The sequence below is a fragment of the Arachis stenosperma genome, chromosome 9, assembly GCF_014773155.1.
Source record: "Arachis stenosperma cultivar V10309 chromosome 9, arast.V10309.gnm1.PFL2, whole genome shotgun sequence".
Lineage (NCBI taxonomy): Eukaryota > Viridiplantae > Streptophyta > Magnoliopsida > Fabales > Fabaceae > Arachis > Arachis stenosperma.
This window is the reverse complement of record NC_080385.1, coordinates 51,242,201-51,314,289: the sequence shown is the minus strand read 5'-3', so window position 1 is coordinate 51,314,289 and position 72,089 is coordinate 51,242,201. Positions and strand designations below refer to the sequence as shown.

Here is a 72,089-nt window from a genome sequence, read left to right as displayed (position 1 = left end):
AACAACATTTTGAATCAAAGGTGACTAAGTTTCCTTTGTCACAAAGTTGGCTAACACTAATGAGATTATGTTTGAGACCTTTGACAAGTATAACATTATCTATGGAGGTAGAAGAATTTTTACCAACTTTTCCAACACCGATTACTTTGCCGGTGTTGTTGTCTCCATAGATCACGTTTCCTCCGTTTGTAGGCTCTATTGCGGTGAACTTTGATTCATCGCCGGTCATGTGTTTGGAGCATCCACTATCAACATACCAATTTGTATCCTTAGCTCCAACACATACCTACAAAATAATTAAAATTGGGTTTTAGGTACCCAAGTGAATTTGGGTCCTTGATGGTTAGTATGAGCATAATGCCCATAAGGTGCCCATCTCGTATCTTGACTACGAAAGTTTATATGTTTAATTTTAGTAAAGCATACGGGTGCTATATGTCCTACTTTATTACAATAATGACATATGACATTTGGATTATGCATCCTATGCATGTTTCTAAATGGTTGCCTAGGTTGTTTCCTAAATGCAACATCTTTTGATCTATATGCATTGTGATTATAATTTCTAAATGAAGCATGTTGAGGAGGATGTTTAAAGGCTTCATTCCTTTTAGGCATGCTTGCCTTTTAGGCTTGCGGTTGCCTAATAGGAGTTTTAGTATTTTTAAATTTTCCTTTTTCAAAACCTAAACCTTCCTTATTATGAACATGCTTTTGGTTTTTCAACATTTTATCTAAGTTCTTTGAAGATTCATTGAACTTAGCTAAAGTGTTCTTAAGATTTGTAATTTCATTTTCATGCATTTTACAAGATTTGTATGGATCACTACTTGTGCTACACTTATCTTTTCCAAGATTGATATTCTCGTTTTTCAACATCTCATTTTGTTTTAAAAGATCCATATTCTTTTTCTTTAGGAGAGAATAATCTTGGGTAAGTTTTGTGTACACCTCAAGTAAGGCATCATATTCATCTTGTAAATTAAAAGAAGTGAAGTTGTCATCACTAACCTTTTCTTCGCTTGCCATTAAGCAAAGATTTGCAACCTCGTCGTCATCGGAGTCGGATTCATCCTCGTTCTCCCATGATATGTATGCTTTCTCCTTCTTCTTAAATTTCTTGTTTTTGTCCTCCTTTTGAAGTTTTGGACAATTGGGTTTGATGTGTCCAACTTCTCCACACTCATAGCATTTTGGTACCTTTGTTTTGCTCTTAAAGTTTTTCTTCATTGCAAACTTATTGAATCTTTTTAATAAGAGTGCAAATTCTTCATCTCCTTCTTCTTCATTATCATCACTCACTTCTTGTAGTGATGTTGTTTTAAGGGCGAGACTTTTCTTCTTGCTTTCTTCACCTTTTTGTCTATTTAGCATAGTCATTTCATAGGTGAGAAGATTACCTCGTAGTTGATCAAATGTAAGTTGATCATAGAGCCTTCCTTCCACAATGGCGTTCACTTTGGAGTTCCATTTTGGTGTAAGGCTTGTAAGCACCTTGGTCACAATTTGTTTATCATTGTATTTTGTGCCAAGCATGCTTAGATTGTTGAAGATCTTGGAGAGTCTTTCAAGAGCTTCTTCAATGCTCTCTTCATCTTTCATTTTAAAATTTTCCCATTCATGAACCAACATAAATACCTTTGATTCTTTAACGTGGTCGGTTCCTTCGTAAGTGATTTGGAGTTTATCCCAAATCTCTTTAGCGGTTTCACATGTAGAGATCTTTATATAATCATGCTCGTTAAGTGCACAATGAATGAAGTTGATGGCTTTATCATTCATTGCCACTTTCTTCCAATCATCGTCACTATTCATCTTCTCCTTTCGGTACTTGCTTTGAGACGGAGACTTCTCCTTCTTTAGCGCTTGTTGTCTTTGTTGGAATGTGATTTCCATTCTCAATCACTTTCCAAATTCTCACATCTTGAGAACGGATCCAAATTCTCATCTTATTTTTCCAATAAGAGTAATTTGTTCCACTAAAAAGAGGAGGTCTAGCGGTTGAGTTACCTTCACTAGTGTTGTTGTTGTTAAAGCTTGTGCTTGCCATGATCTTTTCCCTTAAACGGTTAAGTCTTTCAAAGGGTTAAGCTCTGATACCACTTGTAGAACCTATGCACAATTACTCAAGAGGGGGGGTGAATTGAGTATTGCAACAACAATGAATCTTTTTGCGAAAGTTAAAGACAATATACAAAAGTGTTATTGTACTCGTATTTTTCCAAGAGCTTAACTCAATTGCTAAGCATTTATAAGGAGCTTTTACTTTCCAATAGACACCAACTCAAATAAATTGATCAAGCTTTTCACCAATCGGACTTAAGCTATTCCTTAAGTACTTACGAAAGCTACTTTTCGATCACAATTTATTTGCTCAAAGGTAAAAGACAATAATATTGAAGAGATGAGTTTGGAGAGATGCAAATGCTATTTAGAGTGGTTCGGCACAATCCTTGTCCTACGTCCACTTTCTTTCTCAATCGCTATTGAGAAGTTCCACTATTGCCAAGCTTCAAGGTGCTCGCGCAAAACCTTTTACAATCCGAGTCCTTAGTTTCTAACACCTCACGGTATATGATCACCACTCGTATACTAACCCACTCCACTTAGAGATACCTTCTCTAAGATTTTCCTTGAGTACTTAGTATACCTCTTTGGTATCCTCACCGACTATAGTGTTTATAACTCTTGACTCAACCTTGGAGATCACACTCCAATTTACAAAGTGTACAAGAAAACAATTCTCAAAGAATTGTTGAGACGAAATGAGTACTCTCTAGAAGAGTGTATGATTACAAGTTTAGCACTATTGAACCAATTGATATTGCTCTCTCAAATTGTGTATTATAACACCTTAAAAAATGTGTAGAATGAAGGAATATGAACAAGATAGTTTGCAAAAATTCAAGTCACTGAAATAAGGCTTCAATCCATCTATTTATAGACTCCCCAAACCTTAGAAACGTTGGGGAGTTAATGGGATTGAGCCTTTTTGTCAAAACTAGCCGTTTTTTTATGTTTTGAATCATTTGCATCGATGCATAACACTTTGCATCGATGCAAATGTGTCTTTGAAGCTGAAATTTGAATTTTTAGCTAGGTTGCATCGATGCAAACATCTTTGCATCGATGCAACAAGTCGTCGCATGCTTTGCATCGATGCAAGATGAGTGTGCATCGATGCAAACCTTAAAGAATGGCTTAAAATCATTTCAAAATACTTAGGATTGATCTCAAATTTGTTGGAGTCAATTCCTATGCTTTTGTACCTTTGAAAATAAGTTTTAAACCATTTGGATAGCATCGAATTTGCAAGATGTGCATCAAAACATTTTGTGAGTGTGTGTTGAGAGATTTAGCAATTGGTTCTTAACAAGAAGTTACCTAAGTCCTAAGACACTATACTTGTCTTCAAATGTTGTGGACTTGAGTTTCTTGTTGTTGTTGTGTTGCTTTCAACTCTTCATTCCTCAACGTTGAATGTTGGTTGATCTTTCAACATGCTTGTTCATTCAAGTTGTTTGTTAGTTTGTCTTTCATGTCATTTGTTGGTTTGTCATTCATCAAAACCTACGAATACAAACTTCGCATACAAGCAACATGATTTACACCTGTCTCAATAGAATGAAAGTCAGGCTCAATAATTCAAAAGGCCCACCAATAAAGGTGGACTCCACAATAAGCACGACCTCTTTAAAAAGGTCGAACAACAATATATAAAGGTCCAGCTCTACTAGACCTAACAAGTAACTGTCTCCTTAAGTTTCTTTAACTAATTATATGTTGTCTAGAAGGTAGATCCCAACAAACTCTCAAGATAAAGGGAACGCTTATCTATCAGAAAAGATAGAACTATTCCAAAGGTGGTTAACTACTCGACTCTAAATACACTAGCACCCCCAGGTATAATTTACGTTCTACTCTACTGAAAACCTGCTCAAAGCTCTTGCTAACTTAAGCATCAGAGTCTCTTGCAGATACCACCCTCCACCTCATCACAAGAAACTCGGACAAGTGGCACCTCGGCACCAAAGAGGTCGGATGCTGTCATACAAAGGGATTTGGACCCCACGTTCAGGCCTAAACCAACGTTTCAGGTAACTCTCGGAATATTGACGCCGTTGTCGAGGACCTGGGATACACCATCTAATAAATGGCAGACAATGAGCGCAGGGATGGCTATACGACATCTGAGTCTGAGTCTGAGGATCAGCCAAATAACCAAGCCCTCTTGCTTCTGCCTCTACCACCATACCACGGTCCCAACAGAGAAGCGACCTCGGAAAATCCCCAGACCAGAAGGATCCAATCCGAGGTCCACCATCTCGAGGCTAAAGACCAACCTCATACGATTGAGATCCTGGATCTCGTTCATGGCCAAGGGGATCGATGACGTTTGGATTTTTGCCAGTAAAGAATTTCATAAAAACAGTCGCGTTGTAGATATAGTCTCTAAACCGACAGAAATCCCTTCGTACAAACGTTTTGGTTGTCACAAGTAACAAATCTCTAAATAAATTGATAACCGAAGTATTTAAACCTCGGGTCGTCTTCTCAAGAAATTGCAGGGAGGTATGTTCTTATTATTGGCTATGAAAAAGGTAAAATTGGGGTTTTGGAAGTAAGGTGGGAATATATTATATGACAAATAAAATAATAATAGCTGTAAAATAAACCCTTGGCAAGGTCTAAGAACTGGAGGTCCTTTCCTAGTTATCCTTATCAATTGTGATGAGAATTGGATTTTTTCTCCCACTTTGTTAACCTCTAACTATGAAGGTAAGTTAAGTGGATGAATTAATTCCAATTCTCAACTAACAATGAGTTTGATAACTCAAGAGTTACCAATTATTTAACCAAGGCCAAAAGGGGAAAAACTAAATCTACTAGAGTAACAATATCCTCAGATTAGGAATAATAAAAAGGAACAATCATAAACTAAAATACCTCAAATATCATTAAATAAGAAAATCATCATGAAAGTGGCATAGGCCAAATAGGCAACATAACTAATACAAGCAAGCATTCAAATGTCTGAAAATAAGAAATAAACATAAAGTAAAAGAACATTGAACCTGGGATTGAGAGTCACTCTTAAAACTAAGAGAAGTCCTGAATCCTAAATCCTAATCCTAAAGAGAGAGAGAGGAGAAAACCTCTCTCAAAACTAAATCTAAATCATGGAAAACTAGAAATTGGCGAGCTCTCCGAATGGATGCATTCTCCCACTTCTTAACCTCTGGTCTATGCCTTCTGGACTTTGATTTGGGCCAAAAAGGGTCTCAAAACTCGTTATGAGCGTTTTCTGCAATTTCTGGTGCGTGGCCTCTGTCACGCGTCTGCGTGGGTCACGCGGTCGCGTCATTCGGAGCTTTTTCTTGCCACGCGGTCGCGTCAGTCATGCGACCGCGTCATGTGCGTTCTGCTTAAGGCGTGCGGTCGCGTCAGTCATGCGGCCGCGTCGCTGAATCTTCTCTTCTGGCACGCGATCGCGTCGTCTATGCGATCGCGTGAACACCAGTTTCCTTAAAGCTCCGTTTTGCTTTCTCCTTCCATTTTTGTATGTTTCCTTTTCCATCCTCTAAGTCATTCTGCCTTAGAAAATCTAAAACTACTCAACACACTAATCACGGCATCGAATGAAAATAAAGGTAATTCAAATAATTATTTTTCAAAGCTTAGGAAACATGTTTTTCACAATATGACATAATAAGGAAAGGAAAGTAAAATCATGCAATTAATGTGAATAAGTAGGTGAGGGATTGTATAAATCACTCAAATTAAGCACAAAAGATCTCATGAAATATGGGTTTATCAACCTCCCCACACTTAAACACTAGCATGTCCTCATGCTAAATCCAAGGTAAATAATTAAGATTAAAGTGATGGAATGTCATGCAATGCAACCTAATTTAAATGCAACTACATGAAAAATATTTCTACTTACTTGGTTAAAAGCAAATAAATCCCCAAGAATAAATATGAACTGGATTTCACTAATTCAAATCATAAAAATGAAGTACAAATAGACTTGTAGAAGAAAATAGCTCATGAAAGCCGGGAACAAAGAATCGAGCATTGAACCCTCACTTAGTAGTGTATATCACTCTAATCACTCAAGTGTTTTAGGTTCGATTCTCTCAATTCTTTACTAACCTTGCTTTCTAAGGCTTGCTCTTCAGCTAACAATCAACATAAATTTAATGCATAAATACACATATCAAGAGGTCTTTTAAGGGTTGTAATGGGGTTAGGGTCAAGGTAGGATTGTATTTGGCCAAGTGGACTAAAATCTGATCCTTAATTAACTTAAAATTTTCCACCTAACTTAAACAATCCATGTAATCATAATACAACATCTAACCATCCATTAACCATGTTTTCCACATATTCATGCATTCTAATTTCAAGTATAACTCATATGCATTGCTTTCACTTACTTTGGAGCATTTTGTCGCCTTTCACTTATTCTGCTCTTTTTTATATATATATATATATATATTTTCTTTTATTTTTCTCAATGCATATGATTAATTTATTGAATGCATGAACATGTCCTAAACATTTCTTTCACATTTTCAGAAAATTCTAACATACTCAATTCTCAAACCAGATGTTTCTAAACCCACTCTTCCCCACACTTAATTCATAAGCATTCTCACTAATCTAAGCTAACCAAGGATTCAAATTAAGGATATTAATGTTTTTTGCTTAGAGTTAATGATGTGCTAAAGTAAAGAATAAATGGGTAAAATAGGCTCAACATTGGTTTGCAAGGGATAATGAAAGGTAAGGCCATATGGGTATGTAAGCTTAGTGAAACAAAGGCCTCAATCATGTAAGTGCATGCATACATCAAATAATGGAAATATAGAATTAAGCAAGACAGAGATCACAATTTTAGAGAGAAAAACACACACCAAAAATAAAATATTGGTTGATAAAATGCAACCAATCAAATAGGCTCAAAATCTCACTGGTTTTGTGTTCGAGCTCTAAACTATGTTCCAAAATAATATTTCTTCAAACAAGTTTTTCAAAAAGTTTTATTCAAATTAGTGAAATACTATAAAAATTTCTTGAAAAAGAAGAATATTACTTTAAACAAGTAGTAAAATATGCACAAAAACAATTAAACATGCAAATGCAACAACTAATCTACAAAGAAAATTTAAACATTGGTGTTGAGACAAGAAAGTACTAACCAATGGAGATCGGTATCGACCTCCCCACACTTAAAGATTGCACCGTCCTCGGTGCATGCTGAGAAGTACAGGTGGGCGAGTGTTGTGATTCCTCAGCTGTTGCTCGTTGTAGAAGCTTTCTCCTTACCCGTTCTGGTGGCCAGCCTGAAAAAGGGAGAAGAGAAAGGGATATGAAGTCAAAGGTGTAGAGAGGAGGGCGGTACGAGTAAATAGCATGCCAAGTAAGGAAAATAGTGAATGGAAGACATGGTCGCGATTCCATGTGATCAGTTCATCAATGGAAATATAGCAAGGCATGGGGAGTATTGGATGCAAGATGTTTATTAGCATGCCGGCAAGGGCATGAGTAGCATAGATCAAGCATCAAAAGCTTTAATGTATTGTTAGTCGTAAGAAACTAACAATAATGTTTGTAATGACAATTATATTTAATTAATAAAATATAAAAAGGGTTTTGTGAAAAGCAAGCATTTATAGTAGAAGATTAAAAGAAATCTTTAAAAATAGTGCACAATGCCATACGGGCGTTTTCACAAACACATAGCATGCATGGTAAATAAGCTATTTGAAAGTATTAAATTGAACATGCAAGCAACCCTTTAAAAATTAATATAATTGTCAAACAATTCCTTTAATAATCCATAAGCAAGATATGGTAAATAATTACCCAAATAAATTTCTAACACCAATGAAAATAATGCAATGAATGAAAGTATGCAAATAAATTAAATGAAAGATAAGAAGAATGAGAAGGGAAAGAAGGGAAGAGAAAGTAAATAAGAAAAAGGGGGGAGGAAAAATTAGTATTGGGGAAGAAAAGATAAAGTATTTTGGCATATAAGGTTAAGGTGTGCGACGCTGGCGACGTGGTCGCGTGGGTGACGCGGCCGCGTGGTGTGCAGTAAGGTCAAGCGACGCGGACGCGTGGGTCATGCGATCGCGTGACTCGATTTGTGCTAGTGGCGCGAGTGCAGCCTCGCGCTCGCACAACTCTCTGTTCAAAATCTTATTAGTGCCAAATTTTAAGTGACGCGATCGCATGGGGCATGCGATCGCGTGAGTGGGCTTTAAAGGAATATGACGTGGTCGCGTGGGTCACGCGGCCGCATGGAAAGGATCATGCGTTCAGCACCAATCCAGCACCACTCTCGCACAACTTTCGGGTGTGCACTACTTTGACGTCGAAATCTGGGTCACCCGGCCGCGTGGGAGGCCATTATTCCCATGCGACGCGGACGAGTCAGTGACGCGGTCGCGTGGATTGATTTGTGCCATTGGCACGCCTCCATCCACGCTCCAGCGTGACTCTCTGTTCGTTTTTATTTTTCTCTTTTCCCCTTGCGACGCGGACGCGTCGTTGATGCGGTCGCGTCGCATAGCAAATTTTTTTTTTTTGAAATAAAATGCAGAATGCAGTGTTAATATGAATGTGATGCAAAACTCCAGGTTCAATATAATAAAATAAAATAAAACTCAAAAGCAAATAAAACTAAATAAAAATGAAAAATGAACGATCATACCATGGTGGGTTGTCTCCCACCTAGCACTTTTAGTTAAAGTCCTTAAGTTGGACATTTGGTGAGTTCCTTTGTCATGGTGGCTTGTGCTTGTACTGATCCTTGAATCCCCACCAATGTTTGTATCTCCAGCAACCTCCAGGGTCCCAAACTAAGCATGTAAAGCCCTTAAGAAGCTTCAAATAGATTCTTAGGTTCCCGGGGTAACAATTGTCAGAGCAGATTCCAAGATTCCAAACTTTGTTTTTACACCCATTTTTGTCAGGATCTGTTCAGTCGGGTGATAAGTAATTTGAATTCTCACTGCAGCTACCAAACAGCTTCCTAAACCCATTCAATTGAGCTTTACACCAACCTTTGCGTCTAAACTTAAGGCTTCTAACCATAATGAACCTTGCAGGACAATTCTTACCACTGACCATCTTCCTCTTGCTCTTAATGCCACAAAGAGCTCTAAGTTGACCATCCGTCTCCAGTAGCCCATATTCAAGTGGAATTAGAAAGCTAAGGGATATGAATTTTACCCACTTGAATGTTGTGAAGGATGATGGCAACTTAGGGGGAGGGGTCTCCAATAACTTTGGCAAAGTGATTTCAAGCTCCACTCCCTTGTGCTGTTTGACAACTTCTACCTCTTGATCAACCTCTACAAAATCTTCAACCATGATCTGCCTTGGAGGTTGTACGCTCTTCTCAACATCAACATCAAACACCGTGGAAGGAGGCTTTGTGACTGGACTTTCCAATGGAGATACAGCATCTCTTAAGTCTGCAACCACTTCTTCCTTTTTAAAAATTGCTGCTTTGTCCAGTTGTTTAAGTATAAAATCGTACTCATCCTCGATGTTTTTCTTTCTATGACAACTCCTTTCAACTATTCTTTCATCTTCAAGGGTCTCTCCTACCCTTACCCGTTGGGCCTCCTCTAGCTCTTTATGAAGTATGGATTCGCGAAGATGATTCCTTCTTTCCTGTTCCATATCAATAGCATAATTGGGATCATCTTGCTCTTGGATTGATGGATGTGAGTGCTCTTCCATGGATGGTGGTGATGGGATGGAGAGATTATTCTGTGGTTGACAAGTGCACTAGAGCTTGAGGGTTGATTGTTGAAGGTAATTGGCGGTCTGATTTGGGTGAAGAGAGCTTGTATAGTAGAGTTTAGATCGGCAAGTGCTTTCTCCATGGAGGTTTGGGGTAGATAGGAGGGTTCATTTGGTTCATAAGGTGGTTGGTATGGTGGATGAGGGTTAGGGTCATATGGAGGTGAATGGCGGAAAGGGGCTTGTGAGTATGGTGGTCTAAAGTCATGTTGAGGAGGGAGTTCATAGGCATATGGTGGTGGTTGTTGATAATCAAAAGAGTGCTCACCATATCCATTGCCTTGATATGCATCACAGAATGGTTGTTGATAGTCCATTGGAGGTGGTTGTTGCCATGAGGGTTGATCAAATCCTTGTGGCTCCTCCCATCTTTGATTGTTCCAACCTTGATGCCTGTTCTCATTATAGTTTCCTCTTCCTGCAACATAATTGTAACCAGACTCATAGCCAAAGGGGTGAGAGTTCATAGTAGTGAGACAAAATAAAAATAAAAATCAACAAAAAGATAATATTTTGAAAAAGATAAGATTTTAAAAAAAAAGATAATTTTTTTTTTTGAAAAATATTTACAATAACCAATAATAAGGCACACGTTTGTAATTCCCCGGCAACGGCGCCATTTTGACGTTAGGATTTTTGCCAGTAAAGAATTTCATAAAAACAGTCGCTTTGTAGATATAGTCTCTAAACCAACAGAAATCCCTTCGTACAAACGTTTTGGTTGTCACAAGTAACAAACCCATAAATAAATTGATAACCGAAGTATTTAAACCTCGTGTCGTCTTCTCAAGAAATTGCAGGGAGGTATGTTCTTATTATTGGCTATGAAAAAGGTAAAATTGGGGTTTTGGAAGTAAGGTGGGAATATATTATATGACAAATAAAATAATAATAGCTGTAAAATAAACCCTTGGCAAGGTCTAAGAACTGGAGGTCCTTTCCTAGTTATCCTTATCAATTGTGATGAGAATTGGATTTTTTCTCCCACTTTGTTAACCTCTAACTATGAAGGTAAGTTAAATGGATGAATTAATTCCAATTCTCAACTAACAATGAGTTTGATAACTCAAGAGTTACCAATTATTTAACCAAGGCCAAAAGGGGAAAAACTAAATCTACTAGAGTAACAATATCCTCAGATTAGGAATAATAAAAAGGAACAATCATAAACTAAAATACCTCAAATATCATTAAATAAGAAAATCATCATGAAAGTGGCATAGGCCAAATAGGCAACATAACTAATACAAGCAAGCATTCAAATGTCTGAAAATAAGAAATAAACATAAAGTAAAAGAACATTGAACTTGGGATTGAGAGTCACTCTTAAAACTAAGAGAAGTCCTAAATCCTAAATCCTAATCCTAAAGAGAGAGAGAGGAGAGAACCTCTCTCAAAACTAAATCTAAATCATGGAAAACTAGAAATTGGCGAGCTCTCCGAATGGATGCATTCCCCCAATTCTTAACCTCTGGTCTATGCCTTCTGGACTTGGATTTGGGCCAAAAAGGGCCTCAGAACTCGTTATGAGCGTTTTCTGCAATTTCTGGTGCGTGGCCTCTGTCACGCGTCCGCGTGGGTCACGCGGTCGCGTCATTCGGAGCTTTTTCTTGCCACGCGATCGCGTCAGTCATGCGACCGCGTCATGTGCGTTCTACTTAAGGCGCGCGGTCGCGTCAGTCATGCGGCCGCGTTGCTACTGATTCGTGCTTGGCACGCGATCGCGTCGTCCATGCGATCGCGTGGATACCAGTTTCCTTAAAGCTCCGTTTTGCTTTCTCCTTTCCTTTTAGTATGTTTCCTTTTTCATCCTTTAAGTCATTCTGCCTTAGAAAATCTGAAACTACTCAACACACTAATCACGGCATCGAATGGAAATAAAGGTAATTAAAATAATTAATTTTCAAAGCTTAGGAAACATGTTTTTCACAATATGACATAATAAGGAAGGGAAAGTAAAACCATGCAATTAATGTGAATAAGTAGGTGAGGGATTGTATAAATCACTCAAATTAAGCACAAAAGATCTCATGAAATATGGGTTTATCAATCGACTACAACAACTCGAACATGAGGCTGAACGACAACGAAAAGCAGAACGAGAGTTACGAAGAGAGGTAAGATGACGAAAGGAGTTAGAAGACAAATTACGAAAACTGGAAGCTGACATATAAAAGAAGAACACTCGGGTGGAGTGCAATGAAAGTCCCTTAGAGGGACAGGATTCGTTCATAAAAGAAATCATGAAGACTAAAGTTCCTAGGAACTGCAAATCACCCGACATGGATCTCTACGACGAAACGTCCGACTCAAGTCGCCACCTCAGCAACTTTAAAAGCAGAATGTACCTAGCCGACACTTCTAATGCAACTCGCTGCAAAGCCTTCCCGACTACTTTAACCAAGGCTACAATGAAATGGTTTGATGGCCTGCCCCCTGGTCGGTCACTAGTTTTGACGACCTAGCCAAAAAATTTCTAACCAGATTCTCCATCTTGAAAGACAAGCCGAAGCACGCTCTGAGCTTGCTAGGGGTGAAGCAAGAAGTCAGAGAAAGTCTCCATGACTATATAGAGAGATTTAACAAATCTTGTCTAGAAATTCAGAGTCTACCAACCGAAGTCAGAGAAAGTCTCCATGACTATATAGAGAGATTTACACTCTGAATTACTGTTTAATGCTTTTGGACCTCAAAACACAATTTTCTGCCTGCCTAACTAAGTGACTCATTCAACTATCGTTGCTCAGTCCATCAATCTTCGTGGGATCGACCCTCACTCACTTGAAGTATTATTTCGTACGACCCGGTGCACTTGCTAGTTAGTTTGTCGAGTTTGAGTTCTGCATCTAGTCGTTAGCAAACATGAATGTAATTTGAAGTTAATTTTTCTTTTAATACGCACCATAAAGAATACCTATTATACATAATAAATTATAAAGCAGAATGAGAAGAATAAAAATAGATCTCATACACCCACACACACACACACACACACATACACACACCTCTTAAGAGAGTACAGAAACATTAGTTGTACACACTTATGACATATATTATCCCAAACTTACACTCCTTTAGTATATTATATTACATATTTATAATACAGGCTCTTGTAGACAAGTGACCACCTGAGTCCTAGCCCATCCAAAAAGCCGTTAATCTAGAACTCTGGGTAACAAAGACCTAACCCTCATAAAATACTAGTCGTACACACGCATGACATATATTATCCCAAACTTAGACTCTTTTAGTATATTATATTACATATTCATAATATAGACTCTTGTAAACAAGCAACTACCTAAGTCCTAGTCCATCCAAACCCAGGGTAACAAACACCTAATCCTCATAAAAATATTATCAAAGAGGGAAAAACTAAAAATACCCTGATCTTCATATATATATATATATATATATATATATATTATGCTTCAAATCTAGGACGTAGAAAAAAAGTTAGTGCCATCATCTCCTCAATGAACATTATCGTTCACTCCGCCTGTGGGAATAGTCAAGGAAAAGGTTAAGAACCCACTACAAGAAAACATTAAGTACCATTGAATTTACCGTTGAAAAAATAAATAAAATTCGACTGTAATTTAATTACTGTCAGAAACAATCAGACGGTATAAACCTCGCCAATAAATGTTTATTGTCAGATTTTTTTTTTGTTCGACGGTAATTACCGTCGGATTTTGCGATGGATTATCAGCACGAAAAACTAATTGGTTACCGACGGATTCTTCTTACGGTATTGTTAGCGCCAAAAAATGTTGTTCCGCGCATTATTACTGTCGAATTATTCCTATGGTAATTCCGGCGGTAATGTCAATTTTTATTTTTAAAATTTGAAAATAATTGTAAATTTTTTATTTTAAATTAATTTTTTTCCCACACAATTAGTGGTCCATTCATAATTAATGAAAAACTTTTATTCAAAAGAAATAATACAATGTTCAAATAAATTAAAAGTCAAGTACGTCAAATAAATACAATGAAACAATAAAATAAAAAACTAATAACTCATATCCAGGTAGTCGTCGCCGTCGGTCCTGTGGCCCTGAGTCGGTGGTGCAGAAGCAGTGATGTTCGTATGCCACCAGTAGGACTGCTGTCACTTGCTGCCACCAGTAATCTCTAATATTTTATAGCAGAAGATAATCAGATGTATGTTTACTCACATATTGGTCTTGAGACCGCTGATAAGCAAATGTCTTTTTGTCCTCCTTCAGCGTGTGAGTGTACTTGAACGTCTCTGCCAACGTCGCTTCGAGATTCAACAACTTCGACTACACATGTTGCATTGAAGCAATATGATTAGGATGCCTAGTAATGATATGTAGAACAATATAACAAAGTTATTAACAAAATTAAAGTCACTATACATACTAGCCTATCTTTAATCTTCATTAAGATTGTTGAGCCACCAGTATACTTGAACGACCTAGCCGAGGCCCTATTAGCTTTGTCTGTGAGATGCTGATGTCGGAACCCCTCATCGGTCTTCAAATGAATAAACAAAGACTTCTTTATGTCTGGTCGGAGCCGTTGCGTCCGGCGGTCCCGCCCCTAACGAACATCATCCAGCATCTGAGGGAGCCGCCGACCCATTCTATAGTCGAATATCTTTTTGATGGTAAGGTCGTGCCCGGCGTCCCACCTAAAGTGTAGATCTAACATAGAAACTTTAAAATTAGTTAAGCAGGATAGAAGATATAAACTAGCAAAAAACGTTAGAACCTTAAAAAAGAAATAGTAATTACCGCCCATTTCTAAAACCATCGCTCCTTGGTCTCAGTGGGGATCTTCGTATAGCTAGGCTATGGATGGTCGTACATCATGTTGATGACATTGGTTATATCCTGAGTACACGCATTGTTGTTCGGCACAAACCTAACAACCCACAAACAAGAACCAACCTAAATCTATTAAATAGGAATCAATTTTCAAGAACTTTTAGCAATAAAATTAATCAAAAATATTGAAACTTAAAAACACAAGCCAGGCAACGAAATCAACCTAAATTCATTAGACAAGAATCATTTTTCAGAAACTTTCAGCAATAAAGTTAATCATAATCATTGAAACTTAAAGCATTAACCAGGCAACCATTTCAACCTGAATCCACTAAATAGGAATCAATTTTCAAGAACTTTCAGTAATAAAGTTAATCATAATATTAAAACTTAAAAACACTAACTAGGCAACCAAATTAACCTAAATCCACTAAATAGGAATCGATTAACAGGAACTTTCAACAATAAAGTTAATCATATTCATTGAAACTTAAAAACACAAGCCAGCCCACTAAATCAACCTAAATTTACTGGACAAAAATCAATTTTCAGAAACTTTTAGCAACAAAGTTAATCATAATCATTGAAACTTAAAAATACTAACTAGCATTCAACGTAGAAAATTGAACTAAAATTAAATAATTAGCAAACAATCTTAGCAATAATTTCTTAGTAAAATAGTCATCAACGCAGAAAATAATAAAATTAGAGAATTTCAAACACTTCAATAATTCAAAACCTAATATTTGAATCTAACCTAACTTAATCAAACTATATCCACTAAGATTATAAACTAAACTGAACTAAGTAACAACAGACAATCGTAGATAAGTCACAAATCATAATACAAACAAGCCACACAGCATACAGCAGAGAATTCAAGCACAACACAAGATCACAGAGATTATGCTGCAAACAAGTATGATGCATGTCTATCCTATACAGGCCATAAGCTCATGTGTCGGTTTACACCTAGAAACCCGACATTACCTAAGAACCAGTCTCAGATATGGTTTTCCTTTGTGTACTATTTGTGCATATGTGTCGATGTGATTAAGAATACCACCAGTTCATGACAACCAGTAGTCGTCGCAAAGCTTGACGCCATAATATACGCACAAGGGGAGACAGTAATTTTACCATTTGTGGGTGTCCTCGAGATCAATACTCAATCAGTTCATGGATTTTCCTGTATTTGATGATCAAACAGTTCATGGTTTTCCAATTTCGATAATCAACAAAATTTGTGGGTATTCCCAAATTCAATCATTAATCACTTCGTGAGTTTTTCCGGCTTTAAACAATTAACAATCCGTACATTGAGCAAGCGGGATGGAACTCTTATACTTGCCAAGCCAACATTTATCATTCAAATCTTTTTTACGACTTTTGGTATACTTTTTCAATATCTAGTTCTCTATTTTCTTTACTCAATTCTCTTTTCTCTTATCTCTTTTTTTGTTATTGATCTTTCTGTTTTCAGTTCTTTATTTCCATTTTGTTATTCTTTATTTACTTTTCTTCTTTTTTCTTTCCATATCTTAGTTATTTTTTTGTCACTTCTTTTACCTCATCCTAGATCTTTTATAAAGAGAATCCCTAGATTCTAGGTTTTAAATTGTCTTTCTAGATCTATTACTGTAATTACCGTTATGTCTCTAAACTTTTATACTATTTACCATTATATCATCATCTTTTACTTTAATTAATTTTATGTCCCTTAACTTTTGATTATTTATAATTTAACCCCCAAACCGGTTCTCTCTTGGAACTTCCTAGCTTACTTTCTTGCCTAGTTTTCAATTAAATTTAACTTAGTTCAAGAAAAATCACATGAAGGACGAATCTTCACCATCAAGTAAAGAAAGATTTTTTCACCTTTCTCAAGCTGAAATTAATGGTTTCTTACTTCTCAAGGCTTCTAGATAGGAGTTCTTAAACAAGAATATAAAAAATATCAAGTTTTCTCCATAATTAGCAATGACCGAAACTTTAAGAGATGAACAACCATCCTATATCATCATATCTTATGAAAATTGGTATGAAAGTGAAGAGGAGAATAATGAAAGAAATACTTTAATCGATTTAAAATTTTGATGAAGTTTTAGGGAGGAAGATGGCCGAACAAGAAGCTTGAAGAACATGGTGGTGGAAGCTTGAAATTCTCTCTTTTTCTTCCTTGGAATTTCGTTGAAAATGGTGGAGGTGGCTGATTGTATGTGTCTTGGGAGTTATAAAGGTGACATTAGGAAGAAAATTATTAAAGTTAGCTAGATATATTATATCACATGTAATTATACTACTAGAGTAAACATATAAGCTATTAGTATAGATGATATCAGTAATACATGATTATCTTAGCTATAAAAAATCTATGATGATGTTTTAGTATAGCTAAATTTATCAAAAAATGCTGATATTAGTCCATTCTGGTAGATTTTGGGCCAGTTATTATATTATCATCATAAAATATTATTATAATAAAATATTATTATAATAAAATATTAATATAGTAAAATATTAATATAAAAATATTATTATCTCAAAATATTATTATAGTAAAATATTATTATCTTAAAATATTATTATTTATTTTTTTGTATATTTGAAATTAGCCCGTTAAACTGAATTTAACCGTATCACTCAAATTTCATGAATGCTTAAGGTATGAAGTTCGAAAAGTTTGTTACTAAAAATTTGGATTGTTACACCGCTTTTATTAACAACAAAAGTGTTCTCAAAATATTTTATAACACGACAAAAACACCTAACATTAAATATATATTCTCAAAAAATAATTTAAAAAAAAAAGATATTTTTATTTTTAAAATTTAGTGATTTTATGGTAAGAAGATTTTTTTTTTACGATTTTTTTCTCATTGACTAAGAATATTTTTAATACATGCAAAAAATTTTAGAGGTCAATTTTTTATTGAATTTTTTATATATATTTTCTAAATAGTTATCTAAATATTTTTAAAAAAATTAGATTAAATACATAAGCAGTTTTTTTAATATAAAATTTGTTTGCCACTTATAAAAAATATATTATTTTAGTTATTTTTGTGGCATTTTATAATATTTTAAAAATAGTTTTGTCATTATTAAAAATAAAAGTTATTTTTGTTAGCATTTTCAAAAATCAGGTATGATTTTGGTAGTTACCTTTTTAAAAATTATTTATTTTTATATTTTTTAAATTAAATATTAATTTTTTATTTTTTTATAAATTAACTATCACCTTTTAAATAGCAATCACCGTAAATATATATAATTATATAATTTTGTTAGGTGTTATTGCAGTGGCTACACTGTTTATTCTTAATGATGAACCTTTAGACACCATAAAAAGCTGATGAACCTTTATTCTATTATATAACAAATTTAAGAGAATATTTTACAAAGTTTATAATTTTATATATCCCACAAAACTAAAAGGCAACAACTAACTAAGAGAATCTAAATACAACAGTGTCATAGTTGAAGCTACAAGGATCTTACATATATCTAATTGGACCGAATCTAAGAAAAAACAAATATATGTAACATAATGAAATAATAACACTTTTATTATACTTGACTCTTGGCTTTCTATGGTTGTAGAAAAAGTGGCTAAACATCTTAAATAATAAGGGTATCTTCTTTGTAGCTTTTTCTGTCTGATTTGCCATCACATACATACACTAAGGAGATATTTATATATAAGAACATTGCGTGAACGTTTTCCACACATTCACCTACTATTGTAATGGCAAGGGGTGATTATATGATGAATTCACTGTCATATTTTTCTTTTGCTGTTCTTTTTACTTTCCTCCTATCTATTGATCATGTCATGACTCATGAAACATCTAAAGGTGGAATTCTCTCTTAGAAATATAGTTTTCGTGATGAACTTTTATTTCTTCCTTTTACATAATATATGGTAAATTTACCTTTCACATCCACAAGCCATATTTTTACTTATTGATTGCACTATATGTATGTAGGTAACGAGCAAGCTTATAATAAGAACAGTAATGGAAACAACTTCAAATATCCAACATCATTTCATGACGATTTAGACACAGAGAAGAGGCATGACTCTAGTAGAGATGCAGGTATATATGTCATTATTCAATAAATGATATTGTCATCTTTTTATATTAGTTTTCTGCACCATTTGAAATTATAGGTACTTTAAAAATAAGACTTTACAATAGTCCAATGTATTTTTAAATGTAAATTAATAAAAATAGATTAATACTTAATTTGGTCTTTAAAATTTGAGGTGAAGCTTAAATTTTTTATAAAATTTTAATTGACCTAAATTAAATCTCAAATTTATAATAGTAATTTGTGTTAGCCTTTGAACTCATCTCCGTACCAATTTGGCAAGTTAATTTATCAAGTTGGATAAAATAAAATGATGTGATTTTATATTATTGGCACTCAATTTTTAACAAAATGACATTGTTTCACACAAAATACATCTCTTTCTCATATGGTTAAATATATTTTACTCTTAGTGTGAAGTTATGTCGTTGAAAATTAGGCATCAATATAAAACGATGTCGTTTTATATTATTTAGCATCACAAATTAATATGTCAAATCAACATGTCATGAATTCAGAAATCGACACGAATTATGATTATAAATTTAAAAATTTAATTTAGATAATTTAAAATTTAAATTTTAAGAATAAATTGAGTATTAATTCCAATAATTCTTTTTTTTCTGATTTTTTGCTAAATGTGGACTAAATTTTCAAATATTACAAATATCAAAATAGAAATAAGCAAGATTGGATATATATATATATATATATATAAATACCAAAAAAAATATCATAGCTGTAAAGCAAAAACATAAATATACTCCTATAAACACAAAACAATCTAAAAAAAAATTAGTAGTCATTATTAACCTATTACAATATATGTTATTAGTGGACTAAACTCTAAAGTATCAAATTTCTATATTCGAAATCTATATATTTATTTTCAGTATTATGAATATTTGAAGTAAAATAAAATACTAATATATTATCACGTAAAACAAAATATTAACATATATATTATTATATATAATAAATATTTTATATTAAAAATCAATAAAAATAATTTTAATCGATTATTAATTTTTTTATTTGAAGTTAATAAAAAATAAGTTAATAATATAATAATAAAAATTAAATTAGTATACATAATCACAATTATCTATTATATTCTTATATATTAAATATTATTATCGATTCAATTATTTAATCTATTTAGATAGAATGCCTCATTAGATTATTTTATTTATACAAGTTTTTCTAATATTTTTTATTAAAATAGAAGACAATTGTTTTAAAATTATTTTATGTTTTCATAAAATTAACTTTAATAACAATAAAATAATAAATAATATAAAAAGTATTTCATATACCATGATAGAGATTTCATCATTAATTTGCTATATATGTAATTTTCATTCCATACCAAGAAAAACACATAATCTTAAACTTGATTTAAAATAATACATCCGGACATGAATTTCATAAAATCAAACATATTTTAATTTGTATTGATAAAATATAAGTCTTTTCGAGCGACTTTTATTATTATTATTATTATTATTATTATTTAGAGACTATCAGATTTTGTGATTTATAGTCATCAATTTTTTCATTTTGAAATTTATTGCAGTTAGTCTGACATATATATATCTTTCCTTTTATCCAGTTGAGGAGATAGTTCCAACACATAATATCAAGACTTATGATGAGCCAAGTAATTATCGTCGTATCTCTTCAGATGCTCATTATTTTCCAAGGGACTATCAACATGATGAACTTATATTTCGGTTTGGTCATCCTCGTTTTGGACAAATAACAGTTCCTTTACCATTTACCAATTCTATGTTTGCACCACCAAAAGCTGGTGAAAGAAACTCTTTGTATGCAACTCCTCATGCCTATTACTATCCTGGCTACCAACCCTCGGGATGGGAAGACTTTGGTAAGGCGAACTAGCATCTTCTCTATTACTATCCTGACTACCAACCATTCATGTACATCATTTTGGTTCTGTAGCTTTAGTTAATATGTAGTCATCTTCTCTATTTTTCTCATGATGTTAAACCAATAATATATTAAGTAAATTCATTAAAATGAGTGTGTTTTACCTATTTTATTATTCATGAATATAATTTAAATGCATATAACAAAAATTATTAAAGCAATTAATTTATATTAGAAAATATTACTCTAAAAAACCGTTAGATCTAAAAAGATTTAATTATTAAAAATATATTTTGTATCAAAATTATTAAAAAAAATAATTCTTATAATATTTAAACAGAAGGACTAATAAATCTTTTTTTATTGATAGAAAATATTTTTGAATATTTTTTAATTTATTTCTTTCTTATAAATATATTTTCTTTCTATCTATCTATCTTTTCTCAAATCTTTGTTTATACATCTTCATCTATAACAAAAAAAAATTCGTTATTATGAACTATTAATTCACCATTAATAAGTCCTCTAACTTTAAAATTAACTCTTTTATTATTATTGTATTAAGATGTATGATCGAAGAAATTTAAAATTTTTTTACTTATTCATCATTTTTCGATTCAAAATTATAAGGTCTGCACTTTTTCCCCCCTTACCTTTAGTATTCCTTTGCAATTTAAATATGATTTAATGTATATAAACAAGTGTTTTGAAGAGAGAAGATTTATTGTCACAATTGTGTTACCTATTTTTCTTTAATATATATTTAGACTAATATTAAAAATCTTTACTACAATAAAATATTTTATTAACATGGAATGAACTCAAATTTTAAAATTATACCTATGTATGATATTTTGATATAATAAAAATTAAAAATATTATCTAGAATAAATTATTTTTTGTGATGAAAATAAATTTTGTAATCCGTGAATTTAGAAGGGTCAAATGCTAGTGTAACTTAAAAAACATGTGGTTGAATGAGTGTTTTTTTTTTTGGTAGTGTTGAGATTATTGAAATTGTGAATTAGTAAGACCGAAGGAGGGAGGGGCTTTAGAACATATCGAACAAATCATGTTCAAGTAAGGTCGTGGGAGCATGCTACATACATGTTGCATGGGTTCTCCCTGCTCTTGGTTTTTACAAGTTTCTAAATAAGCATACCAATTTTTAGTCACTAATCAATTAATTATATTTATATTTGAAGTAACAATTTTTTTTTTTTTTGTTATAGATAAGAATAGGTTTAATTATTTTGTTGATTCTTATAGTTTCACTAAATTTTCAATTAGATTTCTATACTTTTTTTTTAAATTAGATTTCTATACTTTTTTTTTAAATTGGATTCCTACATTACATTATTTTAATTTTAATTTTGTAATTAGATCTTTTTCATATCAAAAATATTAAAATTAACAGAATATTTCTCCCAAAATATATAGGGTCAAATATTTAGTTAAGTTTTTAGTTATGAATACTTGTAAGTTGCAAAGTAATATTCGGTTAATTCTAATATTTTTAATACTAGAAAAGACCTAATTATAAAATTAAAAGTAGTGTTGGAATCCAAATAAAAAAATAGGAACCTAATTAAAAATTTGATAAAATTATAGAGATCAAGTAATTAAACTATAAAAATATATCGATAGAAATTTGAGTATAATAGACAATTAAAAAATATATATTTATAAGAGAATAACATAAGAGTATATTTATTTTTTTACAAAAAAATATTTATTTTTTGTCTCTAAATATTACAGAAATTAACTTTTTTAATAATTTTGATATTAATTTTTTTTAATAATTAAATCTCTCAACCAATCCTTTAAAATAGCTTTTTCTTTATATTATTTCATGCCATGCTCTAACAAAAAAAATAACAGAACTTACTTGTCACATCAACACACTTAGTAAAGAAAATTAATTAATAACAAAAACCAAAATAAATCTTTTTCATATTTTACGGAACCTAAAACCAAAAGAAAAATTTTATAAGAACCAAGATAACTTCTATATTTGACCAGACACCTATTAACAATTTTCTTAACTAAAAGAAAACACTGATATTTATTACATATGGTACCAAATATATTAAATTATACAATTTTTTAATTTTCAGCTCTTCTACCGAATTTTTGGATCCACCTTGTGTAACAAGACTCAAAATGTTATTAATGCAAACCTTTTGTTTCTGAAGAAAAGGATTGTTTAAATTCTTTGATTTTCAAAAAGTAATTTTAATTTCTTGTTCTCTAAACAGTCTCCCATATATATTAGTTATTTTGACTTGATTGGTTGATAAATTGATTTTTAGGACATTTAAAATATGTACTTTTTAATACTTGAACCAACTAGAAATTTTTTTTTTTATTAATCTCCTCATCACAAGATGTTTACATTTTCAACCTTCTAATTATTATAACAAATGAATTGATGATCCAGAGAACTTTGAAGATGGAAGAGTAATAAGGCATCGCAAAATTATGACGAGGCCTTCAAAAATTGATGCGACTTTATTCCATGTGTTTCCAGCAAAGGCTCCTAGCATGACAAATAATGGTGGTAAACCATGGTATGGCGACATTGACGAGGAGACAATAAATTAAACTAAACATCAACATATAAACCATATTTAGTCGTGTTTTACATGGAAAATAAATAAAAGGATAGTGTGTTTTACAACTTATGTATACATGCCCTAAAATTTACCACTGTGATGTATTTCTCTTTAGTAATTTCATGCAAATGCTACAAAGTTTTTTTTTTTTTATGGCTCTTTGTTTTCTTTCTTGTCTGGTTTGATGATTATTAACTTGCATCAGTGATTGGTATGAAGAACTAATTATATGATTCAAGTAAAAAATTTATCTACTTGTTTGTTTGATAATTAATAAGATAATAAGATTTAAAAATAATATATGAACACCGTAAAAGCACCTAAATAAGTCTATATTTGTCTATATATAATATACATGTTATTTATATATTTTTATCAACTAACAAGATAATCAAACTTTCATAAGTAAATCGAATAATCATCAAATTCTTTTCATAACGTCAGTATAATCAATTTTTTTTATGAATATTAAATTTTCATGACTACTGTAATTGTATACTTTTATTTATATTTTAATTATATTATATTGATAATCTATAATTCAATTCTATATATGACAAATCATAGTAGTGAAAAACACATGCATGAATGGACATAACTGAAGGATTAGCATGTGTTTATAACACGCAATGGAAGAAAATAAAGTAATTCTTAAAAATTTATTTTGTGCTTAAACTTTATTCTAATAATATACAATATATAGATCATATCTAAATACCTGTGTACGCTAGTAAAAATCACTTTTTTCTTTGATGGTATGAAAGCACTATACGTATCCACACTGAGACCAACCTTTGTTGTCAACTCCTTGACCAATGGATATCTGATCTAAATTGAGAAACCTTTTGTAACTCTTTGCACGCCACAAAATTTTTCTCCAAAAATTAGGCTCACATACGTTTATGTGTGTAGAGATAAAGGAATAATATTCTTGTATTTTATTCTCTCTCATATTTCCTGTACTCTTGGCATATATATCACACTGAGACCAACCTTTGTTGTCAACTCCTTGACCAATGGATATCTGATCTAAATTGAGAAACCTTTTGTAACTCTTTGCACGCCACAAAATTTTTCTCCAAAAATTAGGCTCACATACGTTTATGTGTGTAGAGATAAAGGAATAAAATTCTTGTATTTTATTCTCTCTCATATTTCCTGTACTCTTGGCATATATATATATATATATAGTATGAGATTTGTTACTGATTTTCAATTTTAATCTCAATTCAATTTTAAATCATATCTTAAAATTCTAAATCTGAATCCTTCAAATTTATGAATCATATCATAACTCAATTTGAAACAAAATCAGTTAGGATCTCATCCAAATTTAGAAATAAAATAACTAATTATTCTCAAATCTCATTTAATATTCTCAATTATCATACTATTATTATATTCTTGGTGCTAGAAAAGAATATGATAATATTCCATTTGAATTAATATAATTATTTATTTGATCACACTACTACATAATTGACTTTTACTAACATTTAAAAAATGTTATCAAATCATATTAAAATGTTAGTTATGTATATTAGTAACATTTTAACAAATATTAAATATACCCTATGTTACTAAAGAGTTTTACTAACATTTTTTTAAAGATTTAATAACATTTAATAAAAATGTTACAATAGATCTTCTATAGTAATATTATGAGAAATGTTACAATAGACCTTTCTTAGTAACACTTAAAAAAATGTTACAATAGATATATTTTGTAACACTTAGAAAAATATTACCATAGATATTTTTTGTAACACTTAAAAAATGTTACAATAGATATTTTATGTAATACTTAGAAAAATGTTACCATAGATATTTTTTTGTAACATTTCAAAAAATATTACCATAGATATTTTTTGTAACACTTAAAAAATATTACAAAAAATTTTTAGTAACATTTTTTTAGTTATATTATACTATTTTTTATTTTTTATTTTATATTATACGTAATATAAAATTAATTACTAGAACATGAAATATTTCATTAAATTCACAAATTCACAAAATGAAATTTTGTTAGCCTCTTTTATTAATCAATAATCATCATACATATTTGCTTCGTGATGCAAATAAAGTGGAAAAAAAATACTTATAGCACTTAAACTCTGTAAAGTAAACATTCTATATAAAAAAGAAAAGAAAAAGTGATACTATGTACATAAAAACACTTAATACGTCATTCGAGTAGGATATCCAGCCCTCGAAATCCTTACAACCTCCAAAACTCCAACATTTGAGCTGTTGCAGGACAAGGTCTTCATCATATATGCCAGGAACTTGCTTAGCATTGAGCTTTATACAGCGAATAAAGTGGGGTGTGGTGTTCTCCATCTGATACATCAACTTAAACAGCTGACCCTGAAAGAAAGAAAGAAATTCAGTAACCTACTACTATCAGTATACACCTCAGATTGCTACTATGCTATTACATAATATAGTTTCCATGAGCATTCATCCTCCATAATAATCGTGACTATTGGTCAAGTAACGATAATGTACAGTCAGCTCATGCGATGATACAAGGTTACCTTGAACTTTGTGCCAACACTCTGCCTTTTTGACTCCACAGCACCTACAATGACATAATCTAGTGAATAACCCCATACTCAAATAAGATAGTGTCGAATGTATAATTGGATGGAAGAAATTAATGGAATATATCAACTGGACAAAAGGGTTCAACTGGGCAACAAGCAATACTTCTCAAATTTCCAAATATAATGACACAAGAAAAGGGTTGGTAGGCGTGATGAATAAGTTACCTTCCAAAAGGGGGTTTGATAAAAAGTAGACATTTTATTTTAAAAATAAAAAAGGGCAAGGAAATGAAAACTTTCAATTTGTGTATTGATATCATCGCTAACGAAACTAATTACAAGCCATAATATTGTGTATTTACAGACCATATTGCAGTAATAATAAGTAAAAAGAGTAAAAAGTGCAGTCAACTCAGGGGAACATATTCTTGAGACACAGGGACTTTTATTGTTTAATTTTAAGTGCTGCTTCTTGGTAATCTAACCTTGACATAACAATGTTCTAGATAGAACCAAATTGTATATCTAAATGTCATTAAGTAATGGAGAAAATTAAGTTCTTGGTAGAAACTCAGAAAATCTAAGCTATACTGGTGAAATTCAGAAGAGTGTGAAATATGGTATTAGGAGCGGCAGGCACAACTCTCGAGCCAAATTTGTCGGATTCTCGGAACTCGGAACTTGGAAGTAGGAATAATTTGGGTATTGGCGGCAAAGATCAATGAAGTAGTACGTGTGATCATGTGTACTCAAGTAAAAGATATAGAGTTCAGGAATTCATGTTGAAAGATGTATATGTCAAGCAAAACTGCCATCATGAAAATTTTCTACTCTGTTGTGAGACAAAATGGAACAGAAGCAACACAAGAAACATGATCAAAATGGGATGATATATAGCAATCTTGCCTCTCCATTAGTTAGCCAGCGTTTGAAGAGCTCCTCGCTGTCGACGCGAAAGCTTTGAGAAACATTCTTGAATCCCTTTAAGCAATTAAAGAAAAAAAAGCAAGTGAATAAAGACTATAAGCAATCACTATAAGCAATTAAACTTCACTTCATTTCTATAGACTAATCAAATAACTAATGCCTAATTATTCAATTATCATGAATGAATGTTCTTCTGCATTATCCTAGTATCCTATTTTTAAGAAGTTGCTTTACAATTCAACTCTGAATCTAATATTTTTATGCAGAGAAGAAAAAAAGAAGGAATGACAAGAGATATTAGTGATCAAAGCACACCTCAATATTTTAGTTCAAGCAGTTCTAGCCTTGCTTTAACATCTTCAATCATAGGATAATTCAAATGCCAAAACATATATAATACTAATAATGAATGAAAATAGAACTAGATATGTGAAATATTTCTGAAAACTCACCAATATGCTATAGATTCAAGCTGAGATCTTCAGCAGGGTCCTCCAAAATTGGGACAATTCAACTTTTGAAAAATTCAGCTACAACCCTAGAGTTAAACAAGTCAAAAATATTAGCTCAAAGCAGGGGACATAAACAACTAATACAGCAATAACAACACATGAGCTCTATCACACTAAATAAAGCCAACTACATTTGATGAGGCCTTTACTTGTGTCTTTGATAGTCACACAGATGCAGCTCTAAATTGCAAATGATATGAGTTTATTATTATTTCACCCAAAAATAATATGTGAAATCTGAAAGTTCACATAATTTATGAAATCTGAAAATTATGCCCATACTTGTTAATTACATTATCTAAAGCAAATGTGAAATCTGAAAATTAAAATTTAAAAGATAAAAAAATAATTTTTACACCCTAACTGCAAAAAATATAAAAAAAAAACAAATAAAGCATTTTTCATAAATTATGAACTAAGATTAAATTGAAAAATAATTGAAACATGACACTAAATCTAGAAAAAGAAAAAGAAAAAACCATATTGAAAAAGGACTTTTTATGAGAGGACCAAGGAAGTGCTAAACAATAACCCTTGAGTTATTATTCTTGTAAGAACTAAGAAGTGGTAGCGCTAGCTGCATTCCTTTAGAAGCAAAAGAAAATTGACATTAAATAGCATTTGTAAGACTCTAACTGAGTTTTCTTGTTATATAGTCCTTTGGAATTCAACCATTTGGAGATGTAATCATGACACTTGAGTTGTAACTAAGCATCATAAATAAATATAGATATAGTAGTCTTAACACCCATTAATTTCACTACTTAGATACACTTTTTAGTTTGTGTTCTTGGTACCGAAAAGTCACACCACCTATCTCCATGTCTTCTTCTTCTAAGTGGCGTGACAAGGCTATAATCCCTGTCCACTTCTCAGTTATTATCTTTAAGAAAACTGATCTTTAGACTCTGGTAATAAGCATTATTTATCTTCATTAGATATTCTGTATTTTGAGCATGTTTAATTAAGTTTAATTTGATTAATTACACAGAAAATATCACGTAAATTTACAAGAAGATATTTCAGAAACAAGTATAGAAATGAACATTCCTTAATTAAACTCAGAGCTGTTATGGTTAATTGGTTCGCAAAATGCACAAGTAATAGTATATGAACAAGTAATAGTATATGAAACATGAAGGCTTTTCAGAAACAGAATCTGTGTAAAATTCGAAATGGAAAAAATTAAAAGAAATAACTGAAATTAAATACTTGAATTGTTATAGTCAAATTGAAAAACAGGATGAATAATAATTAAAAAGACAATGTAACTAAACTCATTTATACCTAAATTCAAATAAACAACTTAATTAAAACCTGAATTCAAAACCTAACTACTAAATAACCAGAGGCGAGAAAAAGACGACGCAATGACAGTGCAGGCAATGAGAGGATGAACCAGAAGCAATAAATTACATATGCATGATTCAGATCCGGATCGAAATCAGCAATAGATGAGAAATTGAAAAACTGAGTGAATAGAAAAAAGTTAAAGAAGAGAGCACATGCTTACCAAAATTGAGAGGAGAATCCGAATCTGGAGAATGATTCAGATTGCGATTGAGATCGAGGAAGAAGATGAAGTGTAGAGGAAGGAGATGCGAATGCGATAGAACTTGGAACTTGGAACTTGGAAGTGGTTTTCTCTATTGAAGAACGTAAAAAAGATTAAATGATATTATCTCCTAACAATTTTCACATGTTTACACTTTAGTAACATTTAGATCTAATTCCCTTTTCTTTCTTTTAAGAAAAATATATTTTGTAACATTTATTTTACAAATGTTACTAAAAATAAGATTTTATTAGTATAACTAACATTTTTAAAAATGTTAGATAAAAAATGTTAGTAAATATCTAAATTCTAGTAGTGTCAAATCAAAATAATAATTAAATAATTCTATAGCAAAGATTAGAACACTCGTTAGTGTGTGACCCCATAAGTTCAATACTAAGTGGGTAGTAAATTAGTCATACTAAATTTACTAATCAAGGTTGGCATATAGTAACACTCCTCAACGACCTGATAGTATGAAATAATATATTTTTACTAAGAACCTTAGAAGAACAAAATATAATTCCTTCTATTTTTCCAACTCTTGGTTAACCCTTAGAGTATGGTTTAATTGTCAAACTCTAATTTGTTACCATTATTATAATGACTGTTAATGACTTAAGAAACTCATTTCTTCATTCATTCAATCCCCTTGGCCAAGGTTTTATTCATCGCAACCATTATACTCATAGAACTCAAACTCTTTACCGAGAGTTGATGGATTCCTTATTGACTAATCATTAAGTCTACAAGTATTTAAATCATACCCAATATCCATTCAACTAGCACCCTAGGGTATTAGGTGTCTGGAATCAAAGTATAATAAATACATTGATAATTATTATGACAATCGCAGGTCAAAGAAAATTCTATTACTATGTTCATCTTGAGAATATCCTATTGACAAATATACGGTAATTATAACCATTAGGAATTCTCAAAGTGAGTCAGTTCAATGGTCATATCTCTATATGCACCATCTATATATATAATTTAATAAATGAGATCTATTAATTTTCATTAAATGAAGACCATTATATATCTATTAATCTTTTCGGATTATTAATGTCATTTTTTTAATAATCCTATGACCAAGAACAATTTAGATTAAATTATAAAATATTTATCTCTCAATATTATGATTATTATCACAATGATGAATCTCTAAATTTATTTAAGGACCTTATTATATTAACATTTTAATATAATAATAATAACAAATTATTTGACACATGATTAATTGGATTGTGGTCATACTACTTATTCCCAACAATAACTACAAAGTATGATTTATAAAATATATTTTTGCTTTCGTATAAGATATCTAACTAGACATTTAGGCTGGGTTCACTACAACACATGTGCCGAATTGTGGTGGTTTATTTTAGAATTTGTTGCGGTTTTAAACTGTCGCAAAATAATATTCTAGCAATTTGCTAATCGGAATAATTTAGGGTATCGAGAATAAATTTTTGCAACAATTTTCAACAACTATAAGTATAACTGCTGCTAAAAATATATAAATTATTTATAACAGTCTTTAACCACCACTATTTTTGGAAACATGGCTTTTAAAAGTTTTGAATAGTTGTAATTTAGCATGCAATTCTTTTAAAAGTATAACAAGGGTTTATAACTGCCACAATCTTCACAGTTATATTAAAAAAAATATTTCTTCATAAAGCTACTATTTTCTTTTAGAATTAACCCAAAAAACCTAGACTAAGTTAATTTGCTATAAAGACCTGACTTCTAACACGTTATGACTAATGCTAGTTGTTAGACATTACTATACGACTTACTTAAGGACCCTAAACTAGATACACTAAACATTTAAATATGAACTTGTATTACTTATTAAAATCATGTATTAGCCAGATAAGATATAAGTTAGCAATCAAAACATATAGTATATAAATATATACATGTATAGTAATATATATATTTGTCGGTAGACTCAGTTTAGTACACCTTTAACATTACATATGTAAGATCTCAAATTTTAAAAAATTAAATAATTAATTATTTATGAGTTATTATATTTATTGAGAGTTTATTTTTAAAAAAATTATTTTATTAAAAATAATTAAATAAAATTTTATGATTATTAAAGTTTAATTTAATTATGATTTATTTTATTAGTTTAAATTATTTATTAAAAATTATTTTGACAAAATTTAAATTTTTTATTATTATTATTATTATTATTATTATTATTATTATTATTATTATTATTTAGTTTCCTTGGCCGAAACCATTAAGAGAAAAACGAAAAGAAAGAAAGCCAAGTGGCTTATATGAATACATACATATATATATATATATATATATATATATATATATATATATATATAAGGGGCATCTAGTGTACAGATGCATTTGTAAAGATGTTTGTCTTTTATGGTTATTTGTTGTTTTTAAAAGCGTATCACTAAAAGTGTTGCTTAAAGAGAAAGTGTTACCCTTAATCGTTAACTTGGCTCTGATACCAATTTTTAAAATGTAATTTCTATTAACTCTTCGTAAATTTTTAAAATGTAATTTCTTTTTCAAAATTTCTATTAACTCTTCGTATTTTGCTTTTATAATTTGTATAGATTTGATTGGTGGTACTTTATAATTTGCAGTTTCATAATCAAAAGTATTGACCATTTCTACTATTACTAATTCTGATTTTTATAGTTTTTCAATCTTGTTTTAATTTATAATATTCTTTTTTGCATGGATTATTGTATATAAGATCTTTTATCTGTTTGTCCTTTTCTTTAATATAATTTTTCAAATCCTCAAAAACTTCTTTTATTTCTACACTTTATGTTGTTTCTAAATATCTTTTTAATTTTTCAACTTCATTTTCCATTTTTTCTTTCAACAGCTTTAATTCTTTTAAGTCATAATATGGTTTTCCAAGCATTTATAAATTTTTTAAGTTTAGCTCTAACTTGTTTATATTTGTTTTTATTTCTATCCTTTTTATTATAAGGTCATTAATTTCGAATTGAAGATTATTTAATTCCTTTTTATACTCCTTTATTTTACTTTTTAATTTTTTCGCCCTTTTTCTTTTTATTTTGTTTTCTGGTTTTTCAATCTTTGTAAACTTCATTATTTATCTTAGAATTTCTGCAAATTCTATCATCGATTCATCACTATTTTCTAGAGATTCTATTATTTTTTCTAACTCTTCAACTTCTCCTTTTAATTTGTCATAGATTATTTTTAGAGCTTTAAATGCTTCTTGATTTATTTCAGAAAACTGTAAATAATTCAACCGATTTTCTCTTTCAAAGAGCTCTTGTTTCTTGTCTTGATAGGTTACATATATTTTTTCTTTATTTATTGTCATAACTTAGTGTTTAGGGTTTCATTTAATTTTTCGACCTTTTTTGTTAATTCTTTTATTTCAGAATTTTCTTCTTTAGACTTTAACTTAGATAAACTTAAAGGGCTATTAATTTTGGATTCTCTTATTTGAAAATTCGATGAAACTAATTTTCCTGATGGTTCTTTTAGTAAAAGAACTGGGTTTTCAATAGCTTTATATTTTGGTATTTCTGTCTTTACAATTTTCTGAAATAATTCATCAACATAAATTCTTTCTCTGTTTTTAAATATTATACTATGATGGCTATTTGTTAAAGCATAATTTATTGCATATGTAATTGAAAATGGTTCATCATCTTGTTCCATTAGATTCTTTCTGTGAAATTTATAAGCCAAACTTATAGATCTTCCAAGATTTTCAGTTGACAAAGGTATAGCATATCCAAGATGGGCATTGAATTTAACATTTACGTTTGCCAAGTTTCCATGAACAATTCCAATTATTTGATCTATTGGGTCATCAGTAATCCTTTTGTCACAGATTGCTAAGCTTATTGGTGAATTAATTCCTTTCATATATGTAGATTTGATTAAGACTTGTATAGTACTAATATGGATCCATCCAATTTTAGATCTTTTTTGTTGATCCTTAATTTTCTCAATCTGTTTACTCAATTTTTCATCATTTATCAAAGCTATTTCAAGTTCTCCATTGGCAGATTTTATCTTTATAGGGGCTTCAAGTTGAATTTTTCCATAGTATATTATATTTTTTCTATTAAAAACTTCTTTTAAAAGATTTTGTTTATTAAAATTTTCATTTGATTTGAGATTTAATTCTGTTTTTAGAACAGCCTGTTTTTCATTATCTAATAATGCAGATAATCTATAATAGTCAGATTCTTCCGTTAATTCTAAACTTTCTAAATAATTCATAACTAAGAGATTAGGATAAAGGCGTACCTTTCTGGAGAAAAACTTCTTTTATTTAGAATATTTTACATAAGATGTTTTTTATCTCCAGAGGGGAGATTGTAGATACTAACTCCAGAGGGGAGTTTAGAATTGGTTTTTCCTAAGGGAATTCTTCTTCAAACTATAGAATCGCCTCGGCAGCTTCCTCCTTGCTCTCCTAGCATATGAGTACTCTTAGCCTCCTGCTTTCTATGGTTTGATGATCTCTACAATTGCCTAAGCAACCTATTTATAATAGTTGGGTCTGATGGACAATTCCCATCCTTACCCTTCTTATGACGTCATTGCTTACGTCATTGTTTATTATCTTGCACCAGCTACATTGTTGGTGCTCTATGACCTAAGCGCTTACGTCATTGTGCAATAATGTTGAGAGATGCTTCAGATGTGCTGTCCTCTTCTTTCATTATTTGGCCTTCAGATGCGTTGTCTCCTTCCTTTATCATGTGGGTTGATTCCGTTTCATTATTGCTTTCTTCATATAACTCTGAGACACATAGCTGGCACTTGTGGTCTTCTCTGTCTTTTATCAAATAGCAGAGATTCCTCTTTATCCCTTCGGGGAGCTTTTCTAAGAGCCCAGATAAGTTGTAAAATGCTGATTCAAATTCTACTAAGAGTCTCATCTCTCTTTCTTCAATTTCATTCTTTTTACTGGATACAAGCAAAGTATTTCTGCTTTTATAATTAATTCTTCTGTGAGATTCCCTTGTTATCCTTTGAGTTCTTTCGAAGACCCTTGCTAGTGTGCTGGCTAGTCTTCCTTCATGACTGTAGATTGTTAAATCTTGAACTTGATCAATTGGTTGAAAATTTCCTGGGAAGACGGACATGAAGATTACTTGATGTGCTGGAACCAAGCATTCTTCTTCTTCATTAAAAATAGGTTGACTATTCGTAAATTTTAGGGATATATCCCTTGGATTTACGTTGTCAATCATATTTTTAAATCTCTTTACTGCATCAACGAATCCTGCAGGAAACTCACTAATAATTTTTAAATCATTAAAAATTAAAATTGTATCAATTAATCCATACTGGAAAAACTGATAGGTGTCAGATGGGGAAGCATCTGGAAATATAACCAGCTTTGTTAGCTGTTCTTTGGCAATAGGATAATATCCCAAGATTGCCCTTTTTTCTTCAGTCCAATTTAGCACTATGTTAAGGGTTTCTCTGAGATTTGATTTACAGACCCTTTTCTTTTCCTTGATTTCAACCCTTGTAGGAATGTTTCTTATTATCCCTGTTCTCTGGGTTTGAATTGGAGTTTTATCTACTCTTTTTAGGGTTTGCTCTGGATGAAGAGCTTCATATTCCCTGAAGGATTCTTTTGCTTCTTCCAGTGTTAAAAACCCTCCTTTATGAATTATCCTTGATTGATGTGTAAATGGTGCTGCTTTTTCCCAGGCATCATATACTCCTTTCATGGGGCCATTATAAATTACATAATATTTTTTATCTTGGGTAGATTTTTTGATAATTTCAGCAATTGTTTTGTTTTCTGGAATTTTTTCTTCACCTGATTTGTCCACCACGCTTAGCTGGCTGAACTCTGATGGTTTTGGTTGTTGTGTTGATTTCATTGCTTCGATGGCCTTCTTGAGGGATTGGATCTGTATCCTTATTTGCTGACAATGCTTGCATTTTTCGAGTTCTTGTTCGTATTTTTGAATTTCTTGATCTAATGCGTTGTAGACGAACTCCATTCTCTTGTTAATGTATCTGCAATAACATTTTTGTCACCCTTAATATATTCAATTTTTATTGGATATTGTAACAAAAATAATTGCCATCTTACCAATCGTCCATGATTATAATCAACTTTTAAATTATATCGTATAAAACCTGTTAGGTAACTTGAATCTGTCCTTAATGTAAATTCTTTGGGTAGTAAATCGATTTTCCATTTCTTAAGAGATTTAATTGCTGCCAGAGTTTCCTTTTCATGAGTGGTATATCTCTGTTCTGTTGGAGTAAAAGTTCCTGAAATATACCTGCAAAGTAATTCCTTTGGGGGATATTTAGAATCTAGTGATTCTTTTTCTTGTTCTAAGCTTTTTATAGCTTTCTTAGCTTTTAGACATCCTGACCAGGTTATGTCTGAGGCATCTGTTTCTACTATTAAGTAGTCATTTTCTTCTGGAATATAAAGTTCTGGAAGTTTTTCACATAATTCTTTAATTCTTTGAATTTGCATACTATCTTTTTCATCCCATTTCCATTCTTTTTTAGTACTTATTTTTGGAAATAAGCTTTTAGTGTATTCTGTTATATTCTTTAAAAATCCTTGATCAGAAATATAATTTATACACCCTAAAAATCTTTGTAATTGTTTTCTATCTTCTATTTTATTAGGAAATAAATTTACTTTTTCTAGAACATTTGGTTGTAGTTTTAGTTTTCCTTCAGTGGATAGAATTAATCCAAGAAACTCTATTTCTTGTTTTGCTATTCTTGCTTTCTTTTTGCTAAGAACTAATCCTTTTTCTTTACATCTTTCTAAAACTATTAATAATTTTTGAAGATGATCTTCTTTATCCTGTTTTGTAAAAATTAGTATATCATCAATGTACACTAAAACAAATTCATTTAACTCCTTTAGATTTTCTTCCATAAATCTTTGATAAATACCTGGGGCTTGTTTTAATCCGAATGGTAATACATTCCATTCATAGAGCAACACACTTGTTGATTCTTTTGTTGGGCAAGTAAAAGCAGTTAATTTCTTTGTTTCTTCGTCTAAACGAAGTTGCCAATATCCTGATTTTGCATCAAGAGATGAAACCAAGTTGCTCCTTTGATTTTTTCTAAAATAGAATCTTTTCTTGGAAGTTTATGAGCATCACCAATAGTTGCTTCATTCATTTTCTTATAGTTTATTACCATTCTTCGTTTTCCCCTTTTAATTTCATTATTGTTTTCAACGTAAAAAGCTGGAGCCGCATGAGGACTTTTACTTAATCTTATAATTCCTTTTTCCAAAAGATCTTTACATTCTAGTGAGAACTCTTCTCTTTCTCTTGCGGAATAAGGAATTTTATTTGGAACATTTATCTCTTTTGTGGGATCTTTTAATTTAATGCTTACTAATTCGTTATTTGTATTTTTAATATCTAAAGGATTTTCAGCACAAATTTCATTCAAAAGTTCTTCTATCTTTATTTCAAGATTATTTTTTGGAATATTTATCTGAAAGTATAGATTTAAATAACATGTTTCTAATATAGAAAATATTTTAAATTTTAAGATCTTATCTATAGTAGTAGTTGGTATTTTTATACGTTTTGATTTTTGATTTATTGAAGAATCGTGTGGAGCTTTTAAAACTATATATGTTAATTCTTGAATGAATGGATGATATAGCTTTAAAAAGTTATTTCCTATGATAAAATCCATTCCAGAATCTAACATATATATAGATGGAACAATGAATCTATAATTTTGAATAAAAATTTCAACCATCTCTGCTTTTTGGTCAATTTTATGTATTGATTTGTCAGCTATTCTAACTCTTAATGCTTTCTTTAATTTTTTCCAATCAAGTTTTATATTTGAACTAGCAAAGCATTGTGTTGCTCCAGAATCTATGAAAGCATTTATAAATTTTTCTGTTATTTTTATAGTAATAAATGTAGCATTATTACTCAGTCTCTGAGTCTGTTTCTGAGACATATTCAAAATATAGTCTAAGTTATCATCAGATTCTTCTAATGGTTCCATGAAACAAGACTTAGCAATTTCTATTTGTTTAGTAAGATCCTTTTTATCCTTCTTTTTTGGGCATTCATTTGCGTAGTGTCCTTCTTCTTGGCAATACCAACATTTACAATTTTCTTTTTTATTCGGACAATAGTTATTTCTTTGTCTTTTGTTTTTATTGTTATTTTCTTTCCTAAAATATCTCTTTTTTCTCCAGTTTGGATAGTATTTTCTTCTTCTAAATTGATATTTTCTTTTTCTTTGAAAATTTTTATTAAGACCATATTTTTGAGGTATCTCTTCATTATCCTGACAGCAAATTCTAATTATATTTGCAAATCTTTTTTGCGTTGCTTCTTGCATACAACGTTCTTTTATTTCCTCTCTTATTGCAGAGGTTGCTCCACCAAAATTATTTTCAATTGTTCCTCTATTTATTTCTCTTATAAATCTTCCCATTATAAATTCATTAGCAGGATATGGAAGTTTTGTTATATACATACTGAGATAATGATTTTTATCTTCTTCTTTTAATTTGTAATAATGTATTCTATATTCACATATATAAGACTCCACATTACATAAATCATATATCTGAATATTAGCTAAATAGTTTTTTGCTTCTTGATATTCTTTATTATAGACTTCTTGTCTATGATCTATAATATTTTTTCCAAAAAATTCTTTATATAGAATCATCATTATATATATCTTATCATAAGCTGTTATTTTTGTTTCTAGTTCTTCTATTATTTGGTTTTCTATTGATGTCATATAATCTCTTATAGTTCCTTTAGTATGAAATCCTATGTAATTCCAAATGTCTCTTCCAGACAATTCACTAAGTTTTGGATTAGTAAAGGCTTCTAATAAGAAGGAATTCAACCAGTTTTCGAAAATTTCTTTTTCGTTCTTTTTGCAGTCTAAATCGAGCATTCTTTCTCCTTCCATTTCCTGGATTTTAGGAACGTATTTTGATGGTATTTTTGTATATTTTGAATATTTATTTATAAATCCTTTTTTAAAAGCATAATTATCAAAACCTGTCTCCTATTTAAATTGAGATTGATTATCCTTAGATGTTCCAGCTTCATTTTTTACTTGTATTGGAATTGCTGGTTCTTCGTCACTTGAATAGTCTAGAATGTGTTCTTCATTTTCTATATTTTCATCATTTACTAATTCTTCTTCTATTTGAAAACCATGTTCCATAATATTATTTTCTTGAGCCATTTTTAATTGTTTAAAAAGCATTGTAACTTCTTCTAATTTTTCTTCAATATTCATAATTTCAATGGTGGTTTTACTTTTAAGTCTGTTATGTTGATTATATTTTGAAATTTTTCTTCTTTGGGATTCTCTTTTTCTTTATTTCTTTGAAATTTTATATATACTAATATTTCTTCAAGCATATCTACTATAGAATTTAATTGTGGGTTAAAAGTATGATGAAGATATGGGGAATCATTTCCATGGTAGCATTTTTCAGAAATTCCATGTGAAAAATAAATTTTTTCAGGTTTTTGAAGTCCCTCAATAAAACTTATAGTAAAATAAAGATTTTGAGAAAAATCATTTTGTATTGATTTTAAGAATTCAGTGTCATTACAATTAACATTGGTTAAAATCATTAATTTTTGATCTATTAGTTTTGATAATTTAATTATTTCTTCTCTTAAATCTTCTAATTTACTTTTTTCCATTAGGTGACGCTTTTCTTTGTGAAGGGTTACGGTTTTAAGTTAAAAGTGTGGTTTTAGAATGTGTGGTTTAGATTTTGCCACATAAGCACATCTTTAAAACAACATCTTTACCATATATTTCACCTATATATAAACATGATACATGCCCCCATTTTATTCTTTAATCACAATAGTCATCATTATCTTGCTTCATTTGGATATTTTTATTCTTTAATCACAATATGAAGAAAAGAGAGAAGGAAGTGACCGAGAGAAAAAGAGAAAACTGTGACTTCCGTTGATTTCCGTTTTCGATCTCTTGTGATTCGTAATTCTAACAAAAAATTTAGTCCGACAAAAATATTTGTATCCTTTTTTTATATGTTAATGTTATTTTAATTTTGTCTGAAAAAAGTTGATAATAACGTAGCACTCTTTCTTTTTGAGTTTAGCCAATTAGAATTTTAGACATAGATAATTTATAATACTTTTTTTTTCAGTAGTTCAGTCAAAAAATTTTTCCAAAACTTTTGTTGATTTTAATTTCATACAAATATAGGAAGTTTGTTTTTAAAGTTAAATGTTTTAATTTAAAAATGCATAAAAATTTATTGAATAATTACAAATAATTTACGAGAATCTAGTATTACTAAAAATAATTTTTTGGAATTTTCTATAAAACTAAAATGCGACATCGAACTAAATGCTCAATATTAAATAGTTAAAAAGGAAAACAAGTTAGTAACGCCTTACTTTTCATACGATCATGACGTGCTAAAAGTTAGTGTGTTACGTTTTGGTATCAGAGCAGTTCATTTTTATTAGAGCCTTGAGAATAGACTGTCTGTGCTTCATTGCATACTCTGAGTGTCTGTCATGTTATAGGTCTTGTCTGAATGATGAGAATTAGAACTTTATGCACATAACTGTCTATTGATTAATGATGTTACTTACCGTTGTATATCTGCTGATATTAAGTCTAGCCAACTTAATGTTGATGGTTATGTGTAGAAAAAAGTTAACAGGTTATTGTAGGCAAAATAGAACTAATGGGTATCGCATATCGTGGGATTTGGGAAACGTTAGAAGTTGAAGTTGAAAAGTTACAACTCTAAAGCTGATACGAGATTAGTATGCGAACGTTAATCACATCGTTTTAACCCTAACCTGTTTTATAACCCTTCTATGCCTTGCCTTGTCATCACATGCTTGAGTCATGACATATTTTGTCTCAAGCTTGCTTCGTAACTTTTGCTCTGCGCACTTCTACTCTTATACTTTTGTACCATCCAAAAATACAAGTAATTGAAACTGTATATATGTATATATATTGAGATATTTTTTTTGCCTCTTTCTTAATTATGTTTAAAAAGTCTATTTAATATAAATCTCTCTTGTTTTGTTTCAATTTTCGAGAACGAAAATTTTTATAAGTGGGATAGGATGTAAGACTCTAAATTTTTTAAAATTAAATAATTAATTATTTATGAGTTATTATATTTGTTGAGATTTTATTTTTAAAAAAATTATTTTACTAAAAATATTTAAATAAAATTTTATAGTTATTAAAGTTTAATTTAATTATGATTTATTTTATTAATTTGAATTATTTATTAAAAACTATTTTGATAAACAAAATTTAAATTTTTGTTATTATTATTATTATTATTATTATTATCATTATCATTATCATTATCATTATCATTATCATTATCATTATCATTATCATTATTATCATTATCATTATTATTATTATTGTTATTATTATTATCATTATCATTATTATTATCATTATTATTATCATCATTATCATTATCATTATTATCATTATTATTATTATTATCATTATTATTATTATCATTATTATTGTACAAGATGACTCTGGTACGGGTTGAGAGGAGGATCGGGAACCTGCGGGTCGAGGCGGATGTCGGACTATCCGAGTAGAGCGGGGGGTGGTACCTGCAAAGACACTCCGACGCTCAAGTCAGAATGGATCTAACAGGTAGAAAGTGTGAGGAATGAGTGAATACCTGGGGGACGTAGGTCCTCTTATTTATAAGTGATGGTAGTTATTTTATCTTTATCTTGTTGGGATAAGATAAAGGAGACGTTTGAATTCGAAAGTCGGTTAGGAGCTCCAGTGGGCCGGTTCGGGGCCTTCTAGAAGGGGGGAATGGGTCAAACCCGAGGAATCGGGTTAGTCTTTGGATCCGGGCTGGTGGGCCGGATCCGTAACACTTGCCCCCGCAGCGGGAGGGCGAGCGAGATCGGCCTGTCGCTGGGAGGTATAATGTTTGACTGTGGGCTAGGTCTTTAGTTCTTCTCGGGTGTTCGTTTAGCCCTTTGGAGGGGGATCGGTGTCTCGGCTCTGGTTTTGCTGAAGGTTCGTCTGATCGTTTTGGTTTTGACGTGACCCTTCTGACTTTACTGCGCCCGCCGCGTTCTTCGAGGCTTTTTTATTTTCGAGGAGGTCATTTAATGTGAGGGGACGTTTCTCTCTTTTACCCCTATGAGTTCCAACTGCGCCTAGGGTTAATTGTGTCCTTTTGCTCCTTTTGAAACCGTCTTTTGGCTTTTTGTTTCAGTTCCCTCGTTCGTTTCATTTTCTTCTCTATTTTCTCTTCTGAAAGAAAAAACTTATCATCTGAAAAGAAGTTCTTCTTTTCTCTGCGGTTTTTGCTTTTTGGTGCTGCTTGCTTCTTCTGCTTTCCTCAAGCTTTCTTCTGCATTACCAGGTTGGCATGCTTCGCTTTCCTTCTTTTTACTTTGTGAATACTTGTTCTGTCCTTGCCATGCGTTGTTCTGCCTTCTTACTCTTTTACTGTTTGTGTTTGGTGTCTTTTGGGGGGTAGCATTTTGAGTTTTGGAGGGGCTGAGTGCCACCGTGTTTGTTTAATAGTGGTGGTGAGTGGTGGACAAAATTGTGATCATGCTTGTATTATTTGTGATCAATGTTCTAATTATTTTGAGATGAAGGCTTCTAAGGGGCACCAGTTGAATTCACAACTCCGTTCAACTAACCAGCAAGTGTACTGGGTCGTCCAAGTAATAAACCTTACGTGAGTAAGGGTCGATCCCACAGAGATTGTTGGTATGAAGCAAGCTATGGTCACCTTGCAAATCTCAGTTAGGCAGATTAAAATTGTTTATGGTTTCGAAAATTAATAATAAAAAGAAGAAATAATAAAAGGGATAGAATACTTATGCAGATTCATTGGTAGGAATTTCAGATAAGCATATGGAGATACTGTATGACTCAAGGACGCCTGCTCTCCTACCGCTTCAACTCAATCCTTCTTACTCCTTTCCATGGCAAGCTTTGTATAGGGGTTCACCATCAGCGGTGGCTACTTTCAATCCTCTCGGGAAAATGATCCTATGCGGCTGTCACTCGCACGGCTAATCGTCTGGAGGCATCACCCATGGTTGATGGCTACATCCCATCCTCGCAGTGAAAACTAATGCTCACGCACTCTGTCACAGTACGGCTAATCACTGGTTGGTTCCCACGCCTACTGGAATAGAATCCCTTGATTCTTTTGCGTCTGTCACTAACGCCCAGCACTTGCAAGTTTGAAGCACGTCACAGTCATTCATTACCGGAATCCTACTCGGAATACCACAGACAAGGTTAGACTTTCCGGATTCCCAGGATCCTACTCGGAATACCACAGACAAGGTGAGACTTTCCGGATCCTCATAAATGCCGCCATCTATCTAGCTTATACCACGAAGATTCTGTTGGGGAATCTAAGAGATACACGTTCAAGCTCGGTTGCATGTAGAACGGAAGTGGTTGTCAATCACGTGCGTTCATAAGTGAGAATGATAATGAGGGTTATCTAACTCATCACATTCATCATGTTCTTGGGTACGAACGAATATCTTGGAATAAGAATAAAAGAGGATTTGAATAAAAGAAAATAGAACTTCATTAATACTTGAGGTACAGTAGAGCTCCACACCCTTAATCTATGGTGTGCAGAAACTCCACCGTTGAAAATACATAAGTGAAAGAGGTTCAGGCATGGCCGAATGGCCAGCCCTCTCCATGATCAAGTGACCGAATATTCAGAGAGATTAAACTGTCAAAAGATGTCTAATACAATAGATAAGTGTCCTATATATACTAGACTAGCTACTAGGGTTTACATGAGTAAGTAATTGATGCGTAAATCCACTTCCGGGGCCCACTTGGTGTGTGCTTGGGCTGAGCTTAATCTATCCACGAGCTGAGGCTTCTCTTGGAGTTGAACTCCGAGTTATGACGTGTTTTGGGCGTTCAACTCCGGATCATGACGTTTTTCTGGCGTTTAACTCCAGACAGCAGCATGTACTTGGCGTTCAACGCCAAGTTACGTCGTCATTCTTCGAATAAAGTATGGACTATTATATATTGCTGGAAAGCCCTGAATGTCTACTTTCCAACGCCGTTGAGAGCGCGCCAATTGGAGTTCTGTAGCTCCAGAAAATCCATTTCGAGTGCAGGGAGGTCAGATTCCAACAGCATCAGCAGTCCTTTTGTCAGCCTTTTTCAGAGTTTTGCTCAAATCCCTCAATTTCAATCAGAATTTACCTGAAATCACAGAAAAACACACAAACTCATAGTAAAGTCCAGAAATGTGAATTTAACATAAAAACTAATGAAAACATCCCTAAAAGTAGCTCAATCTTACTAAAAACTATCTAAAAACAATGCCAAAAAGCGTATAAATTATCCGCTCATCACAACACCAAACTTAAATTGTTGCTTGTCCCCAAGCAACTGAAAATCAAATAGGATAAAAAGAAGAGAATATACTATAAATTCAGAAATATCAATGAATATTAATTATAATTAAATGAGCGGGACTTGTAGCTTTTTGCTTCTGAACAGTTTTGGCATCTCACTTTTTCCTTTGTAGTTTAGAGGGATTGGCATCTCTGGGGAACTTAGAATTTGGGATAGTGTTATTGACTTTCTTAGTTAAGCATGTTGATTCTTGAACACAGCTACTTATGAGTCTTGGCTGTGGCCCTAAGCACTTTGTTTTCCAGTATTACCACCGGATACATAAATGCCACAGACACATAACTGGGTGAACCTTTTCAGATTGTGACTTAGCTTTGCTAAAGTCCCCAGTTAGTGGTGTCCAGAGCTCTTAAGCACACTCTTTTGCTTTGGATCACGACTTTAACCACTCAGTCTCAAGCTTTTCACTTGGACCTTCATGACACAAGCACATGGTTAGGGACAGCTTGGTTTAGCCGCTTAGGCCTGGATGTTATTTCCTTGGGCCCTCCTATCCATTGATGCTCAAAGTCTTGGATCCTTTTTACCCTTGCCTTTTGGTTTTAAGGGCTATTGGCTTTTTCTATTGCTCCTTCTTTTTCTATATACTCTTTTTAGCCATTTTTTTTTCACTGCTTTTTCTTGCTTCAAGAATCAATTTCATGAATTTTTCAGATCATCAATAACATTTCTCTTTGTTCATCATTCTTTCAAGAACCAACAATTTTAACACTCATAAACAACAATATCAAAAGACATATGCACTGTTCAATCATTCATTCAGAAAACAAAAAGTATTGTCACCACATCAATATAATTAAATTAAATTCAATAATAATTTCGAAATTTATGTACTTCTTGTTCTTTTGAATTAAAATATTTTTCTTTTAAGAATGGTGAAGGAGTCATGGATTTTATTCATAGCTTTAAGGCATGGTTACATACTAATGATCATGAAATAAAGACACAAAGCATAGATAAACACAATAATTAAAAACCGAAAACAGAAAGAAATAAAGAACAAGGAATGAATCCACCTCTAGTGGCGTCTTCTTCTTGAAGGACCAATGATGTTCTTCAACTCTTCTATGTCCCTTCCTTGCCTTTGTTGCTCCTCCCTCATTGCTCTTTGATCTTCTCTTATTTCTTGGAGAATGATGGAGTGCTCATGATGTTCCACCCTTAGTTGTTCAACATTATGGCTCAAATCTTCTAAGGAGGTGTTGAGTTGCTCCCAATAGTTGTTGGGAGGAAAGTGCATTCCTTGAGGCATTTGTTGATGATGAACTTCCTCATGCTCTTCTTGATGGTCGTGAGGAACTTCTCTTGTTTGCTCCATCCTTTTCTTGGTGATGGGCTTGTCTTCTTCAATGGAGACATCTCCATCTATGATGACTCCAGCTGAGTAACATAGATGGCATATAAGGTGGGGGAAGGCTAGCCGTGCCATGTGTGAAGGCTTATCGGCTATTTTGTAGAGTTCATTAGAGATGACTTCATGAACTTCTACTTCCTCTCCAATCATGATGCTATGAATCATGATGGCCCGATCCACAGTAACTTCAGATCGGTTGCTTGTAGGGATGATGGATCTTTGGATGAATTCCAACCATCCTCTAGCTACAAGCTTGAGGTCCAGTCTTCTTAGTTGGACTGGCTTGCCTTTGGAGTCTATTCTCCATTGGGCGCCTTCCACACAAATGTCCATTAGGACTTGGTCCAACCTTTGATTAAAGTTGACCCTTCTTGTGTAGGGGCGTTCATCACCTTGCATCATGGGTAAGTGAAACGCCAACCTCACATTTTCCGGACTGAAATCCAAGTATTTCCCCCTAACCATTGTGAGATAATTCTTTGGATTTGGGTTCATACTTTGATCATGGTTCCTAGTGATCCATGCATTGGCATAGAACTCTTGCACCATCAATATTCCAACTTGTTGCATGGGGTTGGTTATGACTTCCCACCCTCTTCTTTGAATTTCATGTCGGATTTCCGGATACTCATTCTTTTTGAGTTTGAAAGGGACCTCGGGGATCACCTTCTTCTTTGCCACAACATCATAGAAGTGGTCTTGATGGCTCTTGGAGATGAATCTTTCCATCTCCCATGACTCGGAGGTGGAAGCTTTTGCTTTCCCTTTCCCTTTCTTTGAGGAAACTCCGGCCTTAGGTGCCATTGGTAATGGAAAAACAAAAAAAAGCTTATGCTTTTACCACACCAAACTTAAAATTTGCTCGTCCTCGAGCAAGAAAGAAAAGAAAAGTAGAAGAAGAAGAAGAGAATATGGTAGAGAGGGAGAGAAGTAGGTTCGGCTATATGGGAGAAGAAGGGGTTTGTGTTGTGTGAAAATGAAGAAGAATGGAAGGTTATTTATAGGGAGAGGGAGTTCGGCCATTTTGGGTGGGAATGGGTGGGAAATTGGATTTGAATTTTATGAGGGTAGGTGAGGTTTATGGGGAAGGGGAGGTTGATGTGAATGGTGAATGGGGTAATTGGGAAGAGGACTTGAGGTGATTGGTGAAGGTTTTTTTTTTGGGAAGAGTGATATGGGGAAGAGTGAAATGAGATTTGGATTAGGAGAGTGTGATTAGGATTAAAAGGTAAGGTGGGAATATGGTAGGTGGGGATCCTGTGGGGGCCACAGATCCTGAGGTGAAAACAAATACCATTCCTTCACCATATAGGCATGTAAAATGCCTTCATGCATCATTCTGGCGTTCAAACGCCCATTGGTGCATGTTCTGGGCGTTCATCGCCCATGTAATGCATGTTTCTGGCGTTGAACGCCAGTTTCATGCTTGTTCCTGGCGTTCAGCGCCAGTTTGTCCTCTCTGTGCACCATCCTGGCGTTTAACGCCAGGTTGTTGCTTGTTTTGGGCGTTCAGCGCCAGAATGGTGCTCTGTTCTGGCGTTGAACGCCGGCTAGATGCACCTTACTGGCGTTGAACGCCAGTCTGCGCTACCTCCAAGGTGAAAAATTTTTTTTTCTTCTGTTTTTGACTCTGTTTTTAATTTTTTGATTTTTTTCGTGACTCCTCATGATCATGTACCTAATAAAACACAAAAATAACAAAGAAACGAAATAAAATAAAATTAGATAATTAAAATTGGGTTGCCTCCCAACAAGCGCTTCTTTAATGTCAATAGCTTGACAGTGGCTCTCATGGAGCCACATGGTGATCAGGTCAATTTAGTGTGTAGCCCCAACACCAAACTTAGAGTTTGGATATGGGGTTTGAACACCAAACTTAGAGTTTGGTTGTGGCCTCACAACACCAAACTTAGAGTTTGACTGTGTGGGCTCTTCTTGACTCTGAACTGAGAGAAGCTCTTCATGGTCACAGAGGGATGTGTGCCTGAAACACAAGGTAGTCCCCATTCAATTGAAGGACTAACTCACCTCTGTTGACATCTATCACAGCTCCTGCTGTGGCTAGGAAAGGTCTTCCTAGGATGATGCATTCATCATCTTCTTTCCTAGTGTCTAGGATTATGAAATCAGTAGGGATGTAAAGGCCTTCAACCCTTACTAGCACGTCCTCTACTATTCCATAAGCTTGTCTTATGGACTTATCTGCCAATTGTAATGAGAACAAGGCAGGTTGTACCTCAATGATTCCCAGCTTCTCCATTACAGAGAGTGGCATAAGATTTATCCCTGACCCAAGATCACATAGAGCTTTTTCAAAGCTCATGGTGCCAATGGTGCAAGGTATTAAGAACTTGCCAGGATCTTGTTTCTTTTGAGGTAGAGTTCTCTGAATCCAAGTATCTAGTTCACTAATGAGCAAGGGAGGTTCACTTTCCCAAGTCTCATTACCAAACAGCTTGGCATTCAGCTTCATGATAGCTCCTAAGTATTGAGCAACTTGCTCTCCAGTTACATCTTCATTCTCTTCAGAGGATGAATATTCTTCAGAGCTCATGAATGGCAGAAGGAGATTTAAAGGAATCTCTATGGTCTCTAGATGAGCCTCAGATTCCTCAGGATCCTTAATAGGAAACTCCTTCTTGCTTGAGGGACGTCCCAGGAGGTCTTCCTCACTAGGATTTTCGTCCTCCTCCTCCCTTGTGCATTCGGCCACTTTGACTATGTCAATGGCTTTGCACTCTCCTTTTGGATTCTCTTCTGTATTGCTTGGGAGAATACTGGGAGGAGTTTCAATGACTTTCTTACTCAGCTGGCCCACTTGTGCCTCCAGATTTCTAATGGAGGATCTTGTTTCATTCATGAAACTAAAAGTGGCCTTTGACAGATCAGAGACTACATTGGCTAAATTAGAAGTGTTTTGTTCAGAATTCTCTGTCTGTTGCTGAGAAGATGATGGATATGGCTTACTATTGTTCAGCCTGTTGCGTCCACCATTGTTAAAACCTTGTTGAGGTTTTTGTTGATCCTTCCATGAGAAATTTGGATGGTTTCTCCATGATGAGTTATAGGTGTTTCCATAAGGTTCACCCATGTAATTAACCTCTGCCATGGCAGGGTTCTCAGGATCATAAGCTTCTTCAGAAGCTGCCTCTCTAGTACTGTTGGATGCATGTTGCAATCCATTCAAATTTTGAGAGATCATGTTGACCTGTTGAGTCAACACTTTGTTCTGAGCCAATATGGCATTCAGAGCATCAATTTCAAGAACTCCTTTCTTCTGAGGTACCCCATTATTCACGAAATTCCTCTCAGATGTGTACATGAACTGGTTGTTTGCAACCATGTCAATGAGTTCTTGAGCCTCTTCAGGCGTTTTCTTCAAGTGAATGGATCCACCTGCAAAATGGTCCAATGACATTTTCGAAAATTCAGAGAGACCATAATAGAATATATCTAATATGGTCCATTCTGAAAACATGTCAGATGGACATCTTTTGGTCTGCTGCTTGTATCTTTCCCAAGCTTCATAGAGGGATTCACCATCTTTTTGTTTGAAGGTTTGAACATCCACTCTTAGCTTGCTCAGCTTTTGAGGAGGAAAGAATTTATCTAAGAATGCAGTGACAAGCTTATCCCATGAGTCCAGGCTATCCTTGGGTTGTGAATCCAACCATACTCTAGCTCTGTCTCTTACAGCAAAAGGGAAAAGCATGAGTCTGTAGACTTTAGGATCAACTCCATTCGTCTTTACAGTCTCACAGATCTGCAAGAACTCAGTTAAAAACTGATAAGGATCTTCAGATGGAAGTCCATAAAACTTGCAGTTTTGTTGCATTAAGGCAACTAGCTGAGGTTTCAGCTCAAAGTTATTGGCTCCAATGGCAGGAATGGAGATACTTCTTCCATCAAACTTGGATGTTGGCTTTGTGAAGTCACCAAGCATTCTTCTTGCATTATTATTATTATTTCCGTCTGCCATCTCTTTCTCTTGTTCGAAAATTTCTAAAAGGTTGCTTCTGGATTGTTGTAATTTAGCTTCTCTTAATTTTCTCTTCAGAGTCCTTTCAGGTTCTGGATCAATCTCAACAAGAGTGCCTTTATCCTTGTTCCTGCTCATATGAAAGAGAAGAAAACAAGAAAAGAAAGAGGAATCCTCTATGTCACAGTATAGAGATTCCTTTATGTTAGTAGAAAAAGAAGGGAGTAGAAGAATGAAGAAGAGGGTTCGGATTTTTGGATGAGGAGAGGTGAAGAGAAGTGTTAGTAATTAATTAATTAAATAGAAGAAGAGAAGAGGAGGGAGAATTCGAAAATAATTAATTTTTTTTGAAAAAGGGGTTAGTAATTTTCGAAAATTAAAGATAAATGTAATTAAAATTAAAATTTGAAACAATTAGTTAATTAAAAAGAATTTTTGAAAAAGAGAGAGATATTTTCGAAAATAAGAGAGGGAAAAGTAGTTAGGTGGTTTTGAAAAAGATGAGAAACAAACAAAAAAGTTAGTTAGTTGATTGAAAAAGATTTGAAATCAAAATTGAAAAAGATAAGAAGATAGCAAGTTAGATAAGATATTTTGAAATCAAATTTTGAAAAAGATAAAATTTTTAAAAAAAAAAAAGATCAAATAAAAGATAAAAAGATTTAGTTCAAAAATTTTGAAATTATTTACTTCACTAACAAGAAACTACAAGATAAGATTCTAGAAATTAAAGATTGAACCTTTTTTAACAAGAAAGTAACAAACTTCAAATTTTTGAACCAATCATATTAATTATTAGTGAATTTTCGAAAATTACATATAAAGATAAGAAAAAGATTTTGAAAATAATTTGAAAAAGATTTTTGAAATTTTCGAAAAATAGAAAAAAATGAAAAAGATATGATTTTTGAAAAAGATTTTGAAAAGATAAGATTTTTAAAATTAAAATTTTGATTTGACTTGTAAGAAACAACTAATTTTGAAAATTTTTGACCAAGTCAACCCAAAATTTCGAAATTTTGGAGGGAAATAAGGAAAAGATATTTTTTTGATTTTTGAATTTTTAATTATGAGAGAGAAAAACAACAAAAATGCTCAATGCATGAAATTTTTAGATCAAAACAATGAATGCATGCAAAAATGCTATGAATGTCAAGATGAACACCAAGAACACTTTGAAGATCGTGATGAACATCAAGAACACAATTTTGAAAAAATTTTTGATGCAAAGAAAATATGCAAGACACCAAACTTAGAAATCTTTAATGCATGGACTCTAACAAACAAAAAATGCATATGAAAAACAACAAACAACACAAAATAAGAAATCATCAAGATCAAACAAGAGGACTTATCAAGAACAACTTGAAGATCATGAAGAACACTATGAATGCATGGGATTTTCGAAAATTACAAGAAAAATTTTTAAAAGCATGCAGTTGACACCAAACTTAAAAATTGACTCAAGACTTAAACAAGAACACAAAATATTTTTTTTATTTTTATGATTTTATGATTTTTTTTTTTTGGATTTTTATTAATTTTTTTTCGAAAACAAAGTTAAGAAAAACGAAAAATAAAAGAAAAATTTTGAAAAAAATTTTTGAAAAGAAAATTACCTAATCTGAGCAACAAGATGAACCGTCAGTTGTCCATACTCGAACAATCCCCGGCAACGGCGCCAAAAACTTGGTGGACGAAATTGTGATCATGCTTGTATTATTTGTGATCAATGTTCTAATTATTTTGAGATGAAGGCTTCTAAGGGGCACCAGTTGAATTCACAACTCCGTTCAACTAACCAGCAAGTGTACTGGGTCGTCCAAGTAATAAACCTTACGTGAGTAAGGGTCGATCCCACAGAGATTGTTGGTATGAAGCAAGCTATGGTCACCTTGCAAATCTCAGTTAGGCAGATTAAAATTGTTTATGGTTTCGAAAATTAAAAAAAAGAAGAAATAAAAAAGGGATAGAATACTTATGCAGATTCATTGGTAGGAATTTCAGATAAGCATATGGAGATACTGTATGACTCAAGGACGCCTGCTCTCCTACCGCTTCAACTCAATCCTCTTACTCCTTTCCATGGCAAGCTTTGTATAGGGTTCACCATCAGCGGTGGCTACTTTCAATCCTCTCGGGAAAATGATCCTATGCGGCTGTCACTCGCACGGCTAATCGTCTGGAGGCATCACCCATGGTTGATGGCTACATCCCATCCTCGCAGTGAAAACTAATGCTCACGCACTCTGTCACAGTACGGCTAATCACTGGTTGGTTCCCGCGCCTACTGGAATAGAATCCCTTGATTCTTTTGCGTCTGTCACTAACGCCCAGCACTTGCAAGTTTGAAGCACGTCACAGTCATTCATTACCGGAATCCTACTCGGAATACCACAGACAAGGTTAGACTTTCCGGATTCCCAGGATCCTACTCGGAATACCACAGACAAGGTGAGACTTTCCGGATCCTCATAAATACCGCCATCTATCTAGCTTATACCACGAAGATTCTGTTGGGGAATCTAAGAGATACACGTTCAAGCTCGGTTGCATGTAGAACGGAAGTGGTTGTCAATCACGCACGTTCATAAGTGAGAATGATAATGAGGGTTATCTAACTCATCACATTCATCATGTTCTTGGGTACGAACGAATATCTTGGAATAGATAAAGAGGATTTGAATAAAAGAAATAGAACTTCATTAATACTTGAGGTACAGCAGAGCTCCACACCCTTAATCTATGGTGTGCAGAAACTCCACCGTTGAAAATACATAAGTGAAAGAGGTTCAGGCATGGCCGAATGGCCAGCCCTCTCCATGATCAAGTGACCGAATATTCAGAGAGATTAAACTGTCAAAAGATGTCTAATACAATAGATAAGTGTCCTATATATACTAGACTAGCTACTAGGGTTTACATGAGTAAGTAATTGATGCGTAAATCCACTTCCGGGGCCCACTTGGTGTGTGCTTGGGCTGAGCTTGATCTATCCACGAGCTGAGGCTTCTCTTGGAGTTGAACTCCGAGTTATGACGTGTTTTGGGCGTTCAACTCCGGATCATGACGTTTTTCTGGCGTTTAACTCCAGACAGCAGCATGTACTTGGCGTTCAACGCCAAGTTACGTCGTCATTCTTCGAATAAAGTATGGACTATTATATATTGCTGGAAAGCCCTGAATGTCTAATTTCCAACGCCGTTGAGAGCGCGCCAATTGGAGTTTTGTAGCTCTAGAAAATTCATTTCGAGTGCAGGGAGGTCAGATTCCAACAGCATCAGCAGTCCTTTTGTCAGCCTTTTTCAGAGTTTTGCTCAAATCCCTCAATTTCAGTCAGAATTTATCTGAAATCACAGAAAAACACACAAACTCATAGTAAAGTCCAGAAATGTGAATTTAACATAAAAACTAATGAAAACATCCCTAAAAGTAGCTCAATCTTACTAAAAACTATCTAAAAACAATGCCAAAAAGCGTATAAATTATCCGCTCATCAGTGAGCCACCGCGCTGGTTTAGTAGTGGTGTTAGGTTTCTGTCTTATAGGGTCAGTAGGCTGATGGTGGTGCTCCTCCCTGTTTTAGGTATGCAACGGCGGAGGAATGAGGGTGTGGGAGCCCTAGTAGCTCCCTCCAAGGGTGTTCCCAATCGCTACGGTTGGGTGACTAGCGATGTGTGGGGTGTTCCATCACGGATGACGGAGGACGATCTTCAACGGCTCCGTGATCAGGGGGCGATCTGTGGTGGTGGTGATGAGGAGGGGCAGTATGAGCTCGTTCTTCCTGATGCCGACGAGCGCGTCTGTTACCTGAAGCTTCATTCGCCCACCGTGCCGGATTGGATGTGGGTTTATGAGTTGATGTTCACTCGGCTTGGTGTACGGTTGCCTTTTTCGCCGTTCGTTCAAGATCTACTGAGTCGGTGTTCCGTGGCACCGTCTCAGCTTCACCCGAATAGTTGGGCTGTCGTGCGGTCGTTCGAACTGGTGTGCCGGTATCTCGATCTTCCGGCTTCTATTCCTGTTTTTCTTTTTCTTTTCTTGTGCACTCTTCCGACTAAGGAGGGGAAGCACAAGAAAGGATATATGTCTTTCCGTGCTCAACCTCATCGCCGGATTTTTGGGTTATTCGAGGATTCTTTTCACGGTTTTAAGTGGGAGTATTTTAAGGTGCGTCCCGTTCAGGGGCATCATCCGTTTTGGCTGACACTGGAGGGCGAGCGTCGGTTTTCAACGTATTGGAACTTTGGTGCTGGCCTGTCGGTTTTGACTAAGTTTACTTATGATGGTTTGTCTCGGGAGGATAAGGATATTGCCAGCATTTTGTGGTATTTGTTCGGTGAGCGTCCGTTGAACCCTCGAGATGTTATGGGGGATCCCGGGGCTTGTCGGACGTATATTGGTGGGTACTTTGTCTTTTTTTTTTTGACTTGATTTTTCTTTCTTTTTCCAGTTGAGATGGCCGGTGGGTTGACTTCTTTGGCGAGGCTGAAAGCGGCGATGGGTCGGGAGGAAGGGTCGTCGTCTCCTGCTACTCCCGTCTTTAATCCGGCTGTGGGTTCTCAGGCCGTTTCCCATGAGGTAGTTTCGTCGGGGGTAAGGGTCGAAGCTCGGGTCTCGCCGGGTCCTGTGAACTCGCCTGAGGTTGTCGTGGTTTCGGCTGCCGAGGCTTCCCGGAAGAGAAAGAGGTCTGAGGATCCTAGCAGCGAAACTTTTGAGGAGGAGGGTGTTGTGCCCAGTGTGATGGATCGCCGCTTTGATGCTTCCGGTTTTATCGATCAGCACCTGATGCCTGGGACAGAGCCGTTTTTTGATGGCTGTGATGTTTCGTTTCAGGCTAAGTCGGTGTACCGTGCACTTCTCCGATCTGCCGTCGTTGTCCGGAAGGCCGAGCCCGTAATGGCTCAGGTTGGGTTGTTGGATAAGAAGCTTCGCCAGTCTCAGGCTGAGGTGGCTAAGTTAAAGGAGGAGCTTGAGGCTGCTGGGGTTGCGAAGGAGAAGGCGGTGAAGTCTTCCGAGGAAGCCGGGGCAGAGATTCTCCGACTTTCCGAGGTTGAGACTTTACTTCGTTCCCAGTTGGCAGAGGAGCGTAAGCGGGCTTCTGATGCGGGTTCCCAGTCAGCTGTGCTTCTCGGTGAAGTGGAGACTTTGAAGGCCGAGGTTGCTGCCTTGAAGAAGGAGAAGGCGGAGTTGCTGGCTGATGCAAAGGGTGCAATTGCGGCTACCGAGGAGACGATGAGGGCTCAGGCCTTGGTGCTGGCTCCTGGTGTGGATGTGTCTGCGATGGGGGCCTTCAAGACTGTTCGCGATGGCCAGATTGTCGACCTCGAGTAGCTTCTATCTATATCTCTTTGGTTTTTTCTTTAAACTGTTTTTTGAATGTTTTTGGATGGCCAAGGGCCGTGTACTTTGGAACACCGTACTTTCGTTTTAATAGCATTTATTGGCCGTCGGGCCTTTTTGTATGTTCCGTAGTTATGTTGTTTTTGGGCCGTCCGGGCCTATCGTATATTCCGTTTTAGGCTTATTCCGTGTGTATTTTATTTGTTCCCTAGGACCGTCGTTTGGTCGATTTTTTGTGGATATCCGCGTGCTTGGGCTTGGGGGTGATTAGTCCCCCAGTTGTGGCCGTGTTTTTGTTCCGTATTTGGGACACTTTTAGCGAAATAGAACTTAGCTGTATTAATGGAACTTTTTATTGAAAGTTGGGCCTCGTTAAAACCCTCCGCTTGTGGCGGGAAAGAGTACCCGAAATTGGAACTTAAATGAAAAAATGTTTCAACTTTAAGAATCGTAAACCGGGAGGACAAGTACTAGAAATATAAAACAGAGAAAAAGTAAAAAATGAAGGTAAAGGGGCGACCTATTTAGGTCGGTCTAGGCATAATATCGTCGCAAGTTGGCGGCGTTCCAGGTCCTCGGGACTTCGTCGCCGTTGAGCCGTTCGAGTTTATACGCTCCTTTTTCGATTACAGTCTTGATTCTGTATGGTCCTTCCCAGTTGGGGGTGAGCTTTCCCTCTCCTGGGGTCGGGGGACCGATATCGTTTCGTCGTAGGACGAGGTCATCGGCCGCAAATTCTCGTCGGATGACGCCGTGATTGTATCTTAGGCTGATTCTTTGTTTGAGGGCTAACTCTTTGATGTGAGCTATGCTTCTTTCTTCTTCAATGAGGTCTCATTCTGCTTCTTCGTCGTTACCTCCGACCATTTTCCTGGGGCTGGGGTCCCCAATTTCTACTGGGATGACTGCCTCTACGCCGTACGTTAATCGGAAAGGCGTTTCCCCAGTGGTTGTTTGGGGTGTTGTTCGGTACGACCATAGAACCGACCCTAATTCGTCCGCCCATAGTCCTTTGGCTTCGTCAAGCCGTTTCTTGAGTCCTTTAACGATTATTTTGTTTGTGGATTCCACCTGTCCGTTTGTTTGGGGGTGTTCTATGATGTGCGGAAAACGATCCGACACAAAACTCACCGGCAAGTGTACCGGGTCGCATCAAGTAATAATAACTCACATGAGTGAGGTCGATCCCACAGGGATTGAAGGATTGAGCAATTTTAGTTTAGTGGTTGGTTTAGTCAAGCGAATTAAGTCTTTGGTTGAGTGGTTTGTATTTAACAGAAGCTAAATTGCTTCGAATGTAAAGGGAGAGGGAAAATTTGCAGTAAATCAAAGAGCAGGAAAGTAAACTTGCTGAATCTTAAAGAACAAGAAAGTAGATGACTAAAACTTAAAGTGCAAGAAATGTAAATTGCGGTAACTTAAAGTGCAAGAAATGTAAAGTGCTTGAATATAAAAGGGGAATTAAGGATTGGGAATTCAGAATTCCAGCGAGAGAAAGTAAATTGCAACAATTAATAAAGTAGAAGATGAATTGGGATAAACTAAATTTCAAACAGAAAATGAAATTAAATTGCAGAGGTTCACAGAAGAACCAAAAGTAAATTGAGATCTCAGGACTCCAGAGACTAGGTAGCAAAGCCTAGATCTCAATTGCCTTTCCAGATCCAAGTTCTCAAAGCAATTGACAAGAAATCGAAGAAGAAGCAGTAAAGGGAATGTAAATGAATTCAATTATGCAGAAATGAAATCAAAGAGATCTTGAGTGGAGATTGAGACAGAATTTCCTCAATTCTTAACACCCAAGACTCAAACAAGAAAAGTAGAAAATGCCCAAGCAAGAACCAGGAAGAAGAGAGATCAATTCTCCTCCCCAATTCTCAGAAATCTCGGTGAAGTCTCTCAAAGAAAAATTGCCAAATTCAAAAGTCAAGTAAAAGGTGAAAGTAAAAGTTGAAAGTAAAAGTCCTCCTAATTACATCAAACTAACTCCTATTTATACACTTTCTATTCTTGGATCTTGGGATTTGGATGGGCTTTTGATTTGGTGAAGAATTGAATTAAATTGAATTTTTAATTCAATTTTTGGCCCATGAAAAATTGCTTCCAGGAGGCTGCCCTGCCCTTGCGGAGGGCAGGGCAGAAAATTGATGCGTCTGGCCCATGGTGCGTGCGCGTGGTGCGAGCTTGGTGCGCAGGATGCTGCCCTGCCCTCGCGGAGGGCAGGGCAGAAATTTCTGGTGCGCCATTTTGGTGCCTGTGTGCGCTGCTGGTGCTGCCGAATCGTCCCTTGGTGCGCCAGTTTGGTGCGCTGGCCGTGCCACAACAAAATGCTGCCCTGCCCTCGCGGAGGGCAGGGCAGTGTTTCCAAATTGAAGTCCCGTGTTCGAGACTTGGCCGATACACACGCTACCCATTTTCCTTGGCTTTCTTGGCACCATAATGAAGCCTAGTTCCTTGATTCCTCATTGTGCCGTGTTCGAGACTTGTGGCAAGCAAGGGTAAACTTTTTCCTCTGATTTATTTTCCATGAAGGCCCGATACTGCCCTTGTGGAGGGCAGGGCAAGGTTTTTTCTTCCTTTGATCCAAGGCACCATTTTGTGCTCTGCCCTTGTCGTGGGCAGGGCAGAGTTGCCTTCCAAGCCTTGTTTCCTTATGTTTCCCTCCTAGAGGGCAGTGTGCCCTTGTGGAGAGCAATGCTTGCTTTTCTCCTTCATACGCCACACCTCTCCTTCCTTTGACCACGTTTTCTTAGGTCACGCTTTCCATTTTCTTCTTTTCTTCACCTACAATCAACCAAAATAACCACTCCAAGTATCACTAAATTCACAAGGCTTATAAATCAATTAAAAATCAATTAAATTTAGCTTAAACCTCATGAGTTAACATAAATTTCATGGTAGTTGCTTGATCTAAAGAAGTTATGTATTTTCATTCCAAATCACTTACTTAGGATGCAAGAAAGTGCATAAAGACTAACAAAACAAGTAAAATTAGCTTGAAAAATGGGTATATGATGACTTGTCATCACAACACCAAACTTAAATCTTGCTTGTCCCCAAGCAAGCATCAAAACTAAGAGAAATTGAAATGAACAAGAAAAGAACACATATCCTTATTAGGCATATAGCAGAACTTGATTTATGGGGTCTTTATGCAGACAATGATAACTCAAGTTATTGTTTGCTGTTACATAGTATACATTTTTCATCAAAGGCTTGCTAAACTTGCTGTTATAAGACTTACTTATTTAATTACTCCCTTGCTAACTTTTCTTTCTTATAATGCTTAACAAGCTTATTCTTTTGGAGGTTTGGTGTCTAATGTTGCAGTAATAGCCTTTGGCTTTATTTTTTTCTTTCTTTTACTTAACATCTTTCCATCACAGACACATGGCTCACTATTTCCTCCTAGGATCATTGATGCCCAGCATCTCTTTGGATAACTAAATGTTCTGTATCTAAGTTGCTCTTTATTGTGGACTTTCAATTGGCCATCCCAAATCAGTTGATCTAAGTGACCGGGTTTTAAAATACCCCTTAGAATTTACTCATCCAAGCATATCTTAGTACAAAAACACCATAGGCATATGTCCTAGGGTCCAAACTATTGGTGTCCAACCTTTATTCTTTGTTTTTCTTGCTACTTTGGCTTTTTCTTCTTCCTTTTCTTTCTGTTTTTGTTCTCAAGGGCTTTTTCTTTATTGATAAGGGTCTTTATAACAGCAAGCTAACTCACACTTGAATGAGAATGATATTATGCAACAATTATTTCATGAGTTATGCATTTAATCAAACATATATACCACCATTAACTTCCATTCTACTTATGCAACATTGGATATTTCACTTTTCAATTCAAACAAGTCTCTTTTATTCAAGCATGTGGGAAACAAAACAAAATTCAGCTAGGTGATGGATAACAAGCATTATGCAAATTTAGCATACTCAATCAAACAACTTCACTTGCAACTAGATAAACACTTTAGCAGGATATATAATGGTTTCCATGTTCAAAACAATTCATAGCAGCCAGGATTAAGTTTAGATACAACCTTTGAAGTTGCAGCCCTTTGATTTTTCCTTCTGCTGTGTTTTCTTTGAGTTAAGATGCACAATATCTTCAATTGTTGACTCATGTCCTGCATAATTCTCAAAGTTGCTTGCTTCTCAAGCCCTTAATTACATGGTTAGTATGCATAATTTGAGTGTGGCTCTTGGATTTATTTAGGTGTTGGGGACACCAAACTTAATTGCTTGCCACTGTCTCTAATGCAATAAGTTAACCATATGTGAAACCTTGTGTCCTTGCTAAAGGTTTTGGAATCAAAGCTAGAAAGCAGTTAAATAGTTGAATAATTTGTCTGATTGCTTGGAGCTATCATTATGCAAGAGGTGAGAATGTGTTTTTAAATGAGATTTTTGGTGGAACACCGAACTTAGAATATTTCATTCTCCCTTAAATTGTTTTGGTGTGCAACACCAAACTTAGCTCCTTGCAATGCATACCAATTATTCAACATTTTTATTGAAAAAGCTATGAAAAGAAAACTACCTCAGGTTGGGTTGCCTCCCAACAAGTGCTTCTTTATTGTCACTAGCTTGACATTGAACTCCCTTTAAGGTGGTTGATGCTGGTGATGTCTCAACTTGTCACCTCTCACTGTAAGATTTCTCTGTGTGCCTTGATGCTCAATTTCAATGTGCTCAAGAGAGAGTACTTGGTTGACAGTGTAATGATCTTCTGTTCCCAGCTGTTGATATACTAATTGTACTTTGTCACCTTTGAAAAATCCCTCAGTTGGAATTTTCTTGTTCTTCCACCCTTTGTAAGCCTTCTTCCTATTTTTCTTCTTTTTCTTCCTTGTTGATCTGTCTCCTTTGACAGTGACTTGAGTTATGATTCCCCCCTTTTTGTTTATCATCCCGGCCTCTTTTTGAATTCCTTCTCCTCTTTGCACAAGCTCACTCTCCTGTTCTATTGTTTTGTCGGTTGCTTGCTTTGGAAGGAAGTCACCACTTGTCTTGCTTGTTTCTTCATTCCTTTGTAATTCTGGAAAGACTTTCAAGGTGATGCTCTCCTCATGCATCCTGAGGGTTAGCTCTCCCTGCTTTATATCCACAATGGCTCTAGCAGTGGCCAAAAATGGTCGACCAAGTATTATGGAGTCATTTCCATTTTCTGAAGAATCCAGGATCACAAAATCTGCCGGATAGATGAACTTGTCAACCTTAACTAAAAGGTTCTCAATCAGCCCTTTAGGATATACTACTAATTGGTCCACCAACTCCAAGGATATCTGTATTGGTTTCACCTCCTCTATGCCAAGCTTCTTTACTAAAGAAGATGGGATTAGATTTATGCTTGCTCCTAAGTCACACATCCCCTTGTTGATGAATAGGTTTCCAATAGTGCAGGGTAGGAAGAAACCTCCAGGATCTTCAAGCTTGGGAGGGAGTCCCTTTTTGATGAGTGCACTGCATTCTTCACTAAGCATTACAGTCTTCTTCTCATTCCAACTTCTCTTTTTGTTGATGAGCTCCTTTAAGAACTTGGCATACAGAGGCATTTGCTCCAATGCCTCAGCCAAAGGTATGTTGATTTCCAACTTCTTGAAGGTCTCAAGAAATTTGTGGAAATGCGGATCCTTTGTCTCTTTGTAGAATCTCTGTGGATAAGGTATTGGGGGTGTCAAGCTTTTCTCCCCTTGAAGTTGTCTTGGAATCGGTTCTTCCATGATCTGCTTTCCCTCCTTCAGATTCTGTGGTTGGTTATTTTCCTCTGTGAGTTTTTCTGGGACATTCTTGCTTGTCATATCCTTGTTGATGGCTTCATCATTCCTTGTTGGCTCATTGTCATTCTCCATAAGTTTCTTGGTTGCTCCTTGGTTACCATCCACTAACATCTTTCCACTTCTTAGTTGCACGACCTTGCATTCTCCCTTTGGGTTAGGAATGGTGTCACTTGGAAGTGAGCTTGATGGTTTTTCAACAGAAATCTGTGTGGAGATTTGCCCAATCTGCCTCTCTAGGTTCTTCATGGAAGCTTCTTGGTTCTTTGTTGTCAATTCTTGGTTCTTCATCATTTTTTCCATGAGCAGCTCTAGATTAGTGATCCTCTGAGAGTCTTGTGAGATGGATTAGTTTTGGGATGTTGATGGATGATGGTAAGTGCTTTGATTAGTTGGGTGGTTATTGGGTAGGTGATGGTTAGAGTTGGGGTAATTATTTTGTGGTTTTCTGTATGTGTTTTGGTTAGTGTTTGGCTGGGGGTTGTGGTTTGTGCTTTTCCAATTGTTCTGACTTGAGTTTCTTTGCCATGGTTGTTGGCTTTGATTGTGGTTGTCTCCCCATCTGAGGTTGGGATGGTTCTTCCAAGATGGATTGTAAGTATCACCATAGACTTCATTTGTTCCAGGATTTTGGTTGTGCATGTATTGGACTTGCTCTTGCTGTTGCTCCTCTTGAGTTTCTTCACTTTGTACCCATGTGGTTGATGGTTGGCTTGTGGTGCTCACTGCTGCTACTTGTAAACCATCAATTCTTTTGGCCATTTGCTCAAACTGTTGTTGAATCTGCTACTGCATCATCTTGTTCTGAGCTAGAATTGAATCCACTCCTTCTAACTCCATTACTCCTCTTCTCTGTGATGGTTGGCGTTGTCTTTGATGAGCAAAGAAATATTGATTGTTGGCCACCATATCAATGAGGTTTTGAGCTTCCTCTGTAGTTTTCATGAGTTGTAATGAGCCTCCAGCTGAGTGATCAAGTGCTTCTTGAGCCTTCAGAGTAAGTCCTTCATAGAAGTTCTGCAACTTATCCCATTCAGTAAACATCTCTGGTGGACATTTTCTCAATAGAGCTTTATATCTTTTCCATGCTTCATATAAATTCTCAGCCTCCATTTGAGTGAATGTCTGCACCTCAGTCTTCAATCTTGTGATTCTTTGAGGGGGATAAAATTTGGCAAGGAACTTGCTCACCAAGTCATCCCAAGTGTTGATGCTTTCCTTTGGGAACGTTTATAGCCATTGAGTGGCTTTGTCTCTGAGAGAGAATGGAAAGAGCAACAACTTGTAACTGTCAGGAGGCACACCATTGGTTTTAACAGTGTCACAAATCCTCAAGAAAGTGGATAAGTGTTGATTTGGGTCCTCCAATGGTCCTCCTCCAAAAAAACAGTTGTTTTGAACCAAAGTGATGAGTTGTGGATTTAGTTCAAAGTTGTTTGCATTGACATTGGGGGGAAGAATGCTACTCCCACAATGTCTAGCGTTTGCAAATGTGTAGGAAGCCAATACTCTTCTTTGTTGTTGGTTATTGTTGGCCCCTCCTCCTGGTTGATTGAGATTTGATGGATCTCCTTCCATCTCTTGGAATTCCTCCTCAGATTCTTCCTCTCCAATGACGTTCTTTCCTCTTTCAGCTCTTCTTATTCTTCGAAGAGTTCTTTGGTCAATTTCAGAGAGAATAGGGGAAGATCTTCCTGTACCTGACATACAAACACACAACAATAAACACACAGATCCAGATAACCAATGAAACTTCAATCTATAGCTAGAATGAAGTGTTGGTTAGTTTAAGCAAAAATTCAAACAGTTAGTGTGTTAGCCAAAATTAAAACAACAGAAAAGAAAAAGTGCTTGATCTAGACCTCCACTTCACTTAATCATTGTCAATCTATTTCAATCCCCGGCAACGGCGCCAAAAACTTAATGTGCGGAAAACGATCCGACACAAAACTCACCGGCAAGTGTACCGGGTCGCATCAAGTAATAATAACTCACATGAGTGAGGTCGATCCCACAGGGATTGAAGGATTGAGCAATTTTAGTTTAGTGGTTGGTTTAGTCAAGCGAATTAAGTCTTTGGTTGAGTGGTTTGTATTTAACAGAAGCTAAATTGCTTGGAATGTAAAGGGAGAGGGAAAATTTGCAGTAAATCTAAGAGTAGGAAAGTAAACTTGCTGAATCTTAAAGAACAAGAAAGTAAATGACTGAAACTTAAAGTGCAAGAAATGTAAATTGCGGTAACTTAAAGTGCAAGAAATGTAAAGTGCTTGAATATAAAAGGGGAATTAAGGATTGGGAATTCAGAATTCCAGCGAGAGAAAGTAAATTGCAACAATTAATAAAGTAGAAGATGAATTGGGATAAACTAAATTTCAAACAGAAAATGAAATTAAATTGCAGAGGTTCACAGAAGAACCAAAAGTAAATTGAGATCTCAGGACTCCAGAGACTAGGTAGCAAAGCCTAGATCTCAATTGCCTTCCCAGATCCAAGTTCTCAAAGCAATTGACAAGAAATCGAAGAAGAAGCAGTAAAGGGAATGTAAATGAATTCAATTATGCAGAAATGAAATCAAAGAGATCTTGAGTGGAGATTGAGACAGAATTTCCTCAATTCTTAACACCCAAGACTCAAACAAGAAAAGTAGAAAATGCCCAAGCAAGAACCAGGAAGAAGAGAGATCAATTCTCCTCCCCAATTCTCAGAAATCTCGGTGAAGTCTCTCAAAGAAAAATTGCCAAATTCAAAAGTCAAGTAAAAGGTGAAAGTAAAAGTTGAAAGTAAAAGTCCTCCTAATTACATCAAACTAACTCCTATTTATACACTTTCTATTCTTGGATCTTGGGATTTGGATGGGCTTTTGATTTGGTGAAGAATTGAATTAAATTGGATTTTTAATTCAATTTTTGGCCCATGAAAAATTGCTTCCAGGAGGCTGCCCTGCCCTTGCGGAGGGTAGGGCAGAAAATTGATGCGTCTGGCCCATGGTGCGTGCGCGTGGTGCGAGCTTGGTGCGTAGGATGCTGCCCTGCCCTCGCGGAGGGCAGGAGAGAAATTTCTGGTGCGCCATTTTGGTGCCTGTGTGCGCTGCTGGTGCTGCCGAATCGTCCCTTGGTGCGCCAGTTTGGTGCGCTGGCCGTGCCACAACAAAATGCTGCCCTGCCTTCGTGGAGGGCAGGGCAGTGTTTCCAAATTGAAGTCCCGTGTTCGAGACTTGGCCGATACACACGCTACCCATTTTCCTTGGCTTTCTTGGCACCATAATGAAGCCTAGTTCTTTGATTCCTCATTGTGCCGTGTTCGAGACTTGTGGCAAGCAAGGGTAAACTTTTTCCTCTGATTTATTTTCCATGAAGGCCCGATACTGCCCTTGTGGAGGGCAGGGTGATCAGCGGATAATTTATACGCTTTTTGGCATTGTTTTTAGGTAGTTTTTAGTAAGTTTAAGCTACTTTTAGGGATGTTTTCATTAGTTTTTATGTTAAATTTACATTTCTGGACTTTACTATGAGTTTGTGTATTTTTCTGTGATTTCAGGTAATTTCTGGCTGAAATTGAGGGACTTGAGCAAAACTCTGAAAAAGGCTGACAAAAGGACTGCTGATGCTGTTGGATTCTGACCTCCCTGCACTCAAAATGGATTTTCTGGAGCTACAGAACTCTAAATGGCGCGCTCTCAACGGCGTTGGAAAGTAGACATCCAGAGCTTTCCAGCAATATATAATAGTCCATATTTTATTCGGAAATTGATGACGTAACTTGGCGTTGAACGCCAAGTACATGCTGCTGTCTAGAGTTAAACGCCAGAAACACGTCATGATCCGGAGTTGAACGCCCAAAACACGTTATAACTTGGAGTTCAACTCTAAGAAAAGCCTCAGCTCGTGGATAGACCAAGATCAGCCCAAACATACACCAAGTGGGCCCTGGAAGTGGATTTATGCATCAATTACTTACTTCAGTAAACCCTAGTAGCTAGTTTATTATAAATAGAACTCTTTACTATCATATTATCATCTTGGTTTTGATCCTGGATTGTATTTTGAATCCTGTGATCATGTTTTGGGGGCTGGCCTTTCGGCCATGCCTCCTTTCACTTATGTATTTTCAACAGTGGAGTTTCTGCACACCATAGATTAAGGGTGTGGAGCTCTGCTGTACCTCAAGTTTTAATGCAATTACTATTGTTTTCCATCCAAATCATCTTCATTCTTATTCCAAGATATACGTTGCACTTCACTTTGATGAATGTGATGATCTGTGACACTCATCATCATTCTCACCTATGAACGCGCGTGATTGACAACCACTTCCGTTCTACTTTAGGCCGGGCGCATATCTCTTAGATTCCCCAACAGAATCTTCGTGGTATAAGCTAGATGGATGGCGGCATTCATGGGGATTCAGAAAGTCTAACCTTGTCTGTGGTATTCCGAGTAGGATCTTGGGAATCCGGAAAGTCTAACCTTGTCTGTGGTATTCCGAGTAGGATTCCGGTATTGAATGACTGTGACGAGCTTCAAACTCCTGAAGGCTGGGCGTGATGACAAACGCAAAAGAATCAATGGATTCTACTCCAGCCTGATTGAGAACCGACAGATGATTAGTCGTGCCGTGACAGAGCATTTGGACCTTTTTCATTGAGAGGATGGGATGTAGCTATCAACAAGGGTGATGCCTCCAGACGATTAGCCGTGCAGTGACAGCGCATAGGACTATTTTCCCGAGAGGATTAAAAGTAGTCATTGATGATGGTGATGCCCTACAAACAGCTTGCCATGGAAAGGAGTAAGAAGGATTGGATGAAAGCAGTAGGAAAGCAGAGATTCAAGAGGAGCACAGCATCTTCATACGCTTATCTGAAATTTCCACTATTGAATTACATGAGTATTCCTATCCCTTTTCAATTATTTTATTATTAATTTTCGAAACCCATAACTATTTAATCTGCCTATCTAACAAATACAAGGTCACCATAGTATGCTTCATACCAACAATCTCCGTGGGATCGACCCTTACTCACGTAAGGTATTACTTGGACGACCCAGGGCACTTGCTGGTTAGTTGAGCGAGACTGTGAAGTTAATTTTGGACCATGGTTCTGTGCACCAAGTCTTTGGAGCCATTACCTGGGATTGTTGAAGTGAAAAGAATGAATCACAATTTCGCCCACCAAGTTTTTGGCGCCGTTGCCGGGGATTGTTCGAGTATAGACAACTGACGGTTCATCTTGTTGCTCAGATTAGGTAATTTTCTTTTCAAAAATCGTTTTCAAAATTTTTCTTTTATTTTTCGTTTTTCTAAAATTTATTTTCGAAAAAATTAATAAAAATTCAAAAAAATTCATAAAATCATAAAAATAAAAAATTATTTTGTGTTTTTTGTTTGAGTCTTGAGTCAATTTTTAAGTTTGGTGTCAATTGCATGCTTTAAAAATTTTTCTTGCATTTTTTTCGAAAATCCCATGCATTCATAGTGTTCTTCATGATCTTCAAGTTGTTCTTGATAAGTCCTCTTGTTTGATCTTGATGATTTCTTGTTTTGTGTTGTTTGTTGTTTTTCATATGCATTTTTCGTTTGTTAGAGTCCATGCATTAAAGATTTCTAAGTTTGGTGTCTTGCATGTTTTCTTTGCATCAAAAATTTTTCAAAATTATGTTCTTGATGTTCATCATGATCTTCAAAGTGTTCTTGGTGTTCATCTTGACATTCATAGTGTTCTTGCATGCATCTTGTGTTTTGATCCAAAATTTTCATGTTTTGGGTCATTTTTGTGTTTTTCTCTCTCATCATAAAAAAATTCAAAAATAAAAAAAAATATCTTTTCCTTTTTTATCTCTTGATTTTCGAAAATTTGAGTTGACTTAGTCAAAAATTTTAAAAATTAGTTGTTTCTTACAAGTCAAGTCAAATTTTCAATTTTAAAAATCTTATCTTTTCAAAATCTTTTTCAAAAATCACATCTTTTTCATTTTTTTTATAATTTTCGAAATTTTTTTTTAAAATATTTTTCAAAATCTTTTTCTTATCTTTTACATCATATTTTCGAAAATATAATCAATAATTAATGTTTTGATTCAAAAATTTGAAGTTTGTTACTTTCTTGCTAAGAAAGGTTCAATCTTTAAGTTCTAGAATCTTATCTTGTAGTTTCTTGTTAGTGAAGTAAATAATTTCAAATTTTTAAATTAAATCTTTTTTATCTCTTATCTTATCTTTTTCAAAAAAAAAATTATCTTTTTATCTTTTTTTTTATTTCAAAATATCTTATCAAAACTTCTTATCTTCTTATCTTTTCAAATTTGATTTCAAATCTTTTTCAATCAAATAACTAACTTGTTGTTTGTTTCTTATCTTTTTCAAAACCACCTAACTACTTTTCCCTCTCTAATTTTCGAAAATATCTCACCTCTTTTTCAAAAATTCTTTTTGTTTTAAATTTTAATTTTAATCTTATCTTATCTTTAATTTTCAAAAATTACTAACCCCTTTTTCAAAATTATTTTCGAAAATTCTCCCTCTCTTTTCTTATTTTATTTAATTAATTATTTACTAACACTTCTCTTCACTTCTCTTCATCTAAAAATTCGAACCATTCTCCTTTCCTTATCCCCTTTCTTTTTCTACTAACATAAAGGAATCTCTATACTGTAACATAGAAGATTCCTCTTCCTTTTCTTTTTCTCTTCTCTTTCATATGAGCAGGAATAAAGAAAGAGGCACTCTTGTTGAAGCAAGGAAGAGACATAAAGGAGCTCAAAAAGCACCATTGGACCTTCAAGAAGGCGCCACCCTCACTCAGGTGGACTCATTCCTTGTTCTTATTTTCTCTGCTTTTTCGGTTTTTATGCTTCATGTCTATCTAATGTTTGTGTCTTTATTACATGATCATTAGTAGTTAGTAACTATGTCTTAAAGCTATGAATAGATTCCATTAATCCTTCACCTCTCTTAAATGAAAAATGTTTTAATTCAAAAGAACAAAAAGTACATGAATTTCGAATTTATCCTTGAATTTAATTTAATTATATTGATGTGGTGACAATACTTTTTGTTTTCTGAATGAATGATTGAACAGTGCATAATTTTGATCTTGTTGTTCATGAATGTTAAAATTGTTGGCTCTTGAAAGAATGATGAACAAAGAGAAATGTTATTGAGGATCTGAAAAATCATGAAATTGATTCTTGAAGCAAGAAAAAGCAGTGAAAAAGAAGAAGCTTGTGAAAAAAAATGGCAAAAAAAAATTTAGAAAGAAAAAGAAAAAGCAAGCAGAAAAAGCCAATAGCCCTTAAAACCAAAAGGCAAGGGTAAATAGGATCCAAGGCTTTGAGCATCAATGGATAGGAGGGCCCAAGGAAATAAAATCCAGGCCTAAGCGGCTAAATCAAGCTGTCCCTAACCATGTGCTTGTGTCATGAAGGTCCAAGTGAAAAGCTTGAGACTGAGTGGTTAAAGTCGTGATCCAAAGCAAAAAAAGTGTGCTTAAGAGCTCTGGACACCTCTAACTGGGGACTCTAGCAAAGCTAAGTCACAATCTGAAAAGGTTCACCCAGTTATGTGTCTGTGGCATTTGTGTATCCGGTGGTAATACTGAAAAACAAAATGCTTAGGGCCATGGCCAAGACTCATAAGTAGCTGTGTTCAAGAATCAACATGCTTAACTAGGAAAATCAATAACACTATCCAAAATTCTAAGTTCCTAGAGAAGCCAATCATTCTAAACTTCAAAGGAAAAAGTGAGATGCCAAAACTGTTCAGAAGCAAAAAGCTACAAGTCCCGCTCATCTAATTAGAATTAATATTTCATTGATATTTTGAAATTTATAGTATATTCTCTTCTTTTTATCCTAATTGATTTTCAGTTGCTTGGGGACAAGCAATAATTTAAGTTTGGTGTTGTGATGAGCGGATAATTTATACGCTTTTTGACATTGTTTTTAGGTAGTTTTTAGTAAGTTTAAGCTACTTTTAGGGATGTTTTCATTAGTTTTTATGTTAAATTCACATTTCTGGACTTTACTATGAGTTTGTGTGTTTTTCTGTGATTTCAGGTAATTTCTGGCTGAAATTGAGGGACTTGAGCAAAACTCTGAAAAAGGCTGACAAAAGGACTGCTGATGCTGTTGGATTCTGACCTCCCTGCACTCAAAATGGATTTTTTGGAGCTACAAAACTCCCAATGGTGCGCTCTCAACGGCGTTGGAAAGTAGACATCCAGAGCTTTCCAGCAATATATAATAGTCCATACTTTATTCGGAAATTGACGACGTAACTTGGCGTTGAACGCCAAGTACATGCTGCTGTCTGGAGTTAAACGCCAGAAACACGTCATGATCCGGAGTTGAACGCCCAAAACACGTTATAACTTGGAGTTCAACTCTAAGAAAAGCCTCAGCTCGTGGATAGACCAAGCTCAGCCCAAACATACACCAAGTGGGCCCTGGAAGTGGATTTATGCATCAATTACTTACTTCTGTAAACCCTAGTAGCTAGTTTATTATAAATAGAACTCTTTACTATTATATTATCATCTTGGTTTTGATCCTGGATTGTATTTTGAATCCTGTGATCACGTTTTGGGGGCTGGCCTTTTGGCCATGCCTGAACCTTTCACTTATGTATTTTCAACAGTGGAGTTTCTGCACACCATAGATTAAGGGTGTGGAGCTCTGCTGTACCTCAAGTTTTAATGCAATTACTATTGTTTTCCATCCAAATCATCTTCATTCTTATTCCAAGATATACGTTGCACTTCACTTTGATGAATGTGATGATCCGTGACACTCATCATCATTCTCACCTATGAACGTGCGTGATTGACAACCACTTCCGTTCTACTTTAGGCCGGGCGCATATCTCTTAGATTCCCCAACAGAATCTTCGTGGTATAAGCTAGATGGATGGCGGCATTCATGGGGATTCGGAAAGTCTAACCTTGTCTGTGGTATTCCGAGTAGGATCCTGGGAATCCGGAAATTCTAACCTTGTCTGTGGTATTCCGAGTAGGATTCCGGTATTGAATGACTGTGACGAGCTTCAAACTCCTGAAGGCTGGGCGTGATGACAAACGCAAAAGAATCAATGGATTCTACTCCAGCCTGATTGAGAACTGACAGATGATTAGCCGTGCCGTGACAGAGCATTTGGACCTTTTTCACTGAGAGGATGGGATGTAGCTATCAACAAGGGTGATGCCTCCAGACGATTAGCCGTGCAGTGACAGCGCATAGGACCATTTTCCCGAGAGGATTAAAAGTAGCCATTGATGATGGTGATGCCCTACAAACAGCTTGCCATGGAAAGGAGTAAGAAGGATTTGATGAAAGCAGTAGGAAAGCAGAGATTCAAGAGGAGCACAGCATCTTCATACGCTTATCTGAAATTTCCACTATTTAATTACATGAGTATTCCTATCCCTTTTCAATTATTTTATTATTAATTTTCGAAACCCATAACTATTTAATCTGCCTATCTGACAAATACAAGGTCACCATAGTATGCTTCATACCAACAATCTCCGTGGGATCGACCCTTACTCACGTAAGGTATTACTTGGACGACCCAGTGCACTTGCTGGTTAGTTGAGCGAGACTGTGAAGTTAATTTTGGACCATGGTTCTGTGCACCAAGTCTTTGGAGCCATTACCTGGGATTGTTGAAGTGAAAAGAATGAATCACAATTTCGCCCACCACAGGGCAAGGTTTTTTCTTCCTTTGATCCAAGGCACCATTTTGTGCTCTGCCCTTGTCGTGGGCAGGGCAGAGTTGCCTTCCAAGCCTTGTTTCCTTATGTTGCCCTCCTAGAGGGCAGTGTGCCCTTGTGGAGAGCAATGCTTGCTTTCCTCCTTCATACGCCACACCTCTCCTTCCTTTGACCACGTTTTCTTAGGTCACGCTTTCCATTTTCTTCTTTTCTTCACCTACAATCAACCAAAATAACCACTCCAAGTATCACTAAATTCACAAGGCTTATAAATCAATTAAAAATCAATTAAATTTAGCTTAAACCTCATGAGTTAACATAAATTTCATGGTAGTTGCTTGATCTAAAGAAGTTATGTATTTTCATTCTAAATCACTTACTTAGGATGCAAGAAAGTGCATAAAGACTAACAAAACAAGTAAAATTAGCTTGAAAAATGGGTATATGATGACTTGTCATCATTCTACTGAGCTGAAGCGATGGGATATCTGTAATCCTCCTAGGAACTCTTTGAATTTTTTGTCGGTAAATTGGGTTCCGTTGTCCGATATGACGACCTCGGGGATTCCGAAGCGGGTGATGATTTGTCGCAGACGAATTTCCGGCACTGGGTCGCCGTTATGGAGGCCAGAGGTTTGGCCTCAATCCATTTGGTGTAGTAATCTATAGCGACAATGAGATATATGTGTTGGCCGGGAGCTGTAGGGAAGGGCCCGATGAGGTCGATCCCCAAGTGCCGAACGGCCGTTCTGCCGATATGGTGCTGAGTTGGTGTGGGGCGGCTTAGTGGATATTGGTGTGTCTTTTGATGATCTCTCAAAATCTGAATGGATGGCAACATGCATCCAACAGTACTAGAGAGGCAGCTTCTGAAGAAGCTTATGATCCTGAGAACCCTGCCATGGCAGAGGTTAATTACATGGGTGAACCTTATGGAAACACTTATAACCCATCATGGAGAAATCATCCAAATTTCTCATGGAAGGATCAACAAAAGCCTCAACAAGGCTTTAACAATGGTGGACGCAATAGGCTGAACAATAGCAAGCCATATCCATTATCTTCTCAGCAACAGACAGAGAATTCTGAACAAAATACCTCTAATTTAGCCAATATAGTCTCTGATCTGTCAAAAGCCACTTTCAGTTTCATGAGTGAAACAAGATCCTCCATTAGAAATCTGGAGGCACAAGTGGGCCAGCTGAGTAAGAAAGTCATTGAAACTCCTCCCAGTATTCTCCCAAGCAATATAGAAGAGAATCCAAAAGGAGAGTGCAAAGCCATTGACATAGTCAATATGGCCGAATGCACAAGGGAGGAAGAGGACGAAAATCCTAGTGAGAAAGACCTCCTGGGACGTCCCTCAAACAAGAAGGAGTTTCCTATTAAGGATCCAAAGGAATCTGAGGCTCATATAGAGACCATAGAGATTCCATTAAATCTCCCTCTGCCATTCATGAGCTCTGAAGATTATTCTTCCTCAGAAGAGGATGAAGATGTAATTGGAGAGCAAGTTGCTCAATATTTAGGAGCTATCATGAAGCTAAATGCCAAGTTGTTTGGTAATGACACTTGGGAAAGTGAACCTCCCCTGCTCATTAATGAACTGGATACTTGGATTCAGAAAATTCTACCTCAAAAGAAACAAGATCCTGGCAAATTCTTAATACCTTGTACCATAGGCACCATGATCTTTGAAAAAGCTCTGTGTGATCTGGGGTCAGGGATAAATCTTATGCCACTCTCTGTAATGGAGAAGCTGGGGATCATTGAGGTACAACCTGCCTTGTTCTCATTACAACTGGCAGACAAGTCATTGAGACAAGCCTATGGAATAGTAGAGGACGTGTTAGTAAAGGTTGAAGGCCTTTACATCCCTGCTGATTTCATAATCTTAGACACTAGGAAGGAAGAGGATGATTGCATCATCCTTGGAAGACCTTTCCTAGCCACAGCAGGAGCTGTGATAGATGTCAACAGAGGTGAATTAGTCCTTCAATTGAATGGGGACTACCTTGTATTTAAGGCACATGGCCATCCCTCTGTGACAGAAGATGACAGAAGAGAGTAAGCATGAAGAGCTTCTCTCAGTTCAGAGTCAAGAAGAGCCCACACAGTCAAACTCTAAGTTTGGTGTTGTGAGGCCACAACCAAACTTTAAGTTTGGTGTCAAGACCCCATATCCAAACTCTAAGTTTGGTGTTGGCAACTATACAACATTGACCTGATCACCTTGTGGCTCCACGAGAGCCACTGTCAAGCTATTGACATTAAAGAAGCGCTTGTTGGGAGGCAACCCAATTTTATTTATCTAATTTTACTTTATTCTATTTTATCGTTATTTTGTGTTTTATTAGGTACATGATCATAAGGAGTCACAAAAAAATCATGAAAATTAAAAACAGAATCAAAACAGCAGAAGAAAAAAATTTACACCCTGGAGGACGCACAGGCTGGCGTTCAACGCCAGTAAGATGCATCTGGCTGGCGTTCAATGCCAGAACAGAGCATCATTCTGGCGCTGAATGCCAGAAACAAGCAACATTCTGGCGCTGAACGCCAGTAACAAGCATGAAACTGGCGTTCAACGCCAGAAACATGCTTTACATGGGCGTTGAACGCCCAGAATGTGCACCAATGGGCGTTTAAACGCCAGAATGGTGTGCAAAGGCATTT

General features: G+C 35.0%; 1 protein-coding gene and 1 non-coding gene across 2 annotated transcripts; both read left to right on the top strand.

Annotated features, from left to right (window-relative positions):
• Positions 1 to 18,330: 18,330 nt before the first annotated feature.
• LOC130951854 (uncharacterized) lies at positions 18,331 to 23,374 on the top strand. Its single transcript, XM_057880596.1, has 4 exons — positions 18,331 to 18,478; positions 18,611 to 18,721; positions 20,329 to 20,604; positions 23,047 to 23,374. The coding sequence occupies exons 1-4, from the start codon at positions 18,370 to 18,372 to the stop codon at positions 23,208 to 23,210; spliced, it is 660 nt and encodes a 219-aa protein (XP_057736579.1). The 5' UTR covers positions 18,331 to 18,369; the 3' UTR covers positions 23,211 to 23,374.
• Positions 23,375 to 48,072: 24,698 nt separating this feature from the next.
• LOC130953446 (small nucleolar RNA R71) lies at positions 48,073 to 48,176 on the top strand. Its single transcript, XR_009075616.1, has one exon. It is a non-coding gene; the product is annotated as a small nucleolar RNA R71 (small nucleolar RNA).
• The last annotated feature ends 23,913 nt before the right edge of the window (positions 48,177 to 72,089 follow it).

Excerpts from the sequence above, each read along its gene's own strand:
- LOC130951854 (XM_057880596.1), top strand. The coding sequence starts at position 18,370 with ATGGCAAGGGGTGATTATATGATGAATTCACTGTCATATTTTTCTTTT. Across the intron at positions 18,479-18,610 it reads GACTCATGAAACATCTAAAG|GTAACGAGCAAGCTTATAAT; the intron begins GTGGAATTCTCT and ends ATATGTATGTAG. Across the intron at positions 18,722-20,328 it reads TGACTCTAGTAGAGATGCAG|TTGAGGAGATAGTTCCAACA; the intron begins GTATATATGTCA and ends CCTTTTATCCAG.